The following is a 72,089-nucleotide window of genomic DNA, read 5'->3' on the forward strand; positions in this document are numbered from 1 at the left end:
TTAACTCAGGTTCAGCTTAATATTTCCCTCTATTTCCCCTCATTGTCCTTTTTCTTGGGTATATCTTTTGAACCTATTTCAAATTGAGCCTTCGCATTCATAGCCCCTATTTCTTCCTCTGTGAAACTGCACTCCTTTGACTCTCAATTGTTTCTCTGACTTTGACCTCTCCTGAGTCTGTCCCTTTTCTCTCTTATTACCTCTCTGGTGATTTTTGCTGCTTCCTTTTCAGTTGAAAATAAACATTTTTAACCCCTGCTGGGATTCTTTGGACCTAGTACCTTAAATGCATGACATACCTCAGCTTCTTAAAAGAGAGACAGAGAGAGAGGACTTTGAAGCTGTCTGCTTCCATTGTAGGAATGTAGGGTTACCTAGCAATTTTGGCCTTTTTGTTCTGTAAGTTGAAAGAAAGCTTTAGCTATTATTTTGCCTATTTAAGACATGCATTTTTCTCCTCTTGTTTTTATAATTGGCCCTAGCTGTGTATCCTGGTCAGGACAGCTTTTTTGACAGATTACCAGTTTTTGTTAGTTTAGTCATGAATCACACTTTTTTTTTACTGCAGCTTCTGGATTCTGGGGGAAAACACCAGAACATTGTATTTATTTCTACAGCTTACCACGTTGTAAAACCTGAGTGGTGTGCAGAAGTAGGGTCCAAAGACAATTGCCATTGCATATATAGGGCCCTGATATCATTACACAAACTGAGTTATCAGCTGCTCGGTCTGTGACTATAGAACCAAAGGGACTATAGAATCAAGGATAGAGATTCTGCCTGGAGGTAGAAGTAGATGAAGAAGAAGAAAGCGAGGAGACCCCCAAAGGCCTTGTGTAGAGAATCAGCCAACGAACAGTCAAGGAGTAAATGAGGTAGGAAAGACACAACGTTCCTGTGGTTGTAAATTTAACTTTGATAGTTTAAATTGAAACTGGGTGGGGGAGAGAGGTTCGTTCTAAAATGGCTAAGAAAATGTGGCATACTATTGGAAAGGAGAGCATTTTCTGGCTCTTCGCTCTCTACCCCCTCTGTAGCAGAGAACCCCAACCTTCAGGCTGCACTTAGTGACCTTTTCCCTCTTGAGCAGGGACATGTAAAATTACCATATAATGATCCTCCTTCACCTAAGAGCTCAGTTGTAGATGGGACTTTTTCTCTAGGTAAATTCTCTTAGTCAATAATCCCTCCTATGGTGCTCTTAAGGCTCCAGCTGGTGTTTTGTAATTTCCCCAGGCCAAGTGGTGAATTAATACAGCCGGAAAGAAATTTCTTCTCCTTCTCCTTCTTTAACAGATCCTTAGTGACATTGGGGTAGGTTTCTTATGCATCTTAAATATAAAGGAAGCCAAGTGCTTGTTTTTTGAATACTCTGATTCAAAAGTAACCTTTACTACAACCTCCACAATAACTTGTATGTTTAGACTGCAGAATGGATATATAATGTTATGAGGGGAAGCATTCATTCAGCAGTGTAAGGGGATAAACAGTCCAGTACCTTTCAGCCAAACTCCTATAAATAGACTGGCAAGCACAATGAAGCATTTGTATCACAAAAAGATACAATTTTTTCACAAATGGTCTTTATAAATCACTGGACAGACTTCATCAAGCTGGGATGGTGTAGATTTCCTCCCTTGTCAAGAACATGTTGGGAGAGCAGACGGGCTTTGGATCCAATGGATTCAAGATCTCCCCTGACATCTCCACAACTTGTCCCTTTTCTACCCCTACTGCTCTTGGAAAAGCCGTAGCAGGAAAATGAAAGGAGTAGAGTTTGCAGCTGCAGCTCTGAGCTATCTTGATAGCAGGTCTTCTGATGCTTGCAGACTAGGGCTGTGCAATATATCAGCATACCATCTAAAACCAGTTTGAGGTCCATATTGTGATGCCAGTTTCATAATTTTTCACCTGGCAATATATCGCAAACCATGATGTACATACGTGTGCTATGCAAAAAATCACAATGCGGGGGGAACCATGAAGCCAGGCAATGTGCCACTTGGTTCCAACAGCCCTTGTTAATTCTGCCAGCTCAGTTCTCCCCAGCCTTGTGCAGGGGGCAATGAATCACAAGAGCAGGCGCTGGCAAAAATCACAATGCGGGGAAAACCGTGAAGCCAGCCAAGGCCTCTACATCTCTACATTGCTCCATTGTTATTTCAAACATCGTGATATATCAGTATATTGCAATGCTTAACTGGAGAGATATCAAGGTGCTGAAAACCAGATTTTGCCCAGTCCTACAGCAGACCTTTCTCTTCACAAATGGAGAGAGCGGTTTGGGATACTCAGCTCCCCCACTCCTTAAATTTGCTCCCTCAGAGGAAAATAGTGCTCTTTTCTTCAATTTTTAGTAAGATCCAGTGCATGGTGCTGCTGCTGTATTGATTTGTTGGCTCTTTTATTTCTTTAAACGTGTTGTGTTTATGTTGACGATTTCACGTTTCTACGTGGTTAGCTGCCTTAGGAGTCATTGTGCCCGAAGGATGGTTTATAAGCATTTTAATTAATATATATATATTCAATATGCCTACATCTCTGCCCTTTTGGAAAATATGCATCTTTTTGGAATTTAGACTTTCAGTGCATGCATTTATTTCATCATACATTAATCTGTAAATAATTCCCATCTCAAATACAATTGCTTGGCTTGTTCTTGTTGTTCGTGGCAATTTTGATAATGGAAAATCATTATTCACAGTAAAAAATGTTTGTTCTTCACTCTCTCTCTTCAATTACAGCCCAAAATTCAATCAAACAGTCGTTTGGGGAAAGCAAACAAAAACAAATAATTAAAGAGAGGGGAGAGAGGGGGAGAGAGAGAGAGAGAGAGAGAGATTGCAGTTTACACAAGTGTGTTGAAATTCAAGGGCTATTTTGCACATTTTGAGCTTCATTGGCCAACACAGACTAATAATAAGGGAAATAGACCAGCAGTGACATAAACTCTGAATATGACACATCCTCCATTCCACAGAGGTGCTAGTTAGAAAGGACCAGGGGAATCCCAATTATAGAATCATAGAGTCAAAGAGTTATAGAATTTGGGCCCTATACTTCAAACCATAGAATCGTAGACTTGTAGAATTGGAAGATACCGCGAGGGCTATGTAATCCAACTCCCTGCAACTCAGGAATCTTTTGCCCAATGTGGGGCTTGAAGCGGTAACCCTGAGATTAAGAGTCTCATGCTCTATTGACTGAGCTATCCCATATATACTTAATTTTATTCAGAGAACCCACATCCCTCTATGTCTATGCAGTAGTATAATATACTGTTTGGGGGCAAGTTAGCCTCAAATCCAAGAACAGAGATTGGATGGGCAACAGAAAGAGGGACAAGTGGTTGGGGTCTGAAGACATGTATGGTGTGATGGAATGAAAGTTGAGGAAAAGAAGCAGAGGTATCAGAAGCTGCCAGGGGTGCCAACTTGAATAAAATATTGTGGGCCCCAGGTAAGCCCCACCCTGCGTAATTGATCACATGATGTGGTGCAATCACCCCATTTGAATGGCAATGCCCATCAACTAGGGGGCGGCCCTCTCAAATATTTTATGGAGGAGCCAACCCCCTTCAGCCCCTAGGAGTTGGCTCCTATGGAAGCAGCAACAGGTGTATGTTTGTCTGTTACTCTACCTCCTATCAGCCAATTGTACCTATGCCATCTGCAGCCTAGAATCCCCCATAACCAATGAAGCACTCCTTAGCTATTTATCTACCGTATTTTTCGCTTTATAAGACATACCCGACCATAAGACGCACCTAGTTTTAGAGGAGGAGAACAAGAAAAAAAAAATCTTTCCCTCTCTGCACAGCGCCTCTCCAGCAAAGTGGGAGAAGAAATGGAAGGGGCTCCGTTTCTCCTCCCGCTTTGCTGAAGGGGTGCTGCACAGCTTTCCCTCTCACTGCGCAGAGTGGGAAAGCTGCGCAGCACCTCTCCAGCGAAGCGAAGTCAGAACAGCAAGAGGGATCGCTGCGCAGTGAAAGCAGCGATCCCTCTTGCTGTTCTGGCTTCTGGGATAGCCGTGCCAAGCCTCTTCAGGGCAGGGGGAGCATTCCTCCCATTGCCCTGAAGAGGCTTCATACGGCTATCCCTGAAGCCAGGAGAGCAAGAGGGATCGGTGCGCACCAATCCCTCTTGCTCTCCTGGCTTCAGCGATAGATGCACAGCCTGCATTAGCTCCATAAGACACACACACATTTCCCCTTACTGTTTAGGAGCAGAAAAGTGCGTCTTACAAAGCGAAAAATACGGTAGTTCTTTCCCAAAGCGAAAAATACGGTAGTTCTTTCCCAAGTTCTGAAGATGAATGACAGCTCAGACAGAGGTACAAAAATCCACCAAATGGTAATTTTGGTAAAAGTTCATGGGAACTGTCTGAATGCCCAAAACAGCTCTCAAACCCTGGTCTACCTGGGTTTGATCAAGCATGAAATATACCACTGCCAGAAATTATTTAAGGCCCCTCCAGACAAGTGCTTTATTATGGGAGTATTCTGCAACATAATATTGACCCAACAATGGTGCCTTAGTGGTGGATGTTCTCTGCTTCATTAGATGCTCTGTGATGCTTCCCAAATGCTGCTATGTTATTGCTGTCCATAGTGCAACAAAAGCAGGACAAAAATAAACCAGAACATTTGTGGTATAAAAAGCTATGGGATTTCAGCAGGCAGTTATGGGATATTCACTAATTAGAAAGGAAGGAACATGACTACCCTGAAACTTTTGCAGGTGCAAATACTATTCCTATAGAAAAAGTGAAGAAATTGGCATAAAATGCATTATTTTTAAAGTGCAATTGCTGATACTTTTGTCCGAAAGAAAGGTATGACTTCCATAGGGAAGTTTATTTTGAACTCATCATCATCATCATCATTATCGTGAATCTAAAAAGAAGATAAACACATAGAAGTAGCTTCTACTAAATGCAACTTCTGCACTGTGATACTTATGTATTCAGATACAGTGGTACCTTGGTCCTCAAACTTAATCTGTTCTGGAGGTTTGTTCCAAAATCAAAGCGTTCCAAAAGCAAGGCTTGCTTTCCCATAGAAAGTAATGCAAAATGGATTTATCCATTCCAGAGTTTTAAAAACAACCCCTAAAACAGCAATTGAACGTAAATTTTACTAACGAGACCATTCATCCATAAAATGAAAGCAATAATCAATGTACTGCACTACAAAATAAATAAGACACTATTGTAGATAATAAAAAATAATTTCCTTTTCTTTTCTTACCTGCACTGATGATAGTCATTTTTGGGATGGTGGTGGGGGGGGTTATCCATTTCCGCAGTCACACAATCAATCAATCAGTAGCTCAACTGGATTCCACACAATCACAAAAACAAATTAACCGAAAAATCATCAAAAACAAAAATGCAAAATAAATAGCAAAAACAAAAGTGCCTAACTTAATCCATTCCAGAAGTCTGTTTGATTTCCAAAATGTTAGAAAACCAAGGCGCAGCTTCTGTGCCCTGGAAACAATAGCCGACAGCCGCATTGGACTTTTGGCTTCTGAAAAAACTTCAAAAACTGGAACATTTACTCAGTGGTGGAGCACAGGCAGGGGCAGGTTTGGCGTGCATCCCGGGGGCATGGCACGCTGCCTGGGGAGGCATGGTGCCCAGTGTAGGGGGGGCAGCCGTGATGGCACCCCACCAGGATTGTGCTGCCAGGATCGCGCATCCTCTTGCTCCGCCAGTGTACTTACTTCCAGGTTTTTGGCGTTTGAGAACCAAGGCATTTGAGAACCAAAGTCCCACTGTATAAGACAACTGATGTGTTTCTCATATGTACTACACAATGTGGATGAAGTGTACATATCTTATGTCTTTTACAATATCAACGAGTGCTTTCTGGATGCACTCACGTTGCTGTACTCGTCTGGATTTGTACTGAGATTCAGATGTCTAACCATCATACTACAGAGAATTCTGCAGGATCGTGCTCTGTAAAACTAGCAAGCAGGTAGACAGATGAGGACACCAGTATCTCAGTGGCGTAGCGTGGGGGGTGCCAGGGGTGCCGGCCGCACCGGGCGCAACATCTGGGGGGGGCGCGCTCGCTGCCTCTGGAGTCGCCGAAGAGCCTCGGGCGCAGGCTGTAGCGGAGCCGCATGTCTCGCGGAACCGCCGAGCTGTGCGCACGTCTGGGCTGAAGGCGCCCAGCAGGCAGCGGCTCTCAGCGCTCGCCGCGGAGGACGCGCCAGGCAGCCCCTCTTCACAGCCCCGCCTCCGCCGGTGCTGCTGCAACTTCTGGGCAGTTGCATTTTCCTCGCCTCTCTGCCCCCCCTCCTCCTCCGGGCAAGCGGCGTCGTTTGGGCGGCAGCGCCAGCGGCAACTCGCGGGTTAGGGGGGGCGCAAATTACTTGCCTTGCCCCGGGTTAGGGGGCGCAAATTACTTGCGTTGCCCCGGGTGCTGAGAACTCACGCTACGCCGCTGCAGTATCTGTAGCATTGGCTGGCACTAATGCTGATCAGCCTATTGAAGTCAAGAATAATCTTGGTTCACCTCACCAAAAAGGAAAAAAATAAATCAGTACATCATGATACAATTCAGGAAGCTGTCTGTTCAAGGCAAACATCATTTTTAGAAAAGAGATAGCTGTGTTTTCAGCTGGGCACAGAAGCAGCATACAAAATTCGGCTTGTAGAATTTGTGATAGCAAGGTCAGGAAGGTCAGAGGCCTTGACAGACAAATTTGTTACAAGTGGAGTTGCACCACAAAAATTATTCCTTTCCTTTCCTTCCAGCCTGCTCTTATTTTAATACTGAGCACGGAAAAACCCAGCTGCTGAATCCATGCAGCCACCCCTGAAGTTGTAGGTAAAAAGTTTAGAACCTTCTAAAGCAGGGATAGGAACTGCCAATTTCCGTATTCCAGGGGAACATAAGATTCCCCAGGCACAATATGGGAGCCTGAAACGTATTCTGCTGCACAAGTTCACCACCAGACCTATTGTTATGCTTCAGTATAAATGCAGTGCCATCTAACAGTTAGGGCTAGAGCACTATGGGGCAGATGTGCTCAGGCAGATCCTGAGTATGACATATAAAATCCCAAGAAAAAAATGTGATATTAAATGGCACACTATCGTCATTCCTTGCAATCTGTATGCCGTGTTTCTCTTTTTCCTTTGAAGTGAAATTGTGGACAGACGTATTATTACATGTTGTCTAAAAGCTGGTAAAGAGATTATGGGCCAGATAAAATGATTTTGACAGCCAGATTTGGCCATGGACCATCAGTTGCTATCTTGCTATTTTCCTAAATGCTATGAATGATGACATCGCATTTTGTGCAGCATAAACATCATCTTGCTTGACATCTGGTGGAAAGTTTTTGCAGGCACCGGCAGAGCAATCTGAAGCCCAGCCGGGCAGCAGTAGAATGGGATCAAACAGCAGAGCCTCTTGCCGCATCTATAGACACATTGATCATGCTTGCCGGGGCAGAAGGCAGAGATCGGGCCAAAATCTGCTCCAGGGCATGCCAGAACAGAGCTCCCACAGTGACTGGACCCAAATCAGCCCTGATAACATCAAGAGATGCTCTGAACAACAACAAGCAACGCGTCGGCTAATAATATACTGGCAATATTTTTATAGCACTACACTGTTTGAAAATTCATGAACAGAAGACATATAATATGTGCATGGAGACACAAACTAATAAGAATCAAATAAATGTTCCATGAACAGGAATGGTAGGAGTGGTAAGTCACTGTCAAGGATCACTGAAATGGAGGCAGAAAGCCTTCCACAGTCAATATCCTCTCCAAAATATAGTCAGAAGTGAGTTGCACGGCGGTGGTGCTATAGGCACACCATTCCAAATTTGAGATGATGGGCACTCCAAACGTCGCAATAGGGTGCTCTGAGCACAGCGGCAGACAGTACAGTTATTCCAGGATAATGAACTGTTTCATGATAAATCTTCATCAGCAAATTAATAGTCCCCAAAGGTACATCAAATAGCCATGGGTCAGCTATGACTGAAAAGTGTCGTGTTCTGTTTTGCAACATCAAGAGATGGTCTGGTGATAATGGAATAAATGATACAGAGAGGGAGATGCAGCCCAAGATAGGAAAAGAGGTGGTAAGGGAACAGCTAGCTACATTAAATGAATTCAAATCTCCTGAAGAAAGGAGATTCTGACTAAACATTAGGAAGAACTTTATGAAATACCTCAAGGACTGCCTCTTTCCATCTGAAACTACTAGGACCCTGAGATCATCTTCTGAGACCCTTCTTCGTGTGCCGCCTCCTCGAGAGGTCCGGAGGGTGGCAACATGAGAACAGGGCCTTCTCTGCAGTGGCTCCCCATCTATGGAATGCTCTCCCCAAGGAAGTTTGCCTGGCGCCTTCATTATACGCCTTTTGGTGACAGGCAAAAACGTTCCTTTTTAACTAGGCCTTTAGTTAATCTGATTGACATCCTATGCCCTTTTAAAATGTGACTCTTTTGGGGGAGGGAGGGTGTTATTGGGTTGTTGTTTTTATTATTTATATATACAAGAGAGAGAGAGAGAGAGAGAGAGAGAGAGAGAGAGAGAGAGAGAGAGAGAGGTTTTCATGTTGAACCACCCTGAGACCTCCGGGTATAGGGCGGTATATAAATTCAAATAAATAATAATAATAATAATAATAATAATAATAATAATGGTGTTTGAAAGGGCAATTGACTACCTATGAGGGGTTTGGACTCTCCTTCACTGGAGGATTTTAAGTAGGCTGGATGGCCATCTGTTAGGTATTCTTTAGCTGTGATTCTTGCATTGCAAGATCACCCTTGGGGTACCTCCCAGCTCTACAGTTCTATGATCCTTAGACTTCAGTGTCCTTCAGGCATCATTTAGAGAGCCTCACTCTTTCCCTAGACCATGGACCTAGAATAGAGAGCTCAAAAATAATATAGAGATCTACTGACAAGTAGAGCATACAGAAAAATAGAGTGGCAGTGTGTCACAAAAGTTTTCTGGGTGCTGATCTAAATTGAGATGCCTCAGTTTGACACAGGAAGGGCTAAAATCACCCCAACAGTTATTTGGTCCCAAAATAGAATGAATACGCACCCCTAATATTAAGCCTCTTCCATTTCTGGTACAGTCATACCTCGGGTTACAGATGCTTCAGGTTGCGTTTTTTTGGATTATGGAACCCAAAACCCAGAAGTACTGGAATGGCTTACTTCTGGGTTTCGGCACTCGCACATGCACAGAAGCACCGAATCACAACCCACGTGTGTGCAGACACGCAGCTGTGGGTTGCGAACACTGCGGGTTGCGAACGTTCATCCCGCACGGATCACGTTCGCAACCCGAGCGTCCACTGTATATCCATCACAGAAAAAGCTGCTGACAGAAATTCTGCTAGCAATTGTATAACTTAAAGTGGTCCATTTATTGGACTGCAATGTGTTTTTTTTTAAAAAGCAGCACATCTCAACAATACAGCCAGCCCCTCGAACAAGCATTGTTTTGTCAAGTAGCACTGCATGTGTATTTCATTTCATTCAAGGGTAGATTGCACTTTCTTGACAGAGAAGAAACCCACTCAAACATATGCTTCATGACACACAGTGTACTGTAGTGTGATGGAATCGAGGAATCGTAGCAGCTCAGGAGGAAATTTCTGTGCTATTAAATATCTTATTGTAATGCAAAATGCCCTCCTTGCGCGCTGCTGCTTTCCTTGTCTGTTTGTTCCATCCCTTCCCCTTTTCAATTGGGACAAGCAAGGACAATGGGTTGACCACCTGAGAGATAGACATCTGGATATTTTTCACAGGAGAAAATGCCTTCAGGAGATGAACAATAAAGCTCACCACTGAGCTGTAACATCTAATTATCACAGGTGGCACAAAACGTATGGAATTGGTCAGCCTTAGTATAATGCATCGTCTCCGTTAAGGTGTCCACTTGTCATTTATTTAGAAGCTGATTGATGCCTCCATTCAGCTGTCACCTGAAAGGAATATTTCTCTGGATGAAAGGGATTAGTCTTGAGTTTTTTGAAAATGCAACATTCAGAGAGGCAAGAACAGGATTGTGCTTCTGTCACAGGATACAGAACCCACATGGAGTCTGGTTTACACAGATAAAAGCTCCCATATTTTGGTTGAAATAAGTCCTACTTTTCCTACTGAAACATTTTAAGAAGCCCAATCTCATCCATATATCAATTTGCAGGTTCTCTCAGCTGTCTAGAAACTTTCTACTTCCACTTATCTTCCCACTGCAACTTCACCATCTGTAACAGGCATATAAAAAACTGGAAGTCACATGGTGATGAGTCAATGTCCTCTAGTTGTTGACTTAGCTGCCATGTACTCCTGGAATGTCCACAAACATTCCAACAACAGAGGGTGAAAAGTTAATCACACCGTGGTGTCAAATGGTACAGCTGCTACAAAGGAAACAAACGACCATGTTGGTAGTGTTGCAGAGGACTGAGCTATCTATGGGGCTCAGACAAATAAAGAGCTGTGCAGTTTGGGGACAAAAGGGGGCAGAGGCAGTGGAACATCAATGGCATCTCAGTGACAGAAGGAACGAGAAGGAGAAGTACCAACACAATGTATTTAATGTTTATTTTAGCATTTGATTTTCATATTTCATTTCATATTTTGAAATATTTAAACCAAGAACCAAATCACAACATTCAGAGAAGTATATAGGTGATAGCTGTTCCAATCCATACATTACTCTAAGACTAATATATGTATGGGCTCACTACTAGAGTCATTATATACAGAAATTTGCAAATACCACATTCCTTAAGCACTGAATAGAAATAGCTTCTATTGTCTTTTGATTCACGTATTCATATAATCCATGGGTGGGCCAATGTGTTGCTTCACTGTTTTTCTTGGACAGCAATTCCCATCAGGTCCAGCCAACATGATCTCTGGTCAGGCAGGATGGCAATGGTAGTCCAACCACATTTGAAGGATGAAATCTTGCCTACCATGATACAATCAGTTAGATGAAAGATACTCTACACCCTTCTTAAATTTATGAGTCATATTCTGTTTTACATATAATTATGTTATCATAATTATGGAAAATAACATATTTTTCCTTTCAAAATATTCCGTGAAATAAAGTCTCCTGTAACAGATTGCTTTTTGGGAGAGGGGGCTGTCACCATCCCTTTTGTATCAACTGGGCTATGATAATGCCCTTGTATTCCTGAGGCAAAGGCTTTGGGACATAGAATCATAGAGTTGGAATAGACCACAAGGGCCATCGAGTCCAATCCCCTGCCAAGCAGGAAACACCATCAGAGCACTCCTGACATATGGTTGTCAAGCCTCTGCTTAAAGACCTCCAAAGTAGGAGACTCCACCACACTCCTTGGCAGCAAATTCCACTGTCGAACAGCTCTTACTGTCAGGAAGTTCTTCCTAATGTTTAGGTGGAATCTTCTTTCTTGTAGTTTGGATCCATTGCTCCGTGTCCGCTTCTCTGGAGCAGCAGAAAACAACCTTTCTCCCTCCTCTATATGACATCCTTTTATATATTTGAACATGGCTATCATATCACCCCTTAACCTCCTCTTCTCCAGGCTAAACATGCCCAGCTCCCTTAGCCATTCCTCATAAGGCATCGTTTCCAGGCCTTTGACCATTTTGGTTGCCCTCCTCTGGACACGTTCCAGTTTGTCAGTGTCCTTCTTGAACTGTGGTGTCCAGAATTGGACACAGTACTCCAGGTGAGGTCTGACCAGAGCAGAATACAGTGGCACTATTACTTCCCTTGATCTAGATGCTATACTCCTATTGATGCAGCCCAGAATTGCATTGGCTTTTTTAGCTGCCGCGTCACACTGTTGGCTCATGTCAAGTTTGTGGTCAACCAAGACTCCTAGATCCTTTTCACATGTACTGCTCTCAAGCCAGGTGTCACATCTCACATAGCGACCTGTGATCGAGATCCAATGTAATCTGTGGCTGGAATCCAATATGGGCACAACTTTGAGTTAGCCTCATATCTTAGGAATTTCTCCATACCTACCTACTGGCGTTTATTTACCAAAGCTAGATTAAATGTATTTCCATCGGAAGTTCTAAACGGTAGACTGAGAGGCGTCCCCTATCAGAATAGGCTTTGTTTATGTTCTCAGGACGTCGATTGCGTGAACCATATCCTACTGCATTGTGGGCAGTACGAGCAAGCAAGGGGTCAACTGATCAAACCCATACTAGCAAATTTGCTGGGAAAATCTGAAGCCTCCCATATTAAATACCTGCTGGAGTATAGGTCAAATGATATTACACTGTCCGTGGCAAAGTTTCTTTCGGAGGTCGCAAGGAAAAAAAAAAGACCATCATGCTCTACACATAACAAAATGACTACCTCGGTCTCTTTCGCCTGTTGTTTGGTTGTCTTAAGTGTATCTTGTTTTGTAAGTGTTTTGTGGGTGTGGGGGTATATATATATGTGTGTGTGTGTGTGTGTGTGTGTGTGTGTGTGTGTGTTTGTGTGTGTGTGTGTGAAAATAATCCTAAAACCAAAGAACCACACAGTAATACAGAGAGAATCCTGCAGACAACATGCAGAATTAAAATGGTATTTAAGCAGCATTCGTCTACAACAGGCATTCCTCTTTAAAGACGGCAGAAGACTTTTCAAGCTTGTCCTTTTGCTCTTTTGCAATTTTTGTTTTAAATAATTCAAGGACGCTATCGCTTCACTACACTTCTAGACATCAGATCTAAATGGTGAAAGAATGGTTTGCTACATTGGAAGGATTAAATGTCTGAGACCCCAAGTCATTATCAAGAAGACCTTTTAAACATACGAGTTCTGGGGCAGAGATAGTTTTATTTTTTTTATTTTAACAAGACTTTTACTCTATTGGAAAATGTAAGTGGGCATATATATATTTAATGAATACAGCAAAAACTGTCTTGCCTACTAACAAAACAATTGTTTTTTTCTCCTATCTCGAATGTGAACAGAGCATAACAGAGAAGGGGGGAAAGAGGGAGCTTTGAGGAATATTCCACGATACGGTAGCATATACTGAGATACAGACTTGTATCACGATACTTGCCCTCGGGAGAAGTATGTCTGAATGCAAGTGATACAGTCAATTGGTTACAGGAATAATCTATTTACCATGCAATTTGCAGTTAGATTACTCAGAAGTTAAGTCCCATTGAGCTCCTAGATATAGGAGAACAGCTATAGGCACCAATCAGTATCCTGGGTGCCAGCATACACTTTGCTTTCCCCAGTGTTCAGGGTAAAAGTTGGAACAGGTAGAATTAATCAGAGCCTTGGGAAGGGCATAGAGCTGAAAAGGGAAGTGGGAAAGAGCATCAGTTTTCCAACTTCCGCCTTCAGCTCTATGGACTTCTCAATGGGGGGGAAAGGCAATCACCCTCCCCACCTCATGTCAATGAGGTCAGTGGGGTTTTGTGGACACTGGGGGAAGATCTCAAGAGTGCCATTGTACATATGGGCAGCATATTGGAGAACCCTGCTATACCCATTTACCTAGGAGTAAGCCCTATCAAACTCAATAGAACTTACCAGTGGTGGAACTTGGGGTGGAACTCAAATTTCAGCAGTGTGTGTGCAATGCCAAAATTCGGCACCCCTCCACCTCTCATGCTTCATTATAGTTTTAAATCATAGTTGCAGAGCCCCCAGTGGAACCTTGAGGCTCCACTCCCACTGTGACCAAACTGGTTGTGCTCCCCTAAATCCAGCTCCAAACTTACTTCTGACTAGGGTTCTTCAGTAAGCCTTATAATCTGTATTTTGTATTAGCCCAGATGACTGTAGACTCTGCACTCCAAAGCTAAGGAGTTTAAAAATTCTAGCTCAGAGCTCTAAAAAAGGTATAAGGTACAGGACCCCTGGATGGATAAGTCCTGTCAAAGGCGATTATGGGGTGTGGTGCGCTTCAAGCCGAGGGAGCCAGCATTTGTCCAAAGACAGCTTTCCGGGTCATGTCGCCAGCAGGACTAAACCACTTTTGATGCAACAGAACACAGTGACTGAAGTCAGAGCACACGGAAACACCATTTACTTTCCCGTCACAGTGGTACCTATTTATCTACTTGCACTGGTATGCTTTCAAACTGCTTGGTTGGCAGAAGCTAGGACAGAGCAACGGGAGCTCACCCCGTTGTGGGGATTTGAACCGCCGACCTTCCGATCGGCAAGCCCAAGTGGCTCAGTGGTTTAGACCACAGCACCACCCGTGTTATAGAGCTCTATAACACAGCCATATAGCATTTCTTTGATAGTCCCTCCCAGTAGTCTGAGCATGACAGTAACAAAGACTTGCCCTGTGTTTCCTATTGGTTTTTAAAGAGAGAGACACTGGGAATGGGGAAACTCAGGTCTCAAGCCAAAATGCAGCCATCCAGACCTCTCTATCTGGTCCTCAGAATTCTCCTCAGACCATAGCCTTCACTGGCCTTACCTTGTACCCTTCCTTGAGTGTGTGGTTTTCCTGGAGACAATGTGTTCTTGAATTCTGGTAATGATTCCTGCTTGCCTGGACAGAGGATATAGAAGGTTATGTGAATAAAATAACATTTGTTGCTTCACCTACATTTGCTTCTGTCCGCATCCACCACTGGCATGCAACCCTTGATAGGTCTCTATAAGGAAATACAACCCTCAGACCACCACAGTTCCTCCTACCACACACCACCACCTCTCTTTTAGTTCTGAAATTCTAATTTGTGGTCCTACCCAGCATGTGGGAGTTAGCAAAGGACTTGGGTAGCTTGCAAACTTTCCCCACACCATTGCAAATTAGCTCTCCGAATACTTCGTTATATCTTTCGGAGAAGGAAAAAGAAAACCGGGCAGTTTGCCTACCTGCCAGACCCATTGAAGTGAATCAAAATATCAGCTAAGTAGGTTTGGACTTGTATATAAATTAAAGCCAAAAGACCTGTATTGAACAAAAAATGTATTACTATATCACTACAAGTCCACATGGTTTATGGCGACATACTTTGGGGGGGGGGGAGAGAGAGCAATTTTTCTTGTGCATTTCATTTTCAGGAGAGTGAAGAATTTCAAGGTCAAAAGCTCACATTGAGATCGGCTTCTCAGCCATCTGGTGGACTGTAGGATCAGGATGACATATCACAGTGTGCTTAGATGAGCAAGCAAGTCAGAGAGCGTCCTGGTCTCAAACAACAGGCACTGAACAACAATAGATAATGGATCAGCAACAGGGAACAGAACACATATTGTGTCAGTTTACCTTGAAGAGTAATATTGGATATGGTTTGTGCAATGCAGACAATTCCAGAAGCAAAGATATTGAAGGTGGAGTTGTTGTATGAAATTCAAAAACAAGTTAGGCTTACTTCAGTGAATTAAAACCTTCTAGATCACCCTTTCTCAACCTGTGGGTCCCCAGATGTTGATGAACTACAACTCCCATCACCCCTAGCTAGCAAGGCCAGAGCTCAGGGATGATGGGAGTTGTAGTCCAACAACATCTGGGGACTCACAGGTTGAGAACCACTGTTCTAGATGATGATGATGATGATGATGATGATGATGATTACTAAGATGAGATTCCTGCATTGCAGAGGGTTGGACTAGATGACCCTTGGGTCCCTTCCGGCTCTAAGATTATATTATTCTATGATCATGCTACCCATCTGACTGGGTTGTCCCAGCCACTCTCGGCAGCTTCCAACAAATTAAAGCATCAAATGCAATAAAACATCAAACATTAAAAACTTCCCTGTACATGGATGCCTTCAGATAATAACCTCAAACATTTTAAGAGAAGCCAAATAAAAGCTGCATGTTATTGAAAACAATGTGATACCATGCGGATCATCTGAGCAGCTCTGCATTGCGTATTGAATATGCAAAACTGGCTGCGCTTCTGTTCTTTCTTTGGTTTAGTTCTAACCACCCCACTTCTCATTCCGAAACTCTTTTTAGGGAGTAACTGAGAGCAGGCTATGTCTAGTGAAAGAAGCAGTACCAGACAGGATACCTGCGAAGAAGCAGGCCACCAGTAGAGTAAGTTTGGGGGCGTGCGGCAGCAGGGCCCCAGATTATATCCTCAGCAAACAGTTAATGTTCAGGTCTCATTTGTTGCAGTGTGTAATGCCAGAGAACAGCAAAAGAACAAACAGAGCTTGCATGTCACACACTGTTGAGAGGTGTGAAAGTTGCAATGGAAAAGCAAAGCGCAGGGAGAAAGAAAAAAGTTACTTCAGCATCTTTTTAATCTATGCATTCCATTTTTATTTTAGATTCAATTTGCCTTCACAGAGAGGGAGCAGGGAAGAGGAGAGGTGATATTTCTTGTTTGTTTTTAAGAGATGTGCTAAATGGCAAGGAAATATAGAACACACGGGAGAGTTAGGAGGGTTCTTAATTCATGGCCCTGGCGTGCAGTAAATCTATTCCTTGAACAGGTTTATTTCTTTTATCAAGTAGGGTTTCATCTAATGGATGGCACCCCTATAAAATGGTGACTGGGTAGTGAGTAATGGCGTGAGGGGCGTAACTCATCACAGTGATGAAAAATAAAGCAAACAGAGCAGAACTTTAGGAACAGCTTTGCACAAAATAATAATAATAAAAACACCTAACAGGGTTCAAAACTAGGCACTTCTCTTCAAAATAATGTTTGGCTTTCTCTTTTCCCTGATCACTGAAAACTTCACAGTACTGTTTTATAAGATCAGTTTATGATATACATATATATATATATAAAACCCAGGGAGAATGCAGGAGGCCTTTGATGCCTTTCTAATAATTTATTGGAAAATCTCTTTAGCTTTTGCATATATTAAGGTCAAACATGAGTTTAAACAATGAAGATTAACACCGCAGAAATTAACAGAACACTTCTTAAGTGCTTTGGATTGCCATGATTAGTCTCTGTGGTGCAATCCACACCTCACAATGAAACTTTTCAAGAGAGGGGAGGAATCACTTTGCAGAACATTTTCAGCATAGCTGAAAAGGGCAAAAGTAGTGGAGGGAAGCTATTTGCACAGGGCAAAGGGTTTTGCAAAATGTGGGCTCCCAATTTGGCTCAACTGTCAATCAATTTCTTTGTGCTACAGTCTTCCATTGCAGTTCTCAAGGAATCCAAAGACTTGATGCACAAGGTTTAAAAATAAACGGTTGCAGCTGTTTTTGGCCTAGGCTATGGGGACTAGGCAACAGAAATCTTCTTTGCTGGGTGGCAAGAGTCTGTCAAAAAAAAAGCCTGTGAGAAAACAGCTTCCCAGAAGGCCTCACTTCGTAGCATCATGCTCTCCTTTCTCTTCCCCAGGCTACTGGAACAGCACCTGCAGTGACCTCCCTTTTATTTTCCTATATTCCTCATTGACCTCAAAACATGTCTTTCCCTTCATAGTCATCTCAAGGGAACTACACCATGTGATCTTGCTAATTCAGAAAGTAAGAAGCAATGTAAGGTGCTGAGGTTACATGAAAGTTGGCACTATAAATCACATATATTTCATTTGTCTTTGATCACAGAAGTCCTCCACCCCATTTGAGAATAGCAGTGGCGTAGCGTGGGTTGTCAGCACCCGGGGCAAGGCAAGTAATTTGCGCCCCCTAACCAGTGGATTTGCGCCCCCTAACCCGTGGATTTGCGCCCCCTAACCCTAACCCCCAGATGTTGCGGCCGGGCCCCCTGCACCCCCCACGCTACGCCACTGGAGAATAGCCCCACAGGATCGGGCTTAGCTTTGCTCCAAGCATATCAAACATTTACTCAGCTGTTATCTAGGTGAAACAAAAAGCTTCCAAGATCAAAGTCGGGGCCACCAGCAGGTTCATCAGTGTGGCACTTTCAGGGAGTGATTAACAAAGCACAAAAGTAAATGGACAAGCAGCCCCTTCACCCCTTTCAGGCAACCTGAAATGGAAGGAATGAGGGAAAGCATGGAAGAAAGACCCCCCCCCCAATGACATATTCCAGTCTGCCTCAAGCTAGTATTTTCCAGCATGGCCAATGGTCAGGATGATGGCGTTGTAATTGGAAACATCTGGACCTGTCTTTTGGTGCATGTGAGCTTCTCTCTCTCCTCCCCTGTCTTCCTTCCACCCTTCAATGTTTTTCACTTTCTAGGAGTGAAGGGCAGCAGTATATGGGGTATAGACTGGGATTGAAGATGGGAGTGATCATTCCATGATATTATGGCAGTGGACAAAGCTGTATTGTAGCTTTTGAATAAATGTTTTGATTTTATTTATTTTTAAGTTGGAAATAAATTTCCTGAGGTGAGGAAAGATACAACCTGCTTCATAAAGCCCTGTTTTATTACAGTAAAACTTTGCTCTTACTCCATAATATGGTGTTGGTCACTGGTTGGATATATAATTTGATTGTTGGATTCTATAAATCTGGTTGAGCGTAAGCCTCACAGGAGGGACCAGCAGGATAGGAGTCTTTTACTAGGAGTAAAGGTAGTAAAGGTACCCCTGCCCGTATGGGCCAGTTGTGTCCGACTCTAGGGTTGTGCGCTCATCTCACTTAAGAGGCCGGGAGCCAGCGCTGTCCGCAGACACTTCTGGGTCACGTGGCCAGCGTGATGAAGCTGCTCTGGTGAGCCAGCACCAGCGCAGCACACGGAAACGCCGTTTACCTTCCCGCTATAAAGCGGTACCTATTTATCTACTTGCACTTAGGGGTGCTTTCGAACTGCTAGGTGGGCAGGAGCTGGGACCGAAAGACGGGAGCTTACCCCGCCGTGGGGATTCGAACTGCTGACCATACGATCGGCAAGTCCTAGGCACTGAGGTTTTACCCACAGTGCCACCCGCGTCCCTTTTACTAGGAGTAGGGTTGGCTAATATGTATATATCATTCAGATTATCATAAAAACTGTAAGGAACTGAATGAGAAAAGGTTGTGGTGGCTGCAATGACTGGAGCCTGACTGTGTTAACAATATGACTGGAATGGGATCAGGGGAAATGGACATATCCAGGAAGTATCCACATTTACATGTTGGCATTTTCCACTACCTGAGACCACACAGAATTTTTTGACCTTCACATATATTATGGCAAAGCTCTCGTGATGTTGTAATGGTAAACCTTTCCCAAATCATTCATGAGCCTTACTACCCAGATCTTTGGCCCCATTTCCTCCATAGACCTGTTCTCTATTCAAGCAGCATGGAACACATTTCAGGTAAAGGTAAAAGTAAAGGAGCCCTGGATGGTTAAGTCCAGTCAAAGGCGACTATGGGGTTGTGGCGCTCATCTCACTTTTAGGCTGAGGGAGCTGGTGGTTTTTTTATATATAAAATTTTTATTGGTTTTTCACAGTTTTTATAAACACAAACAATACACAATACTAACAAACAAACACACAAACAAACATGCATAATTTCATATCCTTTTTTCTTAAACCTTCCTTCACTGACTTCCCCATACCTCCCCTTTCTATATCCCAATTTCCAAACTTATTTCAGCAAATCCTAGCCCTTGGTTTTTATCAAATTTTTCCCTTATTCTTGTCTTTTACTTAATCTTTTATAGCTGTAATCCCCTTGGGAGCTGGTGTTTGTCCACAGACAGCCTTCCAGGTCATGTGGCCAGCACGACTAAACCGCTTCTGGCGCAACGGAACACCGTGACGGAAACCAGAGCGCACAGAAACGCCATTTACCTTCCCACCGCAGCAGTACCTATTTATCTACTTGCACTGGCAAGCTTTCGAACTGCTAGGTTGGCAGGAGCTGGGACAGAGCATCGGGAGCTCACCCCATCGCAGGGATTCAAACCATTGACCTTCTGATCAGCAAGCTCAAGAGGCTCAGTAGTTTAGACCACAGCACTACCCGCGCACCCTCTCACATATAGCAAGTGATCACATGACAAGGCTGACTGAGAAGGGCACTTGGTCTGTATCAGTGTGGCCCCAACATGTGGGTGTAACCTCATTGGTCAACCCACCACATAATTGCTTCTTATGCAAGGTGCTGGAGTGGCATAAGCAAATAGCCAAGGCAAAACATGGATCTAACTGGGGATAGAACTGGCCTGTGTGGCATGATGGTGAAGGCCTTAGTGAAGCTTTGTCTGTAGACTGCAGCTTTAAAACAAATCTCACAAATTAGGACCTGCATTTCAGAAGTGCTGAGAGTTGCATTTTTATAGTCTTATAATGTCTTATAATACTGATCATAAAATTAAATATACACACCTCCGTAAAACCTTTTATAAACACTGGCAGACAGCCATATAGCACATCTTGACTACAAGTTCCCAGAATATAGCAGGAGGCATGGAAGTTGGGAGTGTGGGTGGAAAACGTACCCTTTGCTTTATTGTAATGTAGCTACAAGATCACTGGGTTATTTGTCCTTTCTTGCCTTTAGTACTCAGGCAAATGTAAATCAAGAGACTTTTTTGAGTTATGGCTCCTGATGATTCACAAGGTAATCTTGCAAACACAGCAGGGAAATATACGGTTTGCAAATTGCTTAAATGACATCTAGGCTATTACTTTAAATTATTGTTGCGGTACATCTCATTTTACAGTATTTCAGCTTGATTATGGTTTAAAACTTTACCTTTCTCAAAATAAATATCCTGCTCCTATTTGCATAATTTTATTTTGTTAAGAATCTACGGCGCATGAAAGGACAGGATGTTTTAATCGCAGGATGACCTAATCTTCTCTTCATTACACTGCAGCTGTATGTGTATTAAAGTATTTCTAAATCCTATGGTAATGCAATTTTAATACAGAATTATAGGGCGGTATCCTTGAAAATCAACTTTTCTGGCTTTATAACAATTCAAAATGCTTTTTGATTAAGCACATCACTTACTTCCACAGTCATATCTCTATAAATGATGTTTTTTTCCAGTATATTATAAAAAAGTAGAAAATTTAACCAATGTACATTCTTGGGGGTTGGACTCGATGGCCCTTGTGGTCTCTTCCAACTCTATGATTCTATGATTCTATGATTCAGATGATGGCCACACAAACCCTTTTTTGTAAAAATAAAAAAAATTCCTTCCAGTAGCACCTTAAAGACCAACTAAGTTAGTTCTTGGTATGAGCTTTCGTGTGCATGCACACTTCTTCAGATACACTGAAACAGAAGTTGCCAGATCCTTCTATATAGTGAGAAGGTGGGGAGGGGTATTACTCAGAAGGGTGGTGGGAATGGGAGAAAGCTCATACCAAGAACTAACTTAGTTGGTCTTTAAGGTGCTACTGGAAGGAATTTTTTTATTTTGACTATGGCAGACCAACACGGCTACCTATCTGTAACTGGAACCTTTTTTGTAAGAAATGGGTGGCAAAAGTAGTCGCCCATCATGAACCAAATGGGCATGATGAAATTTCTTGATTTTTTTCCCCTCTCTGGTTATGATTGTAAGCCATGGTTCACTTGTGTGAGCTATATTAAGAAAATCCCAAAGTTAAAGATGACAAAATGGATGTTGTCAAATCTACGTAATGCTGAAGAACATTAGAAAGGTATACCTGAGGTTATAATATAACTCTTCATTAACATATATAAAGATAACCCTTGGTCATTATCGCCCACAATCTGATATCCATAGTGATCATATAATAATTCTGTTGTACGCACTAGGGATCCATAATCTAAAAGCCTGCAAACTGCAACTGATTGGTTTTGGTTTCCAGCAGGGAAATCTTCATCTCCTAATTGAATAGAAATTGATTTTCCAGCAATGAGATATCAAAGCTCATATAAAAAACTCAAGGAGACACTCAAACTGATCAAAAGGAAAGCAAGCACCGCATGCCTGCACTCACAAGCAGACACACAACCCTTTTAACGGCATTAAAATTGCAAGTAATCCTTTTCCATTTGGTGATTTCAGATTAATTTAGTATTGATTGGATGTTTCAGTCAATCCAGGTGTAAAAGATGATCTCAAATAGCAATACACAGTGCATGTTGATTCCTGCAACTCGGAAGAAGGGGAGACAAAACTGGCATGTGTTTGGGGACTTTCTACATTTCCCTCAAGGTGACCATAATGTTAACATGGTCTCATAGCTGTCAACGTTTCCCTTTTTTAAAGGGAAATTCCCTTATTCCAAATAGGATTCCTCGCAAGAAAAGGGAAAAGGTGACAGCTATGCATGGTCTTCACTATTAGATTAGAATAATAGTCTAATGGGTTGTCCCCAAAATTCTATAGCTTACATGTTCCAATCAAATGGAAGCTGATTTGCGGGGGAACGCATCAAACAACAATATTTATCAAGAAACTACAGCATAGTGTCTTATGGTCTATGGCTAGCTTCAAATACCAGGAGTGGGAGCACACTGGAGCCAGAACAAATGTTAATGTGTACACAGCTTAAATGTGGGAATAGATTTGTAAAAACATCTTTGTTGGTGGAACCTCATCTGATTTAAAAGTGCAGGGGGCGGGATATGAAAAATATAGTGGGTTGGATACAGAGATGTATGGATGGAAGTTTTCTGACTCCCTGCACCCCTTTACAGCCATCTCCAGCCCCCGAAAAGCCATTCTTGAGTGATAAGAGGCCATTTGGGGAGGCAGGTGATGGAGCAAATAGGAAGGAGTGGCAGAGGTTTCTTTGTCCAAGACACTTCTGGTCTGAAGCCAGTTTAGTGGTACTAAGCTATAGAATTTATAGCCTACCACAAGGTCTGCGCTGGTGATGTGCAACCATCTATGTGGATTTCTATCATTTTTTTGGACATGTTCAATCGTTCAAGGATTTCAGAAAACTATTACCTCTAATGAAACAGAAGGTTATTTATTACCTAAAGATGCCAGGGTAATTTTGTTGTGTTGCTTTAAGGGAATTGCACTTAAAAACAGGCCTAGGAATTATAATTTATCTTCTGACAACTACAAACTTATCTATCTCAAACAACTAAGGAAACTTCAAAGTTCTTTTCAGTTTGGAATGGTACATTAGAAAATGGACAATGAATAATTGTCTTAATTATCGAGGAAGCATAATGATCTATAGGTAGAGATTGTATTTTTAAAAAAATAATAATTCAAAATTTAGAATAAGCAATTTCAAGATGTTGTATGATCCCTGGCCTTTTGACTATGTTGGAACTGATATCTGGATTTGTTACTCTTTAGAGTCCCCCTGCCCCCAATGTGATCATATATATTGCTGCATTAAGAGTCAGTTTGGTAATGCTAGGAAGGGTTGCAACATTGCTGGTTTCTTAAAAGCCATAGGTCATCTCATTCCTTTGATTGCTAAATGGGCCAGCATTCACATCTCATTCTGACCACACAAAATGTAATCTGAAAGTCTCAGAAGTTTATAGGAAGCTGCAATGGCCACTTTACAGTCCATAGTTGGATCCAGGTCTTAAGGAAAACAGGAGATGCTCTGTAATCTCACCCTTAGCTTCACTTCTGCAACCTGGCTGACCTACATTATTTGTGTTTGTGATGTTTCCTGGACAATCAAAAAGCATGTATATTTTGTTTCTTCAGACATAGCAAAGGGGCCAGCAGTCATTGGTGACTTCTGAAAAGCACATATATTGATGTTTGGGGAAGCACTTGACAGGCACAATACTTCCAGTTAGAAAAAGAGGAGAAATGAGATTCAGTTCACATTTAAATGTGAACTTACCCAATCCACACTTTCCAAAACGATATGTAAACTGAAACACTGACATCCTTTGAAATTTGCACTTCTCTGAATTTTGCAGTTCAGTTCTCTATCCAAGCAATGTGTACAAACATGCATATTCTTGGCTCAAGTTTGCATAACAATCCAAATATTGTTGAATAGACAAAAGCATTTTATTAGGGGGAATTACATAGGCGAAATATGTATCCTAGGAGAAATTTGCACTAAAAGGCTGGCGAATTTTCACGGGGACATAACAAAAACCACAAAGGAGTACAGAAACATGGAGGACTGAACTTTAAGACTGAAAAAGAGAAAAGACAAAGCAGACAAATTTGCCTGCTTCTTTGCAAAATCTGTGTTTTCAGGTCCTCGCTGTTCCACATGTAGGGAGCCAATAGCAAAGCAACGAAGAGCTACGGCATGGTGATTCAGGGAGAAAAGGAATGCTTGTACCCTCAAGCCTCAGGAGGCGGCAGTGGACAGAGGGTGCTGCAGCCAGTACCATGAAAGTCTGTGGGTACAGACTGCATAGTTGCAATAGCATGCGGTATCAGTTGCATGCTTCCACATCAAGGCCCTTCAGCAGCTTCAAGCTTACTTTTCTACAGCAGCACCATGACAGTCCTGTCTTGAAGGTTGATGGCTCTCTTGCCATTTCTTCTCATATGATCTGTGACAAATCACTGTCCAGCTTCTGCAGAGGGGGTGAAATCCTACATTGTGAGATTCTCTCTCCCTCTGTGCCTCCTGTGTCACTTCTTCCTTTAAAGAAGGATCATAGGTATATTCGCCATTGAGGTTCTATTGCAAAAGCAGTTCCCGTTTTTCAAAGAGAGACACAGCCAGCCAGCTAGAAACCTTTCCACGTACAAAAATCAAGCACCCAACAAAATATGGTGATAACTCACGGTTACAGTAAAATACAGCTAGTCCTCTTAGATGACCTGAGGATTGTGCAGCTGCTGACTTGATGATCACAGCAGACTCTTGAGTTAATAGCCTCTTTAACTTGACTTACCAATGCTTTAGGGACACGGGTGGCGCTGTGGCCTAAACCACAGAGCCTAGGGCTTGCTGATCAGAAAGTTGGTGGTTCGAATCCCCATGACGGAGTGAGCGCCCGTTGTTCGGTCCCAGCTCTTGCCCACCTAGCAGTTCGAAAGCACATCAAAGTGCAAGTAGATAAATAGGTAACCCTCCGACGGGAAGGTAAACAGTTTTCCGTGCGCTACTCTGGTTCGCCAGAAGCAGCCTAGTCATATTGGCCACATGACCTGGAAGCTGTACGCCGGCTCCCTCGGCCAATAAAGCAAGATGAGCGCTGCAACCCCAGAGTCGGCCACGACTGGACCTAATGGTCAGGAGTACCTTTACCTTACCAATGCTTTAGATAAGCTAGTTAAGACATTCTGCCATTGCCTAATCATGCCCATTAGGGAGACAGGAACAGGAGTGCCAGCTTAGCCCTGCGACTGTGGGGGGCCCGGCACCATGGGGCTATGGAGCCTGCATGGCCCTGGTACCAAAACTATTGAGTGCCTAGGCCTTTCATGGGGAATTTTGTGGGTGCTTGAGTACCCAGGGACCGAGGGAGTTGGCACCTACTGTCAGGAAGGTGCCTTATACCTGTCACTTTCTGCATGCAAAGGATTTGCCTTACCTGTTATCAGCACACTGATGAATCTGTAAGATGCATTTCCTGTGCCACATATTTTACTACCCTCAGATTGCATTATTTCCTCTCTTTTTTCTCCTGGATGCCAAACAACAGCTCTCATCGCTGTCTGTTGTTGTTGCTGCTGTTGTTTTTGGTAGTTATCCACCCGCTGTCCTTAAAATCTAAGCATTTGCCTGAGCTGCCATTTATGTCAATAATCTGTACCCTATGGCTGCCTCCTATTAGAATTTCATTATTTCCCATCTCTCTGTGCTTAAGTGTAATGAAGTGTGTAATTTCTCTGGAACCATTCACTGAGCCTCCAGGTGTAGATCTATTTCATATGGTCCACCTCTGTCACTGTGCTGTCGAACAGCACAGTTATTGTAGCCAAGCTATGCGGAGCGAGGAAACGAAACAGGATGGCAATGTTAGAAACCCCCTTGAGCATTTTTTGTCCCACACAATCTGTTCAGATCCACGCTGACACTGTTTCCTAGGCAGCACCTGCTCACGTATCATCTTAATGTTCCATCTTCTCGTAGCAATCCCCAGAAGTTATCATCTGAAATCATTTAACATAAACGAATGGCTTGCACTGTCTCCTTAAGTTACATCTGCTGGGGTGTCAGCTAATTAGTTTCAAACTTGGAGTTTACTGTTTCTAATAACCACCACAACCAGTTGACAGAAAGCAAAAGAATGGGTGTAACCTTAGGGAAGGGGGAGAGATGCAGCTTTCAAACTTCTGTTTACATAATAATGATGTTTTATTTTACCTGTGGAACAGATGTGTTTGTCTTAGATTTCTACATGAGCTGAAAGGAGAAAAAACATTAATGATCTTCAAAATCCACATTCAAATTGATTAATGATGCATAATTCTTAATTCTGAGTGTCTCTCTTCCATATCAGGGTTATTGGAAACTCCCCAAACATAATTTGTGAATATATAATTATCAGCAAGAAAGCGCCACTTAAGATGCAGAAGGATGGTAGGAGATTCAGTTCTATCAAATATTCACCTGTTGAGTGGAATATTTTTTGAATCAAATTCCCTGATGAGATCAATTAATTATTGAGCACTTGGATTAAAGGTTGTTGGGTGTTTTTGTTTTTGTTTTAAATTCAATGCTTTGGTGTCTCAATATATTCTAGTCGTTATCTTTCTAACGAAAGCATCAGTAAAAAAAAATAGTTTTGAAAAATGACAGGGAAAGGAAGGATTAAGAAGCAGTTTTCTATTCTCAATTTCAGTCTCCCACAGCTGCATTTCATTTTAAGCAAAACCAAAGACCAGAAAATTGGTAGGAAGAATTGAGTAACTGCTCATCATGTGTAGTGTGGCCCATATGCAAATGGTTCACACGATGCAGTATGCCAAACTGTGTCTTGATGAGCAAAAATGTGGGTTTCCAGAAAGAGCTTGGAGCAGCTTTGCTCCTCTTGAGTTGTTGTTGTTGTTGTTTGCTCCACTAAGTGTGTAGGTCCCCAGGCCACCCCTCAAATAACTTCACACATAACACGTAATTTTAGTTTTGGTTTTTGGGCACTATTTTGGCCACAACTTTATTAAAATACAAAATCAGTGAGTAGTTGTTTAGACATTGGTTATGACTATCTGTCCCCCTGCCTGGGACAGAACTGACATCCCGAGGTCCGATCGGTAGCCAGTAGAAGGGAAAGTCAAACTTGGGGGTCATTTGAGCTAAGCGTCGGACCCATGCCGCTCACCCCAGCAGCTCCCCGAAAGCTTGCCGGCCCTGGTCCCATGACAGGGATTGGACGGCCCTCATCCCTTGACAGGGATTGGATGAAATCGTGGCAAGCCCCAGGATTCCTTTAACAGAATTCCCTTCAGCACAATAGGAGGGGCAGGCACAGCCTATCCTGACCCCTCCACCACCAGCATATTATAACCAATGCCTAACCGCAACCTTACAAGTTGTGACAAATTGCTGAGTAGTAGGCAAAAACCAAATGGCACAGCCAATCACCAAATGGCAAAATTCCTACTAGGCCCCTGCGCCAAGGCAGATGACCCCATGACAGGCAAAGCAAGGTCAACCGGAAAAGAGGGCGAGCGGGCGGGTGATCCGATGCACTCTGCAAAGAGAAAGAGAAACCAGAGTGCACCAATATTTAAAGACTATGGTCCCACCCACCCAATTTGCAACATACAATTTGCCCCAGCAACCCGGTTATCCAATCACAATGCCAGGCAACAACTCTTAACCTGCCTGGCAACAAGAGGCCTGGCCCGGCAGCCCACACCGCAACACGTGCTCTCATTTATTGGAGAACACGCTTTGTCCAAATCCAGACTAATGTTTAAGCTTCTTGACTACAGCTCATTGTTAAAGAGAATAGAGATTAACCATGAACCTTTCTAGTGTTATAGCAGTAAAACAAAACAACAACAACAACAACAACCCAGGTGCAATAGTGTGAAAGGGATGTCAGAAACAGAAGCACTTCCATTATAATCAGTAAAACTAGCACAATAAACCCCACCTGAAAATACATCTGAAAGTTGGTGATTGATGGAAAAAACAAAAGTCCACAATGTGTATAGCTCAGTTGTTTAGAGCATGGTGCTGATAATGCCAAGGTTGCAGGTTTGATCCTTCTAGAGGACAGCTGCATATTCCTGCACTGCAGGGGGTTGGACTAGATGACCCTCAGAGTCCCTTCCAACTCCATGATTCTAAGTTCTATGTAACAGTTTTAAGACAGAGTGCAGAAGGTGTTAAGCCGATGTAATAGCATTAGACTATGCTTATTGCAAAATATATTTCAATTAGGACTAAGGGCTACCAAAACAGCAGCAACCATGACAATCAAACCCCCTGACAGGCAAAGAGCAGAAGTAAAGAAAGAAAAAAATATGATAGAAAATCTGGAGCATAATTTTGGGATACAAAGGATACGGGATATATACCGGCTATTACAGTGTATTACCTAGATGAAGTTCACCTTACCCAGCAATTCACTCGAGTTTGTAGGGCATTATGTTTTTAATACCTTGTGAATGCTGCACGAGCTAAGCACATAAAAGAGTTTACAAAAGGGAAAGATCACTTCTGAGAAATGACAATAAATTCTTTGAATGGACTCAATTCTATGGAACTTAGGGATCTTGCTTCCTCATAGTACCTGACCAAAGTCAAAGCTGTTGCTAAGCAACGCTAGTCCGCCTTTGCCCATGTTTGGTTTCCTGTACAAAGACCTCCCGCTGAAGATGTGTCCTTGCCAAATAGCACTAAATATAATGAACCAATGGCTCAGAGAATGAGACACTCACCCGCATGTGAACCCCATTTCACTTGGAGCAAGTGTGTGTGTGTGTGTGTGTGTGTAGGCTGATATCCAAGAAGGCCTTGCCTTATTTTCCTGTAGCAATCGTGTTAATTTCAAAGGGTGGTATGCACTAAAATACGAGGCAGTGGTTAAGGAAAGTGTGGCATAGTAAGAGACTGCAAGAAGATCAAACCTATCCATTCTGAAGGAAATCAGCCCTGAGTGCTCACTGGAAGGACAGATCATGAAACTGAGGCTCCAATACTTTGGCCTCCTCATGAGAAGAGAAGACTCCCTGGAAAAGACCCTGATGTTGGGAAAGATTGAGGGCACAAGGAGAAGGAGACGACAGAGGACGAGATGGTTGGACAGTGTTCTTGAAGCTACAAACATGAGTCTGACCAAACTGTGGGAGGCCGTGGAAGACAGGAGTGCCTGGCATGCTCTGGTCCATGGGGTCACGAAGAGTCGGACACGACTAAACGACTAAACAACAACAACAACCCTATTTTCCAGGGACAGGCTTAGAATTATGAAAGACACCCCACCCCACCCCCCAGCTTCTGATTTGATCCTGGAATATCCCTATTTCCACCACTAATGCTACCGGTTCTGAGCTCAGGGAGGATAAGCCAGCGCTTGTCCCGAGCGATGGCAGGTGCAGCTATGGTAGCTTCAAATGAGCATCCCGTTGTCACTGCTGCTGGCCTCCTCCCTCAGGCAGCTTGTAGCAGCTTCTGGAGAGTGGGTGAGGAAGAGGAGACTGTGGTGCTGAGGCCCAGCCCCATGTGATGTGCTGGTTCTGAGGGGCAGACCCCTGTGTCACAATATAGACAAGCTGAACAAAATAACACAACATAATGGCCGATAACAATGGCACCAAACACTCTTTATAAACTAATACAAATGGTCAGAAATTGCAGCCAAGGTCTCTAAATCTTCATCGCCAGTCGCGGTAACCGATCTGATCAGTGACTACAGTATCTGCAATGATCCAGAGCATATCTTCTACAGCATTTATATTTACTTACATGTAAGATTGGCTTGTTAAGAAATTGAACTGCAGCCTTCTCATATTAATTCTTACAAGTCTGGCTGATGAAGAGTTGATAAAGATTGGCTGATGAAGCATTGAACGAAACAGATTGGTTATCCAGAAACTCTGTTCTGGCGATATTTGGTGACAGATTATGTATATATCAAACTTTTGCATTATTCTACTGCGACTGGTGAAGAAGATTTAGAGACTTTGGTTGCAATTTCTGATCATTTGTATTAGTCTATAAATAGTGTTTAGTGCCATTGTTATTGGCCATTGTGTTGTGTTATTTTGTTCAGGCTCTGAGGTGCAGGCAGAGGGCAGAGGAAGAAAGGAGGAGAGTAGCAGGGTACAAGGAGTCTTGATTTTTAAACAAACGCTTTGTGCATCCACATATAATCTTGCCTCTTTCTAAAATTTATATATTGGTGTGTGTTTTTCTTGTTGTAAACCCAACAAAGAATAAAACAAAATAAAACTGGGATTAAGGGGTTTTCTCAGCTGGCATGCACTCTTTTTCTGATAGGAAATGCTCTGTGGTCAGGAGGACAAAAAAGCAGGGATCAAGGAGGGTCAGTTTGGGGTGTGTGAGAGAGAAATGTCTCTATTTCCATCAGAAGAATGTTGGAGGGTATGCAGCTACGGAGCTGTAATATATAAGGAGAAGCCACTCATGATTGGTGCCCTTCAACTCTCATGTGCACAATCATCTCCTGTAGTCACCATCATCTGGGTGGCACGTGATTGCTCCAAATGAGAAGAGAAGAAGCTGTTTCAAACAGTTATTGTGAAGGCATTGCAAAGTGTCCAGATGATCTTAATTCCAAAATGTAGATAAATTTCCACTCTCTCACAAACTACCATGACATTTAGTGTTTGGTTGTTGTTATTATTATTATTATTATTATTATTATTATTATTATTATTATTTCTACCCTGCCCATCTGGCTGGGTTTCCCCAGTCACTCTGGGCAGCTTCCAACAAAAGATTAAAAATACATTAAAATATCAGTCATTAAAAACTTCCCTAAACAGGGCTGCCTTCAGATGTCTTCTTAATGTCAGATAGTTGTTTATTTCTTTGGCATCTGATGGGAGGGCGTTCCACAAGGCAGGCGCCACTACCAAGAAGGCCCTCTCACTGGTTCCCTGTAACTTCACTTCTTGCAGTGAGGAAATCACCAGAAGGCCCTCGGTGCTGGACCTCAGTATCTGGGTTGAACGATGTGGGTGGAGAGGCTCCTTCAGGTATACTGGACTGAGTCTGTTTAGGAATTTAAAGGTCAGCACCAACACTTTTAATTGTACTCGGAAACGTACTGGGAGCCAATGTAGGTCTTTCAAGACCGGTGTTATGTGGTCTCGGCCGCTGCTCCTCATGTGGATGATGTGCACAAAATGCTTGAATCATATATTTGGACATGAAATAATTCCACATAAAGGAAATCTCTGCTATTCACATGGATTGTGGCTTCACCAAAGTCACCTGTTCCTATACTTCTCATTCTCAGTCAAAAAGTCACAAAAATTACTTTGCCTTATCCACGCTTACAAGCTGCTAGAAAAATAGGTACATGTCAAGATCTCACACCTAAATGGAAAATCCATGTGTCCTCCAACGCATGGCAAAATATGCTAGCTGGGTAAAAATCCTACATTGCATTGTATAACAATACAATCTAGGGTGCTGCTGAGCAACTTGTATGGAGAGGCAAAAACTGCTATCAACCAAGATTTTATTACTGTAAGATGTTGCATCTTTTCTGTTCAGATGCAACAGAACACAACTGAAAAATTTTCAGCAGTGCGTCGAGTCAGAATTGAACCTCTCTGTGTTTGATATAACCTACTTTCAAAAAACTGAGCATACAATTGTCACCTTAAAATCCAAAACACCAGCATCTCCCAAGTACATATACACCATATCATTCTCCACTAAGGGGCAAAATGCAACGTACACCTCTAACTTCAACCCTGCACCTACTGAAGTCCTAAAGAAATTCCAAATTGTCTTGCAAATGAAGCAGATGAACAGAAGCCTCTTTTGCGGAGGAAGAAATCTTTTGAGAAATCGGAGGACTGACTTTGACAAAGCACTAGAAATTTCTGCATGTCCTCAATACATTTCTGGAACACTCTCTCTACCTCTGGTGTGTGCAAATATGAGAGCTTGGTTTCTTAACGTCCTGCATCTCATCATGCAAAACTGCATTTTACTATTTTATTTATTAATTTAAAATATTTATATCCCCTCTCTAACCATGTTTTCAAAGGATATGATCTGCTTCTCTGCTTCATGTGTAATAAAACAATATAAGGTGTGCCTAGGGCTATCGCATATGTGACCGGATACTGATGCATTTTTAGGTCTTCTAATATACCTGGAATAGTACCAGCCTTTCATTTTAAGGATCTATTTCTGCAAGCCAGTCATTTCCCCCTCTAAGCCCCTCTGTGCCTCCATCCATTACTGATATATTGTCTCATTTTCCACAATGGAAAAATGAAAAATGACACACATAGGTTAGAACTGACATTATCAATCCAGTCTGGCAAGTCATGGAACTTCTAATTATCATGGTGCAACCAAACTGGTCACGCTCCCCTAAATCTTCCTCTGAGAGCAGAAGAAGGCTATTGCGCCCCATATCCTGCTTCCCGAGCTTCCCATAGGCATCTGGTTGGTCATTATGCGTAGCAGAATGTTTGACTGGATGGGTCTTTGGTCCAATGCAACAGGGCTCCTTTTATGTAACTGTTTGTGAAGGCAACTGTTTGATCTGACAACTACAATTAATCCTTACAAGTGGAAGCAATGTAAAACTTGAAGTGCAAAAGAAGGCATGGGCAAGAAAGGAAAGCAAGTGTTTGAAGGCTTGATCCAATTGGTGCCCCCCCAAAAAAAAACAGAAAACGGGCCTCAATATTACGTTTTATCACTTAGAATCTGAAAGTCATCTTACATTCTTAGTGGTTCCCCCTGCAGTGTCCCTGGGGATTAGATGCATCAGCTTAAGGGTATACCATATAGCACACTGAAATGAGAGATAGAAAAGACATATTAGGGTGACTGGTTCATTTCTCTCCCATTGCAGGATTGATGGTTCTCTACAGTATATCCACGAGTACTTTCTCAAGTCTAGCTTTAATGGTTCCAGTTTCTACCATATCCTTTGGGAAACAGTTCTACAGTCTAATATACTTCTCTGTAAAAGAAAAAATAATAATAATAAAGTCCCGAAGGATACATCGGCAGGTACTGCTAATAGGGAAAGCAGAGAGGAAAGACTGAATTGAGTATGCCGGTCTCCTATTACAAAAGAGTCTTAAATAAACTAGTCACTAAGGGCCTATGTATTCTGGAGATACCAGTCCCAGTAGCCACACAGCTGTAGTCTTGCATTGCTCCAATGTAGCATTATCTATATTGAAGGTGTCCATTGTATAAATAGGTCCCAGTACTGATGAACCAACAGGTTTAAAAGAATTGAATTTCTCAATGTTATTGTGATATTAGCTGTGAATCTTAGCTTTCCTATCCAGGAGAAATATCTGCACAGGGGTGGGAGAATGCGACAATGGGAATACATATGGGAACATCTGCTCTTGAGTCAATTGATGAATTGCTCTACAAAACTCAGGGAAGAGCTCACAGCAAATCACTAGCTGAAAAATAGAAGAGATGGGAGATGATTGAGATAACACAATGAGGATGACGGGCAGGTCAGAAAATAATGATCTCACAGCGTATGTCCATTCTTCCTTTCCTTCTTGGGAAGCTGAAGCTAGTTAAGCAGGATATGTACATGGACTGCGTAGAACAGGGTTTTCAGCTTTTTCAGCTTTTTCAAGCGCATAAATGGATATGCTGCCACTTTTTTCTCCACCAAGAGTTCACTGTGCCCTGACACATTCTGATGTGCACAAGCTCCCATGCATTTGACCGAGGGAGTCAATCTGTGGATGAAGAATCATGCACACACAGCTCAACTCCTCCAACTGAAATGAATAGGAAAATATGTGCAGAAGTTTAGAAAAACATGTGCAGAAGCCACATGTACTCTTGCTCCCTAAACATGCAATTGAACCTAGAGGATGTTCAATGCATTCACTAATGAATATGAACAGTGATTGTTTAATGTAAGAGTGTCAGAGGCAATATGTCTCTGAATAGCAGTTGCTGGAAATCACAAGTAGGGATGTCAGAGAAATCTGAAATAACTGAACATAGATATGAAATTCTCCATTTTTGCATGTTCATCTGCTGGTGAAGACCGGAATCTGTCCATGCAGTTGCTGCTAGTATTTTTACCTTTTAAGAAAACCCTGGAGATTTTATGTAATTAAGTGCATATTTCTAAATTACAGTTCTGTTGAGCATACCGTGTTTTCCATTATGTAGTGTACTGTCTTTTGCCTCCACATAGTACCTTCTGTCAGGGATGTGGGTGGTGCTGTGGGTTAAACCACAGAGTCTAGGACTTGCCAATCAGAAGGTTGGCAGTTCAAATCCCTGCGGCGGGGTGAGCTCCCGTTGCTCGGTCCCTGCTCCTGCCAACCTAGCAGTTCGTAAGCACGTCAAGTGCAAGTAGATAAATAGGTACCGCTCCAGTGGGAAGGTAAACAGTGTTTCTGTGTGCTGCTCTGGTTCGCCAGAAGCGGCTTAGTCATGCTGGCCACATGTCCCGGAAGCTGTACAACGGCTCCCTCGGCCAATAAAGCGAGATGAGCGCAACAACCCCAGAGTCGGACACGACTGGACCTAATGGTCAGGGGTCCCTTTACCTTTACTAGCACCTTCTGTCAAGGAGCTGTCCAACACTAATGAAGACTCAGCTGTGGCAGGTGGTCTGAGCATGGTTGTGACCGCAGTTGCAACAAATTGAACCCCTCATGAAGGAACCCTGCTCATCTTTGTATTTGAGGAAGACGAAGATGGAGAGCAAGTATAGAGGGGTGATGACTAGGAGGAGGAATAAGACTCCATGCTGGTCCAGAGCAAGCCTGTGCAAAATCCAACCAGAGCTCAATCCTTTTTTTTTTCCTTTTCCTTGCAACGTTCAGATGCGTCAGCTAGCTCTCCATGGGGAACTGGCTGGCACACCCAAACCGAGCCGGACTGAACTCTCTCAGGCAATAGCTCATAGTAGTAGATCCTGTCACGTTTATATCGGTCCAGAAAGATTGTCAGCAACAGCCAGTCATCTGACAGACATACACATGCAAAACCTGCTAAGCAGCAATGCTGTTGGTTAAAACTGCAAGATTAAAATGAACTGTTTATAAATTCTTGAGGTATGTCCTGCAAAAATCGGATAAATTTGTGCATGTGTTGTGCGACCACTACAAGCCTGCTGTGCTAGAAAATTAGTTATTTGTTTACAAGTAGTTAGCAACCATATTTCCACCACTCAGAATGGGGAATGCTTTTCCTTTTACCAATCGTTAGTAACATGCTCTAATGCCACAGTTCCCTGCTGCTGTGCAAGATTTCATTCTCCGCCACTCTTGTAATGTTTTCCTTTATGATTATTTTCAGGAGGAGAAAAATGGAATGCCATTTAAGGTCAGATTGTTTGAAATCAAAGAGAACCTAATTGCACTTACTGGGGGATTGAATTCATCCTTGTTATGAGCAACACAAATAGGAACAGTCAAGGGTAATGATATGCTCCTATACATTCCCACAACAGCGAACCAGCCATTCCATTTTTAAATGGTTACTATATAGATTAAAATCTAACTCCCTGGCATTTTCATTCTGAATCCAATGTACAGGAAGTTGAACAGGGGTCACAGAATCCAGCTGTCTGAAAGCTCCCATAGAGCTGATGAAAGTTTATTCAATTTTGTGGCCGAATTGGTGTGATTTCTCTGAGCTGGTGATAAACATCTAGCCTCCATCTTGATAAGCTATATTACCACGTATTATTAAGTAAGGCCATCAAAGAGGAAAACAACAATTCCTAGTTTTGTACGTTCCTTTGGAAATGTCTTAGCAGGCATTAGCAGGGCAAGGTTAATCTTTGCTCCCTCTGGGATAGCTCTATGAGAACGACAGCTGGGATATAGTTAGTTAATTCATTTATCTTTAGTTATTAGACTTCTGCAGAAAAGTCTCCTTAGTTCACACGTCAAAGAAAGGGAAATGGAATGTCTACAGATCTGTGGGCTTGACCTTGGGAGACAAACAGTGAGTCGTGTTTGCTGGAGAGGGTATAAAAATATTCATGAGCATGCATTCCTTAGCTATAAACCCATAAAAATACCATTCATGACCCCATTGATTTGCTTTGCATGGACATTAATATTAAAAGGCTTTTATGGCCTTCAGGTGCGAAGAAAGAAGCTATACAGTTGCATGCCCTATTTTACTCCCAACTTAACCATGGTCAGCTGATTATATAATGGGAACTTATTCAAAGTCCTTCTTGGTAGTTATTCAGCTAACCCTGATGGTATATATTAATGAACAAGAGGTAGCTATAGGCTTGACAGAAGACAGTTCTCTATTTATAAGGGCTGCAGAAGACAGCCCTTCATTTGAAAGTATCCACTATTGTTTGTTTGTTTGTTTTGCAGTGCACAACTGGCCACCCCAGATATCTGAACAGAAGCAAGCTTTCATATGCCTAAGGGGGCCCATTGCTCGTCCAGGCCCCACAGAAATAGCAGGATGTGTATTTTGTGAAGTAGACATCTGAGTATCCACATCTGTTGAACTTCAGTTCTTATGTGCAGCTGGTTGCCTTTAACTAGTGTTAGGTGGGGACCTAGATGTTCAATATCCAGGGCAAAATAAATTTCAAATTACTTAGACTTTGTAAGGAAGAAACATTGATTTTTGTACATATTAAAAATAAACTTTGACAAGCAAGCATTTAATTTGATGTAAGGCACCAAAGAATTTCACATGAGCTTGTTCTTAGATTGTTGATTTCTGCACCTACAGCTTTTCATGTACAGTCATACCTCGGGTTGAAGTAGCTTTGGGATGAGTATTTTTGGGTTGCGCGGTGCAGAGACCCAGAAGTAATGGAGCGCGTGACTTCTGGGTTTCGCCGCTTGCGCATGAGCAGATAGTCAAAATGACATCACACGCATGCGTGGAAGCGGCGAATCGTGACCCGCGCATGCGCAGATTCGGGGACACTGATTGCGTTCACTTCAGGATGCGAACAGGGCTCCGAAACGGATCCTGTTCGCATCCAGAGGTACCACTGTATATTGTTTCATAAATGCATATGTGAGAACACTCCAGGTTAAACAAAGGCAAGGGTATAATGATACTGCTATTTTGTTTAAATGAATATTCAGCTTCATATGTAAAGTTCCCCACTTAGCATCATGTGAGACCCTTTATTTTATTTTCCATTAATATCAATCATGAAATATCTTTCTTACTATTCCTACAGGTCCCAGTTCTTGTTTGCCTGCCAGATGTGCTGCGAAACATTGTTTTGAAAAATTGCACTCACCCTGCTTCATGTAGAAAAATCTGCCATCTGCCTTACTCTTTTCTATCTATCCTACTGATTCCACTTTGATGGGATTGGGTCTTCCTTGAACTAAATTCACATCTGGAGGCTTTGAGTAGGTTATACTCACTGTCCTATTATGCTGAACGCACATCAAATGATCTTATTTATTTCATTTTTGGTGAAGAATTGAAATCCCCTCCCTCCCCCAGATTATGATATCCCCAACCTCATTTAGTTTTCAGCTTTTCCATAAAATGAAGGGAATGTGATCAGGTAAATATTTCCTATGATTTCCTCTTAGACAAAACACACACACACACATATCACACAACTTTTAAGGGTAAAGGCTCACACATTCACAGCAACTAAAGCATCATTTCTACTGATTGTTATTAATACAAGAGTGGGGAAGAAGTTGTGCAAGTGGCAAATGCAATGACACTTCCCTAGTCAGCGGCAACCCAAGCCAGTCTCCACTCCCTTTCAGAGCCAAGCAATGCAGAAGCTAAACCACAAGAAATGACAATGTTTTATGAACTATTCAACACTCCCCTTTCAAATCTTAACAGTGTGTGTGTGTGTGTGTGTGTTGAGGTCCATAGACCTACAAAAGAAAATACAGTTAAGACAACCAAACAACAGGCGAAAGAGACCGAGGTAGTCATTTTGTTATGTATATCTAGAGCATGATGGTCTTTATTTCTTGCGACCTCTGAAAGAAACTTTGCCACGGTCAGTGTAATATCATTTGACCTATCCTCCAACAGGTATTTAATATGGGCGGCTTCAGATTTTCCCGGCAAATTTGCTAGTAAGTGTTTGATCAGTTGACCCCTTGCTTGCTCGTACTTCCCACAATGCAGTAGGATGTGGTTCATGCAATCGATGTCCTGAGAACATAAACAAAACCTATTCTGATAGGGGATGCCTCTCAGTCTACCATTTAGAACTTCTGATGGAAATACATTTAATCTAGCTTTGGTAAATACTGTAAACACCGATAGGTGGGTACAGACAAGTTCCTAAGATATGAGGCTAACTGAAAGTCATGCCTGTATTGGATTCCAGCTGCAATCGGGCCACAGAAATCCTAACAGAAATTTGTCAGAACACAATGAATGAAATAAAGCGGAATGACTGAAGTCCCATTCACAAACTCTTTATTAGTTCAAGTTCACAATTGCTGTGTATTTCTAATAATAATAATAATAATAATAATAATAATAATAATAATAATAAATTACTATAATAAAGCCTCCTATCTTACAGCATCTGCAGAGAGGAAAAATTTTCCACTTTATCTCTATTGTGATCTGTATCCAAATTTTATCTCTATGATGGATATGATTCAGGAAGCTGCATCTAGAGAGATGTCTCAGAGTCAACTTGCATGTTACGTTAAGCATGTAGTTTGCGCCAAGTGCAAAAATAAATAAATTAAATCCCCTCTCCCTTGCAATATCCAGCAGGAGGATTTAAGTGGGACCAGGAGAACCCTGTTGTCCAGGGATGGCCCAGCCATTAGGCAGGTTAAAGTCATTGCTTCAGGCAGCAGAAGAAGCTGCAAGTACCCCATCACCTGTTTTAACCTGCATCCAGCCTAAAGCTATACAGCTCCTGGAGAAGCATATTATCACTTCCTTCTCCAAATGTGCCTAGAAACAAAAGACCAAAGGCAACTCCCTTTCAGAATGCAGATTTGGTACTGAATACCTTGATCATGCGATCAAGGTTAAACACTCACATGAAGGCTAGCAGAAAACATCAGCAGTTAACATCAACTCAGCTAGAAGCTCAGAAAGCTCTTTCTAGCTTAGTATACTCCAATGGAATTTTCCAATGTTAGACACTTAGCAACATTCAAATAGGCATTCTCCATTTCAGTGTGCAATTAAACAATAATAATTAACAGGATCCAGAGCTATTGTGAGTGGAAATCTGCTGATGGGATGCTCCAGCTAAAGAGAGGTGGGGAGTGATTCTTGCCTGTTCCTGTGTCCCCAGCAACCCTGAAAGCCTTTTCTGGATGGTTGGAGAGACCTCTCAAACAGCACAGGAGTTAGTCCAGGGAGCTGTAAGGCAATGGGGGAATTGCTGAAAACTGTCCCATCCTTCTTCTGCTTGGAGCTTCCTGGACTTCAAAGTTCCTTCCACAAATAGAAGGAGCACTTGGAAGAGATCAGCCCCATTCTGGATCCAACCCACTGTGATAAATACTAGTAATTTAAAGATCAGTAAGCCGTGTTGATGATCCAGCCTAGGCTATCATATTATACTGAATTAAAGTGTCTATTCTTTTGCCTGCACATGTTTACTTACTTATTTTCATGAGTATAGTGAGACATTCTGGTCACTTTTGCAACAGTAATCTCAATAATTCACCCTTCCCTGCGTGTTACATCTGGATCTATAGCCTATGCAAGGAATCCTGCCAAGCTTGCTTGCATTCTACAGAGCTGCCAACCCCAAGAGATGAAGCAACAGATGGTGGCTCTTCAAAACCATGAATGCCACTGTGGAAGCTATTTACTCCCATCTATGGATGTGTACAGGGAACAGGGAATGTGACTCTGAAGAGAATGAAATGAGATTCTGCGAGTAATTGAAAAGAAGGCCATAAATAGCCACATATCAGTGCATTCTCTTATCCCATTTGACAACACATTTAGGATGAGCGAACACGGTGGCTCTGGAAATTAGTTGATTGCACACAGAACAAAAGATTCAATGCTTGCAAATGCATTTTTTAGCCACCCACAATATCTCCAGTCACTGCAATGATAAACAGAAACAGAAACAGAAAGAGAGATCACCTAAATTTTTTTTTTTAAAAAAAAATGAAATCCATCCCCCGGCTTGCTCTGCCTCTCATGTGGGTTGCTGCATCAATTTAGCTCATTTCTGTTACTGAAAACATTTCATTGGGAGAAAGCTATTCTATTAATTAAAAACACCATAATGTCAATAAACATCACTGGAGTCATAACGAGAACGTGGAAAGAGAAAACAACATGGAAAGTGTTGAATAAGAGTCTAATTGCTAGCCATAGTGTGGTTCTGAAAAGCTTCTTACTGAGTGTTTTGTGGGAGTTTTTTGTCATAAAAATCAGCATATTGCATAGGGAAGAGCCATCAAAGTCCCCTACGGTGCTGTGTTCTTTTCATAATGGCTTCCTTGTTTAATAGCATTAGTTTTGCCTCCATCTAACTGTTGGGTTTTGGTGGGTTTAAGTAATGTAATTCTCACTTCATATCTCGAAATAGGTGAGCCATATCTATGGTATGGGTCAAATTGACTTGACTGGGAATCCCCAGTTGCCAAAGGCTTCTAACCCAGCTGTGATCTCATAAAAAAAAATGATTAAAACAAAATCAAGGAGATTCCCAGCCCCCAGACAATCAGATCACAAATGATGGCCCATAAGGGTAATCTCCATGGCTGAGGGCTCTTGGGCAGTTTCTCTATAAGTATTGGGTGCTGGTAGCACAACATCTGAGAAGGCACCATCTCCCATTCACCAGTTTTATTTATTTATTTATTTATTTATTTTGGGGAGGTCCTTTCCCTCTTTGCTCACTTTTTAAAACTTTTATCTCTGTATATTACCGGCAGGGACGCGGGTGGCGCTGTGGGTAAAACCTCAGCGCCTAGGACTTGCCGATCGCATGGTCGGTGGTTCGAATCCCCGCGGCGGGGTGCACGCCCGTCGTTCGGTCCCAGCGCCTGCCAACCTAGCAGTTCGAAAGCACCCCCGGGTGTAAGTAGATAAATAGGGACCGCTTACCAGCGGGAAGGTAAATGGCGTTCCATGTGCTGCGCTGGCTCGCCAGTTGCAGCTTCATCACGCTGGCCACGTGAGCCGGAAGTGTCTGCGGACAGCGCTGGCTCCCGGCCTCTAGAGTGAGATGAACGCACAACCCTAGAGTCTGTCAAGACTGGCCCGTACGGGCAGGGGTACCTTTACCTTTACCTTTATATTACCGGCAGGTACCGCTGTGTTCAAACCGTGCTTTTTCACGTTACCAGGCAATTTCCTTTACCAGGCAATTTCCTTGTTGATGGATCTTCCAAGCAGGTTGTGTGACTAAGGGCAGAAACATCAACCGTAAAACTCCAACCTCAGCAACCAGCGACTCTGTCAAAAAGAAATGCTGAGTCATAGCTGGCTGACTTGTCACTACCTATACTGATTAGTCTCTCGTGTGATAAAGCTGCACTCCCTTCTACAGCTTGCCGGTTCAAACAGCTCTTTCTCAGCAAGGCTTTGGGACATTATTTCTGGACTTACGCCTTCTCTTGACGACCTCGTGACAGCCACTTTCTCATCCAGAGTCTGCTCCCTTGATACCCCCTTGAGCCAGCACACAAGAAACCCTAGCGATTCATATATACAGTATATATATTTTGCAAATTGTTTCCCAGTTGAAATAAAATTCAACTCTTTTTAGTCCCCCAGCCTGCCATATTCTTCACTAGGGGAAGGACACATTTAGAGGTCAGCTTGGCTTTTTTCCCTTTCCTCTTCTTATCCCTGGGGTCTAAAATCCTGACAAAGAATAATAGCATTTACACAGCAGTGACATCACATCTATAACAGGGAGCTTCTCCAGTATTCATGCATTAGCATTAAAAAGGGTAACACACACACACACACACACACACACATCCTAGAAAGGATAAGCAGGAAGACACAAAAGAAAAGAGAGAACTGGAGTTGAAAAACAGTTTCCCTATCCTTATGTGTTTCATGTTGCTCTGGGTTGCCAGGATTTACAGATAAAAAGTGTCTTGCTTTCTTAATTTAGAAATATTGGGAGAGTTTAAACTAGAAAAGTAAGAGTGAAAACAAACTATAAATTGCTGAAGCCCACTAATAATTTGCCATAATAGACTGAATTTATTGGTGATGTATTATTAACCAGTGGTCGAATGCTTTGCTCCATTCATTCTTGCTCTTCTTCACTGTAGCTTGAACAGTAGTTGTTTGCAGAAAGAAATGCTAATAAGTCCCCAAACCAGCAACCACGCATGTATGGTCTTACCACCAGGGCCGTCTTAAGCATATCTGGCACCATGGTGCAAAGATCCCTCCGGCACCCCTTCCCCTCCCCCGAGTTTCCCAGAGTTGTTGACCTTTTCCCAAGCCTCTGCGGTGATCGCTCTCGCTCCCCCAGAGAGAAGTGTGCAAGGAAAAGGGAGGCCACCGGCAAAGACGTGCAGCTCCCCCACTCGCTGTGGTGCCCCTGAGAGGCCAGCGCCCTGGCGCAACGTGCCAGTAAGCCCAATAGGAAAGACGGCTCTGCTTACCACATCCAAATGCTGCTCTAACGCAACATGGCCCTTTGATATTATGAGGCCAATAGACGTAACATGCAAACCACTTATCATTCCTACTGTTTGCGATGAAAAGACACTGGAAAATTACCAAAATGATTTTCTTTGTGAGTTAAATGCTCTCCCTTGAGGCTTGCAGAAAACCAAAACCAACCCTAAGCATGTGTGTTTTAATTGTTGTACCTTAGGACAGTGTTCCCCAACCTTGGGCCTCCAGCTGTTTTTGGACTACAACTCCCATTATCCCTCGCTAGCAAGACCAGTCGTCAAGGATGATGGGAATTGTAGTCCAAAAACAGCTGGAGGCCCAAGGTTGGGGAACACTGCCTTAGGGTGATGGGCAGGATAACAACAACAATACTGGCTTAGTCATCGGGGCAGAGTGTGTACAGTGATGGTCCTAGGTTCAAATCCCCCATCAGCCACAAAGCTCACTCGGTGAATAACCTAGCTGACTTTACAAGGTCATCGTGATAATAAAATGAAGGGCAGAGAACCATACATGCTACCTCAATCTTCTTAGAGAAAAGGTGGTGTATCAGTCAAAACATTTGTCAGGCCTGGGAGCCCAGGGTTTGTTAGGACTTTAGTGTTTTGAACAAGAGACCAAATCTCTGTTCTTTGTCTCCTTTTTCTGGCCACAGTCCTGGAATTAATATTTCTACAACTGCAGTGTTTCTCATTTCCTTACCTGACCTTCTGTTCCAGCCAATGCTAAGTAACTATAAGAAGATTCATATTGGTGTTCATAATTCACTTTAAATATGGCTTCAAATCTGAACTGGAGAATTAGGGAGCAGTATCAATTTCCCACAAGGAACACCAGTACTACTCAGTAATCCTGTGCACCTCTGGCAACCCCCACAGGAAAAACGACAACAAACCCCACACAAATACAGCCAGGCAGCACACACACCAGCACACATACAAACTAAACACCCGAACAAAGCAGGCGACTCCAGAACCCCTCATTTTACTGCAGTCACTAAAACGCTTCCATCTCGGATAGCCCCCCTACATGTCTGGCCTTCGGATAGTTACCAAGAAGTTTCCTCTTCCTCCTGATGCTGGGAAGTGGAGCACAACTGCCTTGCTCTCTTCTTTCCTTTCCTAAGGATTCCTCTGGGCCCAAGTGGGGTACATTCTGAGAATAAAAATAAATACATGGCTGGAAGCTGTAGCTTGTCTGCCAAGGATAAAATAATAACCACCCCACATACATACACACAAAGGGAGGCAGAGTGACTTTTGCAGCTGTTGTTAAAACAATGAAGCACAGGAGAGAGTGAGGAAGAAATTTCTGCAACAACAATGGGATATCAGCTCCACCCAAGGCATGAGGGATAACAGCAAGAACCAGGAAAAGATAGGCATAGCATTTTCCAAGGACAGGAAGAAACACCACGGACAGAATAATTGCCACACACAGGAAGAACATGGATATAGTTTGACTGCCTCACTTGTAGCTTTGCGTGTTGAGTCACAGTAGCCCCCCCAATAATTCACACTTCACGCATCAATTTTTGTTTAAGGTTTTTGGCATAAATTTTTGGCCACAACTTTATTCAAATACAAAAATATGAGTGGTTGCTTAGGCATGGTTATGACTAACTGTCCTTGCCCTCAGGGACAGAGCTGGCCTTCCGGACACCAGCGGAAGCCAGCGTGGGAAACAAGTATTGGGTGAGAAATAAAGCCGGGAACCAGACCATTACTTCTCACCCTCATGTTCCTGTGGGGCTTGCACGGCCCAAGTCCGACTCCGGGGACAAGGACGAAAGAATGGCAAGCCCCTGGATTTCCTTTAACGGAATTCCCATTCGCATCATTTGGAGGGGTAGGCACTTACCCCTCCAAGCACCAATTAACCAATGCCTAACCGCCAACCTTACAAGTTGTGACGATTTGCTACGTAGTAGGCAAAAACCAAATGGCACCAGCCAATCAGCCAGATGGCAAAATTCCTACTAGGCCCCCGCACCAAGGCGGACGACCCCATGACAGGCAATAGCAAGGTCAAGCGGACAAAACAAAAAACCACCCTATAAAAGGGCGGGAGGGCGGGTGATCCGATGGAAAACGGCCAAGAGGCCGTGCCAAAGTCTGGCCCCTGTATATATAGAATCTGACCCCTCCTCTGAAATGGTAACACTCAAAACACCCCAGCAACCCAATTTAACCATTTAAGTGGCCATGATTCAACTAAATTTGCCTAGTCACAGGAGGGTGGCCTGTTCCCAACCGCAACACGTGCTCTCTGCTAGGGAGAACACGCTTTATAAATTGTTTAATGTGTCAACACGAATAGAAAGTTGTTAATATTGCAGTTGTTGTATAAGGGATGATTATTATGACAGGAATTAATAAGATTTTGGAATGCAGAAATAAAGAAAAGCATCAAACCATCAATTATAGCACATGGGGGGCACCTTATCTAAATTATATAATTTGGTATTTGAACAATTGGTATTAGTAATTGTATTATAAATTGGTATTGTTATAATGAAGCTGTTATTGGATTGTAATTGAAAACAAATTAGGGGGCAAAGAGGGGCAAATAACATCTTAGAAGGCACCAAGGGAGATGTCTGAAGACACCATGAATCTCATAAGCATCATGTTAGAGACCCCTGATGTAGAAAATACTGGGTTACCTGAAACAATAGTCTGATTTATATTCCTGCATTGAGGAATCTTGAGGAAGGGAAAGAGCTTGTTATTTCCTATTATTTCCTTATTACCATCATATTGACAGGTTTTTGCTTGCTTAACTGCTGGCAAGGCTGCACAAGACATATAACCTGCATATTTCTGCCTGAAGCGAGAAAGTTTTGGGGTAGGAAGACCCATAGACAATTCAGCAGGGAAATAAATCCCATCATATTCATACCCTTGCAGAAAGAAAGAAAAAGAATTTCCCAGACAGTGTGCTCCTTTTGCGAAAGGCTTTTGGCAGCTCTTGCCACCAGTTCCTGACTTTTCATTCAACAGCAAGCAAACATTTACAACATTTATACGAGGTTTACAGGTTAAAGTTTCCATAGTAGCCTTATCCAGCGCCTACCCATAGCTCCGCATGATCTCATCTCCAGATTAATTATGTGCTGTGAAACTGGCATTTTACCTGTGTGACCCACCACTTTCGTAAAGAGGAAGGAAAAAGCTGTGTACTAGATTGCTGACCTGCTTCCTGCAACATTTCGAGGAAAAACTGTCCACCCAGTAATGGACAAATGAGTTGGCACTAAATCCTACATCAGATATCTATCATGAGATGAAGAACAACAGCTAATTTGGTGTATTGATGCACCACCGATATTTAGGCAACTCCACATTTATGTGGGGGTTATGTTCTGGTGCCCCACATGCACAAGTGAAATGTGTGTAAGTAGGGACCCCACTTTAGTATTGTACTATGTGAGACAGGAGGCAAATGAAATGAGGCAAAGGACCCGTGTTCCTTACTTTGCTGGGTTGATCGGTTTATTCTGAGGTTTTCTTTCCCTGTCCAATATCTCTTTGCATTTGTTACTTCAGATCCAGCTCCCATTTCTTTACAGCAAGATGCAAAATCCTGTGGATTTGTGCAAGAGAGTAAGAGAGATGCAGGATTTTGCTCTCTTCCAAGGTAAACTGCAGTCCCACAGGAAGATTGCCCTGTTGCTTTTGTACAAATCACTTGAAAGGGCAAGATCTGGAATGATCAAGTCTCTTTGATAACTTCACATAGAATGCAGACCTCAGTCTTCGTGACTCTAAATCCACTAAATAAATAGTCACTCTGATTTGAAATACAGTAGATACAGCTTCACACCCAACAGCTGTCGAGTGGGGTAGCGCGGCAGCAGTGAGCGCTCCAGTGCGCCATTTTTTAGAGTCTTTCTTTCTGGACTTTTGGCTCACTGATGTCCTCTTTGGGCTCTGTGGAGAGTCTCCTCATGATCTGCAAGGACTGTCCCGCTCTCTCCCACCATTTCAGGTTAGAATTGCATTATTGATTTATTTCCCAGCACCGCACATATACATAGTCATGAGCAAGTGGATTGCACATAAGTGGGGGTGCCTGTAATCTGTTTTACCTTTCAGTGTAATTTACTTGGGCATGTACAAAACACTAATTGTAGATCACAGGAATAGTATATCTGCCCCAATATGTTCATCTGGGGTTTTCTTTCACTCTCAAATGCAGGATATTTGAGTATTTCAGAAATCTACGTCAATAACCACCAACCCCGTTAACCAGAAAACTGGTTCTTTCAACTTGTTCTTTGAGGGAATATCATTTCTTTCTCTTCTCTCTCCCCCCCATCTTTCTCTCTCTCACACACACACACAATTTTATTTGTATGTTGTCTTTCCACAGTTCAAACCATGCTCAAGGCTGCTTACAACATGAAAAGAATACATAACTACGTCATAAGAAAAGTATTCATAAAAATTAAACCAAACATTAAAAATACACCACCAAACTGAACAATGTCCACATCTAAAATTAAGATACAAAAAAATACAATAGTAACAAACTCCTCCTCAACAAAACACCACAAACACCTCAGACCAAGGGTCTGTTCAGCAGCCTCAGCTTTTGTAGCTAGAGTCAGTCAAGGCCCCATGCTTCCAAGCCAGTTGGAAAAGGCCTGCAGGGCAGAGGACAGGTCTTCCAGGACTCATAGTCACACACTTCATGGCTTTGAAACTGAGGGGGCATGGCAAGGGATCAAGGAAAAACGTGGAAGCTTTTCACTAGACTAGCACAATGTTTTCAGTTCTGATCATAAGGCCCAACAAAATGTGTTGTTAGATGCATTATTTCATTTAATAGGTTGTATCCAGCATTAGAGTCATAGAACTGTAGAGTGGGAAGGGACCATCTCTTCATCTAGTCCAGTGTTTCCCAACCTTGTGTCTCCAGCTAGTTTTCGACTACAACTCCCTTCATCCCTAGCTAGCAAGACCAGTGGTCAAGGATGATGGGAATTGTAGTCTGAAAACAGATGGAGATCCAAGGTTGGGAAACACTGATCTTGCAAAGCAAGAATCTCTCCCCCCCTGTGGGGCTTGAACCCATGACCTTGAGATTAAGAGTCTCATGCTCTACCAAGTGAGCTATACCAGCTTTTTAAAATCATGTCCATTGAAAGCAGCTTGGGAGGAAAGGAAAGTTACCATTTGGATTATGAGAGAGAGAGAGAGAGAGAGAGAGAGAGAGAGAGAGAGAGAGAGACTTTAAATGAATAATCCCTTTGCCATCACATCTCACTTGGCCCACAGAGATGAGATTTAATCAAATGTGGGGGAACTTCTTTATACTGATAAGGACCTCCTGTATTCCTCTTAGTGGCTTATAGTGTAATCTGATACACATCTATTCAGAAGTAAGGCTGTGTACACACTTTATTTTCAAAGAACATCCAAACCACATGATTTGCTTATCACAGAGTTATAATACCCAGTAACCCATAACAAACTACAGTGCCCAGAATTCTTTGAAGGAAAGTGTGTATTTTGAAATATGGTTTAAATATATGATGTATACACAGTCTAAGTTTCATTGAGATAAATGGAGCCTACTCCCAGGTATGGAGGTAAAGGACCGGAGCCCTACGCTTCTATATATAGACCTTACGGAAACTGCTGGTGTAGCATGTTTTTGACAATTTTTACACAGCTACGGATATAAATTTAGAACAGTTTCACCAAATAAGTGGAGAATGAAAACAATGGCATCAGTCTTTCAGAAGAGAATTTATTCATCATCGTTGAAGAACAAGGAGGATTTTGTGCATCTTTCATGAATTTGTCTGCAATTTTGCTTCATGTTTAGTAGTTGAGAACATGCTAAAGTGCAACTTCTTTTACATTTTCTGTTCTTTGTCCAGAGCTGGATTTTTGTAAGAAAGATTTTTGGGGCGGCGGCGGAGAGCTGGGGTTATGTTTTAAACATTTAAAAATCTAGCAGTAAATTTCTATGCATATTTGCTCAGAAGTAAGTCCCCCTGATGTTCAGTGGGTCTTACAGTTCAGCAACTCTTCATAGCGTTGCAGCCTTACTTATTTTATTTCTGCCCTGTGTTTCTTCCAGGGATTTGAGATCCTCTTTTATGCAAGCACATACCACATGCCAACCTGCTTGGTTGCAAGAAGGTTGCAGCATCATGTCCCCCCCCCCCCCAAACACGCTCTGGACTTTGAAGCAAAAAGAAGTGTAAACTCTTAACATGCTTATCCAGAGCTATGAGATTGCTTTGAGTTTGTTAGTTTCAAAACTGTGCTCTATGGATGACCAATGGCATGTCTGTGGATTTGTGGTTGAAGACTAGATATGGTGCATCCTGACACATCAAATATTTATATACTGATTTTAAATTCTATTTTTATTGCTTCCTTCATTTTTTAAATTGTATTCAAAATGTATGACAATTGGTAGAAAACAAAACACTTAATCTCAGGGTTGTGGGTTTGAGCCCCATGTTATGCAAAAGAGTCCTGCTTTGCAAGGGATTGGACTAGATTAGTGATGGCAAACTTGGCCCTCCAGCTGTTTTGGGACTATGAGACCCATCATCCTTAGTTAACAGGACCAGGGGGCAGGGATGATGGGAATTGTAGTCCCAAAATAGCTGGAGGGCCGAGTTTGGCCATCACTGGACTAGATGGCCCCTTCCAACTCTACAATTCTGTGATTCTATAAGGAATAAAAGAAGCCACAAGAACAGAATGAAAAACCATCCAGCATCTAGCACAGCACCTTGCAGATGCTTACAAGATGCAGAGAATTCATTAAATGATCTGCCAAGACCCTTTGCAATATTCAAGTGGTCCATGGGGCAAAAGATTTGGGAACCCCCACTGCAGTTCACAGGAGATACTTTCCAACCAGTGTTCGTTTGTTTCACAGCAAGGCAGCTTTCAAAACTTTAAGTTTACAACAAAGCACCACAGTCTAAAAGGGCAACAGAAGCGCAGCAGAATAAGAAACACCACCAAGTAGCACAAAAGCAAATTGCAGAAGATCACAACACCTGGGAAAAAGACACATATTGGTGCCAACAGGGCGTCAGAGTAGGTCCCAGGTGAGTCTCCCTAGGATGAGCATTGCACAGAGGACTACCACCTCCAGCCTCTCCCCACAGCTCAGATGACAGAGGCTCCCATGAGATAATCACATCACTTACAGGTAACAGCATTGCAGCTGTGCTTTCTAGAAATGGCAGCTCTGTATATAATGAATTAAGGCAAAAGGTAAAAAAAGGTAAAGGACCCCTGGACGGTTAAGTACAGTCAAAGGCGACTATGGGGTTGCAGCGCTCATGTGGATCATGTGGCCAGCATGACTAAACCACTTCTGGTGCAATGGAACACCATGACAGAAACCAGAGCACCAGGAAACACCGTTTACCTTCCTGCCACAGGAGTACCTATTTATCTACCTGCACTGGCGTGCTTTTGAACTGCTAGGTTGGCAGGAGCTGGGACAGAGCAATGGGAGCTCACTCCATTGCGGGGATTCAAACTGCCGACCTTCCGATTGGAAAGCCCAAGAGGCTCAGTGGTTTAGACCACAGTGCCACCCGCATCCCTTTTATATAATGCATTACAATATCAGTGAAGCCAGGCTTCTACGGTCCAAGCAGAGATATAACTGAGGCACCAGCCAACGCTGTTAGAAGACACTTAAGGGGACAGAGCCATGAAATGGCCCAAAATAAAATGTCTGAGAAGTAGTTAAGGATAGGCATTTGGTCAGTTCAATCTGCGTGCAATGCACACGCAGAGACCAAAGCACTATATATCTTGTGCAAAAGTGGCAAGAGGTTTAGTACTGTTTAGTACTGTTTGTGACAGTCTGAAGCACAGGAACTCATTGGGCATGTAAGAAAAGGTCTTTGTAGCACCCAGTGAAAAGTGCTGAGAGTCTCCACATCCACTTCAGCTTATATCCTAAGTATCTGGGAAGCCAGAGGTCATGGGAAGAGTCGAAAAAAGCACAACTCAGCAAGCATCACAGGAAAGGACGTAGAGCAGGTGGACTGCCTCAATTATCCAAGCTCTATGATGAATGAGGACTGTGCCTGCTCTTGAAAGGTCTGCGGGATGCCGAACATGTTTCAGTTGCTAGCAGCACATCAGTGCTGAAGAGAGGAGCATTCCCAGCGCAAGGCTTGGGTTTACATAAGCAAATGCAGTTATCCATAGAAATGAATAGGAAGGAGGTTCATCTAAAGCAGAAATGGGTGTGCTTCACCAGCTGAAGGAGCAAACCTCTCCCTCCCAAAATGGTACTGATCAAGTGGAGCCTAATGGCAGATGTACTGCATAAAAAGAGAGAGAGGTTGCAAAATGCAGGGGAAGGGAAGGAGCAGACTGAAATGCTTTGAGATGCAGTCTGGCTGGTAGGTAGCTTGATGCTATGAGTCATCCAGCTCTCAGATTAGCAGATGTGGGAATCAGAATGTTGATTCCCTTACTTTATATTCATTGTAAGAAACACTTGTTTTAACAAGAACAAGGAAAAAATTCTCACTGCTAGCATCTAACCTTAAGCCACCTTCACATGGAGATTGTCAACTTGTATCTGAGAAGCACCACTTTCAACTGCAGGGGGGAATTGTATTACGATTGAATAAACTTCACTGGGCAACAATTTTTTACTTTTTGAATGTTGTCTAGATTTCTACAACTGATTTAGGGTATTTTTGCACTGCTGAATCAGGAAATGGCATCCGTTTCTCTCCATCAGGTCAGGTTTTCTGTAAACTGAATGGTGGGCATTGATAAAGGTAAGTACACGTAAAATGCATGTTGCTTCACCATTTTTCAAACTTCAGGGCTTGAACTTCTGTTTCTTGGAACTCCTGGAATGCTCAGCAGCACAGAGGTCTCTCTTCAGAGTCCAACAGTAGTCAGCCATCATGACTGCGTCCCAGCAACCCTGATACCTGGTCTCCATCTCTTTCATGTCCTGATGGAATCTCTCCCCCTGCTCGTCACTCATTGAACCCAGGTTCTCAGGAAACCGGTCCATATGTGAAAATAGGTAGTGCATCTTGACGCTCATGTTGCAGCCCAGGTTTCTGACAGCAGTCAGCATGTTGTTGACAAGTTCTGTGTAGTTTCTGGCCTTATTGTTGCCAAGAAAGTTCTTCACTACCAGAACAAATGCCTTCCACGCTTCCAGTTCCACTTCGTTCATTGAGTTTCCGAACTCTGGATCTCTGATGAGCTGACGGATCTGAGGACCGTCAAAGATGCCAGCTTTCAACTTCTCCATGGTCAATCCTGGAAAAGCCTGGCACAAGTAAGTGAAGCAGTCACCATCCTTGTCCAGAGCCTTGGTGAACTGCTTGATTAAGCAGAGCTTGATGTGCAGCGGTGGGAAGAGTATTCTGTCTCTGTCCACCAGAGGGTCATTGAAGATGTTCCTTTCTTTGCAAGGCGCAATTTCTCCTGCACAGGCCAGTTCTTCTTCGTGTAATGCTGAGCACGGTCCCTACTATCCCACATGCACAGAAAGCATGGGTACTTGGTGAAGCCAGACTGTTGTCCCAACAAAAAGTTCACTATCTTCAGGTCAACACAAATAAACCACTTATGCTGATCATAACCAATTTTCTCCAGCACATACTTCAACGCTTCATAGTTCTCCTTTAGTGTACTCGAGTGAGCCAGGGGTATAGAGGCAAACTGGTTGCTGTTGTGTAGCAGAACACATTTCAGTGATCGCTTGCTGCTGTCAATGAACAGTCTCCAATCTTTGGGTTCGTACTGTGGCACTCCAAGCTTGAGCAGAAGCTGCGCAATATCTGCACAGTACACCAAGTCCTTCTCTTCCGAGAAAAAACGGAGGTACTCTTGATGCCTGTTGCGCAAGAAGCTGATGTGAGCACTGTCAGAGAGGAGGTTTTTTTCCCTTCAATCTGGATGCCAACAGTTCGGCAGAGTACTTTGACAAGCTGAGGTCGCGAACTAGATCATTCAACTCCTTTTGGGAAAATGGATGTGGAGCATCATCTTCAAGAACCACTTATTCTTCTTCATGTCCTTCAACACTGGAGGCATCTTCGTCACTAATGCCAGGAAGTTCTCTGAAAATAGGCCCTGGAATTTCATCACAATGAGCTATAGGACGATGTGCTGATTGAAGATCAGAATACTTCGTGGGGCGGCTGCCACATTAACTTAGTTTTGATCCCCCAACTTTATGCTTTGCTGGACCACTTTATGGAAGATTTCGAGGTTTTATGACTTCAAACTGATCCTTTTTCGACATAATCACCCAGAACTATCGGACCTGAATACTTCTTGTCATTAAAATAATCATTTCCAATCAAAACAATTATTTGACAAAGCATTTTACCCCCACCAACTTCTTCTAAAATGCTCTGCACAAGCGTACATGTGAAGAAAAACGTAAAAAAGACATGTGGCCATAGCTCAAAAACTTGACCTGATTGAGCAAAACCAATGTGGTTTTTGGATTCAGCGCATCAGATTCATCCTAAATCAGCTGAAAAAACGGAGACAACAAATTTGTTGTTGACCAGTGCTTTCAATTCAGATAATGATGATGGTGAGAATGAACCTTCCACATAGAAAGTAAGCCGGCCAAAGAGAAAGCTAAGTATAATTCTTATCCCTCACATCTAGTTTTCTACACATGGAGATATGTATTTTTTTTCAATTGGAGAAACATTCAGTTATGTGAGCCTGTAGTCTCAGTGAGACAACTTGCCCTTATTTATTTAGAGTGTGCATGTCCTTGTTTACTTATTTGAAATATTTATATCCTTGCCCTTAACCCAAAAATCTCAGGGTGAGGTACAATCACCCATAAAAAACCTGTGAGAATATTAAATATGCAACCTATCACATCTGAGCAGCAACATCAGTTTCCAAATGCCTGTGCAAAGAGCCACATTTTAACCAGATATACCTGAACTTTCCCAATAGTATGAGACTAAGAAACCTCTCCCAGCAGATCTTAACTCGCAGGCAGGATTATACAAGGATAGATGTTCATGAAAGTCAAGGCAGCTTCAAGCAGCAACTAGCTTCACCCAGACCTCTTTTGTATGCCTTCAGGCCATATCCTGGGCTGTAGAATTGTGGTACGTTATCATGAGTAAGAGGTGAAGCTCCCAACTGATCATCATTCAGCAAGAGAAATTACTTTTGTGTAATACATTTGTATCAGTTGGTGTGAAGAGAATATTGTGCCGTTCTGCTGAGTTAAAGGTAAAGGTAAAGGTACCCCTGCCCAAACGGGCCAGTCTTGACAGACTCTGGGGTTTGTGCGCCCATCTCACATTTATTGGCCGGGGGCCAGCGCTGTCCGGAGACACTTCCGGGTCACGTGGCCAGCGTGACAAAGCTGCATCTGGCGAGCCAGAGCCGCACACGGAACGCCGTTTACCTTCCCGCTGGTAAGCGGTACCTATTTATCTACTTGCCCCCGGGGGTGCTTTCGAACTGCTAGGTTGGCAGGCGCTGGGACCGAGCAGCGGGAGCGCACCCCGCCGCGGGGATTCGAACTGCCGACCTTTCGATCGGCAAGCCCTAGGCGCTGAGGCTTTAACCCACAGCGCCACCCGCGTCCCCCTGCTGAGTTAGGAACACTTATAAAAGTGAGAAACTCATACGACGTATTCACTGTTCTGGATGCATTCCAATAATAGCATAGCACTTGTATGTTGCATTGGAGTTATTGGATTAATAAATCAGTGGAGCTCCTGGTCTGAAAAAAAACTTTTGACATGGAAAAGGTGCTCTTGCACTGACATATCTTGGTGAAGCCGCCTTGCTGAAATTTGTGGCTTCACGCTTATTCTGGTTCCAGCAACCACTGCCTGGCTGAGAAGGCTCGAATAAGTCATTATAGCAAAATACAAAACTTATTGCATGCACAACAAAACTCCTTCAGGAGAAATATTAGAAGAATTAACGATACAGGATGACGGTACAAAGTATTTTCTGTGGTGTAACACAAAAATGCAAAGCATAATAACTCATATAGCGTTATGGCTTAATTGGAAGCACAAATGTTTATAAACTGCTTGCTCAGCATCCAATCCCCCACTGAGAACCGACAAAGGAAGATGCCAAGCCTAACAGAACTGTGCCAATAGTCTCAATAGATTGAGTTCATCTCACCTCTCACAGCTGGTAAGAGAATGAAGTTCGGAGAATCTGGAAAACAGCTGTTAGTATCAGCAAACATCTTGCTTTCCTTTTTGCCTATATAAATGATAGCCTAGGGACAATTTGGTGTCCAAAATCATGAATATTTATTTAAAAGACAATGACTGGATAATAATGGGAGAATCTGTGTCCATTATTTAAACATTGTCATTTAAACCCATGCCAAGCAGGTAGAAGAAAGCAGTTATCACTCCTGGTCTGTTCTTGGAGCACAACATGGCAAAAGCTCCTCTTTTACAGGTTGAAGCAGAACTTACTGAACTGTCTCTTCAGAAAACATTTTCCAAGTTGATTTGTATACTGAGGAATCTCCTGCATGTTGGTAGGAATTTAAGGCCAGGGACTCGTAGAGTTGCCATATTTTGATGAGCAAAAAAGAGGACACACCTGCCAACTTCTACTTTTAACTATGGATCGCTATGACAACTCTCATTTTAAATACCCCTACTATATGTAGGCTATAGAAGCTGTGATATATTGCTAGTAGCAATGTTCTTAACGTTCAACAGCAAAATAATTTCACCCATTCTGGGTGAATTGACAGAGATTTTACCCCTGAAAAAGAGGATGTGTTCGGGGAAAAGAGGACAGATGGCAACCCTAGGATGGAGAATCTGTGGCCCTTCTGGCTGGAGATCTGTAGTTCTGAAGGGAGCCTTCTCTTCTACAAAATGCTTAACTTGGCAGAACTCTTAGGCAGTAATCCTCATCCCTTGGACCATTATCTACACTAGGATCCAGTAAAAACATGCATAAATCAGGCATGCAGATCATTTGAGGAATCATTCTTTATCCCAGTAAATAAAACCTAGAAGGAAATAGAAAAGAATGTGGCAATAGGATGTAAGCAGCTGTGCATTCCTTACCAGTGATCAACATGCATTGGTTTCTTGACCATAGTGCAAACTAGTTGAGGGCTACTTCACATAGTAAGAAGACAATAGAATGACCAGTTTTCTGTGCTACGGAAGATCACACAAAAAAGAAACTTAAACATTTCTCCTCCATATATTATATGCACACACACTGTGTCCACAAGAATACATTTATTTTCCTACAGGAAAGATAAGCAGATCCTCTGTTTGTATGATACCCAGAAGCAGAAGAGTGTGGAGGGGCGGTCACTTGTATATGTTCTCTCATGGCTTCTTCCAGTGTTCAAAATGGCTCCAACTCTTAAAGGAGTGTTGAATATACAGAAGAAATGGTGTCCTCTTCTGTTCCACTTTGCCTAGGGCCAAACCTATGTTCTTTAAACATTTATTTAACTCACTCTCTCTGTGATAACATTTATGATTATGCAAATCACCAAGTGAGTTTATTTCCTTAGGCTGAACTTCCAAGACCGTTCTAGCACTGCAAATGTATCAATATCAAAAGAGTCTGCACTGCCACAGACCTCTGAGAATCAGACTTTATGTGCATTTCCTTTACATAGGGATGCACAGAATGCTGATTAACTATTAATTGTTGTTAAATTGCTTCATTTCATTTGCATATAGGAGGCATACTTCAGTTTAATACTGTTCTTAATCACTGATCATGTTCTTTATGGCAAGTATTTAAATTCTGGTTCTAAGAGCCCAAGTTCAGGATGCCACAATTATAGAATTGTGGAAATCCTATTACGTGCTTTTTGTTATCAGTTGTGATTTTCGCATTTCATAGAATCATAGAATCATAGAGTTGGAAGAGACCACAAGGGCCATCGAGTCCAACCCCCTGCCAAGCAGGAAACACCATCAGAGCACTCCTGACATATGGTTGTCAAGCCTCTGCTTAAAGACCTCCAAAAAAGGAGACTCCACCACACTCCTTGGCAGCAAATTCCACTGTCGAACAGCTCTTACTGTCAGGAAGTTCTTCATCCTTGCAGTGCACTCTCTCTCTCTCTCTCTCTCTCTCTCTCTCTCTCTCTCTCTCCCCCTCCTTTTCCCCTCTACTTTTTGCTCCTAAGAATCAAGCATTGTCTTCTGATGCTTGGCTTCTGATTTAACCTCACATCCAACCAAGCTGAGCAAACATTTAGAGTTCCTTGTCCTATAACTGTGAGATCATTTCACTTACTACAGATGGTCTATAGCAGTGATGGCCAGACTTGGCCCTCCAGCTGTTTTGGGACTACAACTCCCATCGTCCCTAGCTAACAGGACAAGTGGTCAGGGATAATGGGAATTGTAGTCCCCAAACAGCTGGAGGGCCAAGTTTGGCCATCACTAGTCTATAGGCAGCCCAACACATTTTGGTGCTTGAGATGAAAAAAATCAAATGGCACCAGTACCACAAATATGATAATTAACGAAACAGTTTACCATTTACTGCCTTTTTATGGTACCTCCCCCCCCAAAAAAAAACAACCCCCCACACTTCTGTTTTCTACTGCTTCCTCACCCTGTCTCATGACAGAACTGGCCCTCCTTTCCTTCCCTCCTTCCATTTCAATTGCAAGTACCCAATATATCTGTTTGCTCTTTTTAGTTCTGCTTCCTCTGTTTGCCATTATCCTGATATCCTGAACCTTTAGTATGGTATACCTGAATGGCAGATCAAAGCTCTAAAAGTTATTGTTTTCCATTCAGGCTTTTTAAGATTCATTTTTTGTGTTTTTCATGCTGATAACGCTGCCAGAAGTCTACTTTGTAGATAATGACTTAAGGGAACAAATATCTAATCTAAATTTATCGGCTCATTAACAGATCCAGGGCAGGACACTAGAAAATATGAGTATATAAACAGGGAAACAAGTGAAAATTATCACAATTTTTGGGCAAATAATCACTTATACGCCCTCAACTGTGATTACTAACCTAAAATTACTTTCTCTGCAGTGTTGCTGTCCAAGGTCTGCCCAAATCAGGCAGGTCAGGCACTGGAGATGTGTTTTAGTTTTTATTTTATTTTTTTTTAATATTTTATTAATGATTTTCTTGTTTTACAGAAGTAAGTGTAATGCCTTGTGGTTTTTTTTCCATGTAACATTTTTACAAATCCATTTCATTTGTTGAGGCATTAGGGGGAGAAGAAGAAAAAAAGAAAGAAAGGAAAAAGAAAGGGGGGTGGAGGGAGGAAAGATGAATGGGGTTGGGGTTGGGTGGCAATGTTTCTATTATGCTTAATGTATGTAGAGTTTGGTAGTTTATTAGTTAATTTTTCTAGTAGGGCTGTTTCTCATACTATTTGGTACCATTGGTCCATGCTTACTCCTGACAGAATGTGTTTTAATGTATAGAATATCCTGTTTAGATTGATGAGATCCATGTTCTCCACTCAGCCATGATGTTCTCAGGGTGACCTTGGGCCGCTCATTTTCTCAGGTGTGGTAGAATGAACTCAAGCAGACAATGATTTGGATTAAAAGATTGGCACAACTGATTACAGGTGTAGGTGGAACTTCGGCTCAGGCATTAGATGTATATCAATTTCAGTCTCCTGCTGGAGGGCTGAAACAACATAGGGTTGTGCCAAGGAATTTGGGCCTCCCCCAAGACACCGACCTGCCGAGTGGCCACCCTAAGGCTGCCACTGGAAGCTATATGGCAGGCATAGGCAAACTCAGCCCTCCAGATGTTTTGAGACTACAATTCCCATCATCCCTGACCACTGGTCCTGTTAGCTAGGGATGATGGGAGTCGTAGTCCCAAAACACCTGGAGGGCCAAGTTTTCCTATGCCTGCTATATGGCCTGTGTGCCCCACACTTGGCTTCTGGACAGAGATTTCCACCGAGACCCCTATAACAGGGTACCTGATTACATTGCTCATTCAGGACAGGATGATGCACCAGTTCACCCCAAAGCTTGAAGACTAGGATCCTTGACGGCTTCCTTTCCACGGAGGCGCAGGTTACAGCAACAGCCAAGGCAACATTTTCCACCTTCACCACATCAAGCAGTTGGTCCCTTACCTTTCCCGCCCTGACCTGGCTATAGTGATCCATGCGACGGTCACCTCCAGGCTTGACTACTGTAATTTGCTCTACGTGGGGCTGCCCTTGAAGCTGTCCCAGAAACTCCAGTGGGTGCAGAATGCTGCAGCGAGGCTCCTCACAGGGTCTCTACCATGGGAGCATATTCACCCAGTGCTTTTCCAGCTGCACTGGCTCCCAGTGGAGTACAGGGTCAGATTTAAGGTGCTGGTTTTGATCTTTAAAGCCCTTCACGGCCTAGGACCCTCGTACCTATGGGGCCGCCTCTCCTGGTATGCCCCACGGAGGCCCTTAAGGTCCATAAATAGAGGTTCCGGGCCCTAAGGAAGTTAGATTAGCCTTAACCAGAGCCAGGGCCTTCTCAACACTGGCTCCGGCCTGGTGGAACACTCTGTCTCATGAGACCAGGGCCCTGCAGGATCTGATTTCTTTCCGGAGGGCCTGTAGGACCGAGTTGTTCCACCTGGCCTTTGGCTTAGAATCCGTTTGATTCCCTCCCCCACTTTCTTTTTCCTTTCTCCTCCTGTGAAGAGGCTGCATCTTAATGTTTTAATGTTGTATTTTAATCTTTTTTTAAATTGCATTTTAATCAACTTGTTTTTATTATTGGTTGTTAGCCGCCCTGAGCCCAGTCTTGGCTGGGGAGGGCAGGGTATAAATAAAATTATTATTATTATTATTATTATTATTATTATTATTATTATTATTAGGATTCCACCTAATGTCTTAACCACCACACAAAGTGGCTTTTAAGATGCCTTGCCACCCAACCACTACTGTGCTGTGTGGAGCAGACACAGCCTACTTTTATGTGTTGCTGGCTGACCGGACATGGCCTGCAATGTCTGGCCAGCCAGCAAGGCTCTGACAAATTGGCATGGCCACTGATGGCCCATTTGGAGCTGGCATTTTGGCAAGGGATTCCTGCCCCTTGATTCTGCTGGCCAGGGAGTTCCCTGAACAACTGGCATAGCACGTGGGCCCTAGCTGCTGAAGATGGTGGATGGAGGCAAGGTCCGCAATTGCCGCCTACCTGAGAAAGGGTGAGCGGTCATCACCTTCCATTGAACACAGCGTTAAGGATGCAACGTGATCCTTATTGGGGATTAAGCCTTTGGATTGAGCACGGCTATTTGCTGAACAGGCATACATTGAACTGAGCTGAAAGTACTGTGCTAGCAGAGGGTTATTCCGTGCTGCAGCTTTGCCTTTAAGGAATCAATATGGTGATAGTTCCATACCAAACTGTGGGTAAGCCGTCATAGTGGTCGTGGTGGTATGTTTCTAGAAATCTGTAGGAATTCTACACTACAGAGGGACCCACAGAGTTGCAGCAATATATCAATGACTCCTCTGGTGATGTGAGTTAAAAGAGACATCATGGGACTACAAACAGTTTCTTGGCTGCCTTTATAAAATCCTTCCTAAACCAGGTGAGAACACAACTATAAAAATAAATAAATAGAAAGGCAATAAACTTTAAAAGATCCACCTCATTCTGGTACAGTGCTACCTCAGGTTACAGACACTTCAGGTTACAGATGCTTCAGGTTACAGACTCCGCTAACCCAGAAATAGTACCCCGGGTTAAGAACTTTGCTTCAGGATGAGAACAGAAATTATGCAGAGGCAGCGGGAGGCCCATTAGCTAAAGTGGTACCTCAGGCTAAGAACTGTTTCAGGTTAAGAACGGACCTCCAGAACGAATTAAGTTCTTAACCAGAGGTCCAGAGGTACCACTGTATTGTAAACCAAGAGTGCTTCTACACATTAAGCAAATGAACTATGTAGAACTCTGAAGATGAAGGACATAGAATTCTGGAGGCAGGATTGTACCAGAAGTGCATTGGGGGGGATTTTATATATACCGGTATATGTGTGTGTGTGTGTGTGTGTGTGTGTGTGTATGATCACCACATGTAGAAAATAGCACATAAGTAAAAAAAAAAAAAGGTTTATCAGAACCCTCTATAATGCATACTGATTTACTCTGTGCAAGGAGAGAATGTCATTTGTTTAACATGGGTCACTTTCGAGCCTGTGCCCTCCTCATTTACACCTCATTCCAACATCTCATTCTGCACAATGTGTCACGTGGGCCTGAGCATTCATAGGCAACAGCCTGCTCCTGTCTTCATACATCTGAAGAAAGCTGCTGTTGCCTATAGATGCTCATGCCATAGTGAAACAGTGGAAGCCACTTTCAATATTTTGGCTGCCGTGGGTTGCCTAGACTATTTTCCCAGCAATATATTAGAATTAGAACTACATGAAGGATGCTCACAGACACAAAGGAGTGAGCTTTGGGAGGGGGGAAATGTCTCTCTTCAAAGTAACATCTTATTATCTCTCTAAATATGGATGTCTTACGATGTATTCAAAGGGTGGAATTGATTTTGTACACACCGTGCTGGTTTTGTCCTAGTAACTTCTAATCCTTTTGTTAGAAAGAGAGAGAGGGAGAGAGAACGTTAACAGCTGCCCTCTGCCTTTAACACTCAAGAACAGCGATTCCCACTTCAGCTGATGGCCATGCACTGCCTTTTAGAGCACAAACGCTTCCCAAGCAAAGTATGATAATTTGTTGAAGTTGGAAGCACCAGCTTATTGATTCTCCTCCCACCCCATTACATTAAAGAACCAGGGAGAAGATAACAAGTGACCAAAGGGGAGGGAGGGAGATCACCAAAGAGAAGCAAGGAGACATCCTCTTGCGTGACATTTCCCTTTGAATATTGTCAGTTTCCATATAATCTTGCAAGCTATTATAGCATCTTCCTTGATGATTTTATGCAACAGGAGTGCCCTCTGCCTTTTAACGTTGCAGTATGCACCTAATTAGTCCCCTAAGACATAACACCTTTTTGTTCTTCAAGAGAAGAGGCACAGTTCTGGATTTGATTTTGGTATTTATTTCTCTTTTTTTAAGTGGACAGTTTCCCACAGGAATGTACTGCCAATTATACTAGGATTGGTTCCCACTGTGTCGTCTTGTAGCACAGTATATAGAACGGTTCGTTATAGATTTAATATCTTGGAAGGACCCTTGCCTTCAGGTGGGCAGTTGTGTAAGTGGAGTCGGATGATCAGACTCCAAAATTAATTTGCATTTACTGGGAACTGAATTCCTGGGTGCCTCCAGTTAAAATCAACAGACGGGTTTAATAATATATCCAAAGAATTAATTCGTGGATAGCTACTACTATGTTCAAAGGTGTTATTGCATTAATTAACGCTTAATAATTAATACCTTGCACCAGCAAGTCTGTAGGGATCTGAGTTACTCTGTTTCGTTCAAGAAAACACCTTTCTTCGAGCCAACATCATATTAAGTATGCTACAGAATTGCAGTCTCCTAGGCATCCTGTCTGCAAAGCAGTTATGCAAGATAAGTGTTTGAGATGTACAGCAAAGAGATAAACAAATTATGGACGCTACTGAACCTATTTCCGAAAGAAAAGTGAGCCTCCTAGCTGTATGTCAGATGGTGCAGGGAAGGAATGCCTCTGAGAAAATTGTCTCCAAAAAAATAAAAAAAGAGGACGAAAGAGAGAACTTTGAAAAAATGTTGATGGTTGTGTGTACCTTCCCCCCACCCACAAAAAAAGAGAGGATATTTTGATTTTTCTTCAAAGAAGCTCACAGTCAACAATTTTTTTGCTTCTGTTTTTGTTTTTTAAGAAATGCTTTTGTGCTAGGATTTTGTATATATAGCTTTGCACACGTGTCACACTGTGCGTTTATCATAAAAAGGTGATGCGCACCACATGGTGCATGGAGTTATTATCCCACTCTTCTATGGAAATGCATTGTAGAATTCCCACCCCCTTCTCTCCCGAATTAAAGCAGCACCCACGAGAGCTCTGAAAGATGTATGGCTAGAACAAAGGGAAGCGAATCTAGGGCACTGCCATGAAAGACTCTGTGGGCTAGGTTTCTCCTGCAGCCGGCAACAGTGCAAAGCATTAAACATTTACACGTCTGCTTGTTATCAAAATTGCTTATCTTGTACTTTTTAAATAATACCTCGTTTGAGATATATATATATATATATATATATATATATATATATATATATATAAAACGAGGTATTATTTATATATATATATATATTGCAGAATGTGATCTTTTCTTAGCAGGCAAGAAAATTCACGAAGAAATGTTTGCAGCCTAAGCTAATCTTGCAGTTTATACAAGAAGCAGTCTATATGGGTGGAATAGGGGAACCAGTCAAAAGCAAGAAGAGGAAGAAAGCAGTTTTCAGGACAGAATTGTTACATTCAGCTGTTTCCTTCCTCTGTCTGGATCAGATTGGCTTGTGTTTTTCTAAACAATTAATTGAATGTGGCTGGGGTGAGGTGTAAATTCTTCTTCTTCTTCTTCTTCTTCTTCTTCTTCTTCTTCTTCTTCTTCTTTTATGTGAAACAAGGGGTTATGCCATTTAATACTTTGCATACAAAAAATTGCAGGCCGAGCCTTACCATAAATCAGTTGAAACAGTCATTTCAGATACCAGATATAGAGGCCTCATCTTTCATTTCCTTGCCTCAAACCAATGGCCCATGGGCCACATTTGGCCAACTAAGAGGATTTTTGTAACCCCCGCTAAAACTCCTTTAATCATTTTTAAATGACTTCTCCCTTGGGTTCCCCACTGTGATGCCAGGATTTCGACAGGTGTTTTTTTCCCTTTGCCTCTCAGGCTCCCCAATTTTAATATTTCAAAAATAAAACTTTTTATTTTTAAGTTACTGGATGCTCCCATAGATAACCCACTGTGATATTATGATGCTGAAAAGCTTCTTGACCCCCTCAAGCCTCTCTCCCAAATTGTCCACTAACAACATCAACAATTTACTTGTGGGATGTGATCCATTGGTACAGTCAAATGCAACATTCCTTATTTCCCTAGAGTGGGCACAAGCAGGGGGACATCCAGTCAGTGTAACTTCCTCTTCCACTGGTCTGGAGCATCCTCCCCCTGCATGTGACCTGGGAGATGGGCGTGGCTGTGGCTGACTCCATAAAAGAGCCAAGTCATGCAGCCATTTTCTCAGTCGTCTTATTCTCTCTCTCTCTCTCTCGTTGCTGTTCTTTTGCTGCCATGCTGCTCCCTTGCAGCCATTTTGTTATCTAAATGTAATTTTGCTGTCTGCTGGTTCTAAGCCAGCAGCACATGTGTTCAGTCTCCTAGGAGATGAACTCACAGTTCCTTTGTGTCACTATCAAGTAAAGCCTGACCTTCAGGGATCATATCGTGAACTGAAATGCAAGTAAACTTTTTGTTACTTTAGTCAGAAAGACTCTTGTGTATTCTTTTAAGAGGGATCAAAGGGTACACCAGGAAATAATCTTAACTAAGAGAGTCAAATGAATTTGCAAACTGGCTTCCAGCGATATTGAGGGGAATCTGCTCTGCTATATCACTTATTAGCATGAGTGAAGGAACGATAATACTTATTCAATATATCCTTTAGTACTATCCTTAACTTTTCCACATTACTGACCCATTACTGCTGTGATTGTATGACACCAAAAGGCATTGTGACTCCACCAACCTCAACTATCCCCAAAATCTCTCTCTTTCAAAAAAATAAAATTAGGTACACCCACTATGACATGAAGAAGTCGGAGGGTTGAATCTGGGTTGATATGGCTCTCAGTCTGAAAAATGTTGTCCATGACTGCACTCACCTCTCTGCCTGTATGCCATTAGTGTTTTACTCTTTTCAAAGTCCCGAAATGGCTGTCACAGTTCATTGTTAGGTGATATATTCTAAGGCCAAAATACACAAGGAATTAAGGTGTTGAAAGTTGTCTTTGGTGTGTGAATTGCTAACACATTTTTTGGCTGCAAACAGATTCAGATTCTCTCCACACCATGTTCTTCTGGATGCTTGGTAATGCTATTTTTAATCATGCTTTCCACTAGCTTTCCTGGAACAGATGTGAAGCTAGCCAACCTGTGATTTCCTGGATCTTCTCCAGATCACTTTTTTTAAAATGTTATTACATTGATGAACTTTCTAATCCTCAGGTATGGCAACTGATTTTAGGGACAAATTCCATATTCTTGTTAGAAGGTCAGCAATTTCTCCTTTGATTTCTTTTTCTTTTCTTTATTTTTAAAGGTAATTTGTAAAACTGAGATCATGCCTCTTGCATTCTTCAAATTCCCTTCCTGGATAGTTGGTTTAGGCACTGGGTCTAGACCAGTGGTTCTCAACTTTATTTATTTTTTTTGGCCTTGCTTTCTAAAATCCTGATGCCTCTCCCTGTGACATATAATTCATATTATTCAAAAAGGTGAATTCCTATTCATGTGGAGGAAGCCAAAAAGGCCATTAACTTGGTCTAACTCATTCTCAAATTCCCCCCCCCAAAAAAAAATCAAATTGCCACCCTGTGGGTTATGTGCCGCATGTTGGGAACCACGAGTCTAGATAAATGCAAAAGACTCTTCATTATTCATGCTGAAATCTAATTGTGAACTTTTCCTTAAGGAATTAGAATTCACCCTTCATTTGGAGGAAGTTTGCTTTATTTATTTCACAATATTTATACCCCACTTGATTGTACGCCCTTGTGCAAATTAATTGAAACAAAGCATGTTTTCTATCTTACCTGTAATCCTGTACTCAAAACAAACATGAAAAGTCAGTTGATCATTATGGTGTCCGAAGCCTGCAACTAATAGAAGGAATGATGCACTCACCACAATGTATAGAGGTTCTATGAAAGAGTTATTCCAGAGCTGGAAAAGAGGTATCCTGGCAGTACTGGGAGATTGCAGCAGGACCTAGCCCCCTGTCACACGTCGGAAGTGGTGAAGAAATTCATGACAGAGCAGCAAATACAGGCACTTGATTGGCCAAGGAATTCCCCGTATGTAAATCCCATTGAGGATTTGTGGACTATATGCAAAAGTCACCTCCGTGCTGTAGACTGTACGACTATGGAGAAGCTCATTCAGGCCCTGATTCAAGTGTGGTACAGGAATCCGAAAACCAACAGTGACAATTTGAAACTAGTAGACTCCATGCCAAACCATGTTCAAATGCTGCTTAAAAATAGCGGAGGTCATATCCATTACTAATGTACGTATAGGTGAGTTTTGTACATGTATATGTGAGTTTTGTACAATAAACCACATTGTTTGTTCCAATTAATTTGCACAGGGGTATAACAAAGGGGGTTATGGAAAGAATAAAACAACAAAAATTATCAGTAAAAACACAACTATTTAAAAACATGTGTCCAGCTGGTTTTGTGGCCTACAGCTTCCCAGAATACCAAAGTGCCACGTGGGCTTCACAGCATGAGAGAGGGGCCATAGGAGTGATTGTGTAAACCACCCATTTCATCTTTCTGCTCCATAGCGAGACCTGGGTTGAATCAGGATTGCCAGCTTTCTCTGGTGGAAAATTCCCCAGAGTGTTCACATCAGTTTCCATCAGTCTCTGAGGGAAGACCACCCACCATTACAAGGAATATTGCCACTGCCAGTCCAAACTTAACTACATAATATTTCAACCATGACAAGGGGGCACCCCCCATCATCAGTCCATGCTTTGTTGACATGGATGTCTTTACCAGTGATCCATATTCTTTGGGGTTTCAAATTTTGTTACATGGCTAACACTCCGGTAGCTTCTTTTATACCACAGACAGACAGCACAGATACTCACAACTGCTTCTATGTGACTGGACAATGCATGCAGCCTGAGTGTTTGACTGTTCTGGCTTCCATTTCCAAACTCACCATGAGCAAAGGCATTTCAGCAGCCTGTGTGTATGATCCATAACCTCCAAACTGTTCCCTAGATGCAGATTCAAAGAGAAAATATTTTCTTCTCCTCTGGAAATTCTTCTCTCACCTGCCTCTAGAAAGATGGAAGATTAACAATATGACCTCAGCACTCTAACTCTGCCTCAACTTCCCATGGTATTCCTGGGCTCCACCAGTGACTGCTTCATTTCTTCAGGTGGGTCTGTGAACCAATAATTGATTTCCCTCCATATCCTAACCTTGATCAAAACATTGGGTTTTCTATTTAGTGCTTTCTAGGGGCACCTCAGACTAGCTGTGTGATCTTATCAGCTTCTGTTGTCACTGAAACTCGAGTTTCTACAATAAGGAAAAGAAGTTGTTTGAGGAATCTCTTTCAGGAGGGACAAACTGATCTATTGCCAGTCCATGTCACCTTTGTACGTTCTTAGTCATGGGTCTAGTACATCCTGTGTTCGTACATTTTAAAATCTGCAGTTAAATACTTATTTTAAATCATGATTAATTATTGCAAAAAATAAAAATAAAAATGCCTATTTCAAAGTGTATTTTGGGAGATATATTCTTCACCAGAGGACTGTGTTTGAATATTCAAGAAATGCAAAATTAATTGGATAACTTTTCAGAGCCACACAGTTGCACTGCAGATAAGATCGCTTTATATTGGAATTTGAAATTTCTCAACAATCTCTAGATATTTGACAGCATTTCAAAATCCCATTGGGATTTTCAATGACAGTTGCCTAATAACATTTACACACACCCACACTCACAGAGAGCACAAAGCCATTGACTTGAAAGAGACTCTAGAGTACTTCATGGGCACATTTTGCAGGATGCTTACCTAAAGCAGGCCCTTTGAAATGGACAGGAGCAGGGCAAAAACTCAAGATGGAGAAGCCCAACTATCACAGGATATTCAGCCATGCACAAGAGGCAATGGCTTATCCGATATTACAGATAATGTTCTCTATGAGAGATGCATACAAGCACAATGACTGAAAATCCAAATCTATGTTGTGAATTTCTGCCAGAAATGAGCATCCTTGCCCAAGGCTCTGCAAGGTTCAAAGTTACTTCCTCCACATGGCTGTATTCCAAGGGTCACTGCTTGTCAGGAACTGGCAGGCTGCCCTCTTAGGTAATCAGCAAGCAGTAGTTGTATTTTCGAGAAGATTTATTATACACAGTAATTAACCTTAGAGCCACTTTCACTAGTGACTGTATATCACGAGGAAGTTGAGGCATCTGAGCTCATATTATGTCACAAACAGGAAACACGAAAACGCCCCCACCTCTTCTTCTTTGATTGACACCTTTCCTTATCCTTTGTTCATCTGTGAGCCCTTGGACTCTCGGGATCATCTCCCACCCCTTCCTCTGATGAAGAGTTTCCCCTCCCCCAGTGCGGGATTTATGTATAAGCTAAACGATCTATAGCTTAGGGCCTCTTGGAGGCCCCCCAAAAAATTAAAGGAAAAAACCCTGGATGTACATTTCCAAAATATAAGGTAAGTTCAACAATTACTTTGATAAAATACATATTTTTGTTATTTGCAAATGGCTTTAGATACATATTAGGTCCATAAATTACCATATAGCATATATTCAACACAAAAAAACAGCGACAATTTGTTGTTGACAAAGGACAGCTGGACATTTAAAGGGCCCCATTACCTTCAGTCACTTAGGACCTCCTCAAACCGAAATCTGGCCCTCCCCTCCCCTGTGAGGTGACTAACGGCTGTTCTTCAGAGACTTGGCGTCCGTCCAGCCTGCTCTCAGTGTACTGATATGGTTCAGTCTCTCCTCCTTTGGCTGGCTGAGAAAAAGGCAAGTCTCTTTCTTCCTCTTCTGACTGACTGCCCCCCACTCATCCTGCCTGTCTTGACTGTGGGAAGGCATGCCCACAACACTGATGCTACTCCACCTTGGGCAATCTATCCCTCGTATTTGCATTAATCAAAATGATGAAATAGGAAGTGATAGAAGTGTAAAAATATTATGCCTGGTCTAGAGAAAGAACATACAGAGAAGTTTCTCTCTATCTCTCATAATGCCCTGGCCATTCAATGAAGCTGAATGTTCTGGACAGACAAAAGAATACTTTTTTACACAGTATAGTTGACTTATGGAATTCACTCACACAAGATAAGGTGAAGACAGCCAACTTGGATTGCCATTAGACAAATTCCTGAATCGTTGCTAGTCTTGGTAGCTATAGTTCTGCTGTCACTGTTGGAGACCGTATGTCTCTGAATACCAGTTGTTGGGGGATCACACGTGACAGGTGCAGTGTCGCATTCTGATCCTGCCTTGGGCTTCCTCATTGTAAGAACAGGATGCTGTACTAGATGGGTCTTTGGTCTGATCCAGCAGAGCTCTTCTTATGTTCTAATTCTCTCAGATAATTCCCACTCTTTTGTATTATCGTGAGTTGTTTCACACCATTCTTGAAGATCACACTTTACAATGTGACTTGAGGAGTGATTTCACTGCACTAATATCTTTTATGTTCTCAATTCACTTCTGCATAATCTGATTTTTATACACTGTGCATAAATTATAGGCACTTCATCAACGTCTCATTATTTTCTCTCCTTAACAATTCAATGACAGTGATTAATTTCTGAAGATCCGTAAACAAAAACCTAGCTTGGGAAGGGCATTAAAGCTGAGCCAGAATGTTTAGTACATCCTGCAAGGAACGAAGACGCATATTAAGCATGGAAGAAAGCAAATCATAGGACACACAGGCATACTTACAACTGATTCACACATTGTGAGTGCCAGACACAAGACCTCCCCTGGGAGCGATTCCCATGATTAGATATGCATGGCTATAATGTGCAGGAATGACTCACACAGAGAGTGTGTTCTCTGATGTTCTTCTGAATTACCAATATGATTCTGAAGGGTTGCTGTTCATGGGATTGTTAGCTGAACTGCCTTTATGCCTTGACTGCCATTAGGATGACTGTATATATAGGCAAGTAATAAGGATAAGGGGTCCAGAGGGGGAAGGATATCAACTTTGTGGTATCCGTAACACATAACTAAGCTTCAGTTATCTTCTAAAGGATATGATGAAGCTCAGAATTCAAAGATGATTGCATTTCCCAAATTCACAGTGAACAGAGAGATTTGATTTAACTGCGTATATATAATGCTGAAATGGCAACCCTATAAAAGTTTAAAGGGGGGAAATTCAACCAAATGCACAGGGCTCCTGGAAGGCTTTATGGGCCACTTGATCCTTTTTAAGGCAGGTAATAAGATAGGCTTCTTTAGTGTGGGGGATTTTATCCACATCTACAAAATATGGTAACTGTCAAGGTAAAAAAATACCAGGCCTGCAGTTCAGTGAAGCACATAGCTAAGGGAATGTTTGGAATTGGTCCATAGTACTTCAAGGTGGGGGTTAGCAATAGGAGTGGTGAAAGACAAGGATTTTGCTGTATCAAAAAATGGGGGGAGAATGCAACTGGGCATCCTTTCAATGTCCTACATGTCCATAAAATCAAATAAATGATTATGGTCTTCGAGGAAAATCTCTATCTTTAGGGACTTCCCCAGTGTATCACACATATTTAGCCTATTCAAAGAATTCAAGGCAACTTTGACTTTGTCATATCAATCATATCAATCAGCTGGATAGCTCAGTTGGTTTGAGCATGGCATTGATAATGCCACGGTTGCAGGTTCTATCCCAGTTGCATACTGATTAGCTGATCTTCAGGGTTCCTTCAATCCTATGATTCTGTGACATGTTTAGCCTGGAAAAAGAGGAGACTGAGAAGAGATATGGTAACCATTTTCAAATATCCAAGGGCTGCTTGTTTTCTCCTGCTCTAGACTGTAGGACCCAAAACAATGGCTTCAAGTTACAAGAAAGAGATTCTGACTAAGCATCAGGCATAACTTTCTGATGGTAAGAACTGTATGACAGTCAAATGGACTCCTTTGGAAGGTGATGGACTCTCCTTCCTTGGAGGTTTTTGAGCAGAGGTTGGATGGTCATCTGCCATGGATGCTTTAGCTGAGATTCCTACATTGCATCAGTTTGGAATAGATCACCCTTGGGGTCCCTTGCAAACTGTACAATCCTATGATTCTAAGCTTTTATCACTTCTAGTCTCTCTCTCTCTCTCTCTCTCTCTCTCTTTTAATGTTCAAGATGTTGATGTGCCACAGATAAATAGCCAAAACTGGTATGTAAGTGGGTTATTATGAATATTTATAATGTTAGTGTGGGACGCGGGTGGCGCTGTGGGCTAAAGCCTCAACGCCTAGGGCTTGCCGATCGAAAGGTCGGCGGTTCGAATCCCCGCGGCGGGGTGCGCTCCCGCTGTTCGGTCCCAGCGCCTGCCCACCTAGCAGTTCGAAAGCACCCCCGGGTGCAAGTAGATAAATAGGTACCGCTTACCAGCGGGAAGGTAAACGGCGTTCCGTGTGCGGCTCTGGCTCGCCAGAGCAGCGATGTCACGCTGGCCACGTGACCCGGAAGTGTCCCCGGACAGCGCTGGCCCCCGGCCAATAAATGTGAGATGGGCGCACAAACCCCACAGTCTGTCAAGACTGGCCCGTTCGGGCAGGGGTACCTTTACCTTTACCTTTACATAATGTTAGTGCCTGGATCCACTTGTCCTAAAAAGTTTTATGAAAAAATTGCCAAGGCAGAAAATTCTTGGGATTCAAATTAATTTGTCACTGAGAAGTATCATAAAAATGTAATTCCAATTTGAGGTTAAACTAAAAATTCAGACATCTTGATCTCGAGCTAACCACTTGGGTGTGCAAGTAATTGGGATGTGAGGAATTAAGTCAAGAGAAGAATTATAACTGCCTCTCGGAGTCCCAGAGGAGCGCTGGTTGGAGATCGAGACAGGCTAAAGGTGCTTTAATAGGGAGTCTATGAAGTGTGTAATCACCTTCTCTGTGTCTCAGCTACTTGTAGAGAAACATCCCCCCAAATGTCATGCAGATCCAGTAATAGCTTTGTCCTTTAATTTTAGGCCCAAAGGGAAAAAGTAGAATTCCAATAACCAGCTGTGGAAATGCACAAAATAATTAAGCAGCAATATCATGGATCATGAGCCACAAATAATTAATCACCAGTATTACATAGAGAAAGCAAGAACTGGTTCAAAGAACTTTCTTCATCCCATTGACTCTTCCCTCTAAAGGTAAACTGGGCTTTTTCAGCCTGTTCATGTCAGATATGCATAACCTAGTGTGGTATTTTGAATCGATCCAACAAGCAATATGAGGCAGGTCTTACGCCTGCAACACACAAAGTGATGCTGAATAAATATTGTGAAATGGGAACTTAATTTCTGTGAATTCTAATGTGAACCAACCTGATCCATGTCTTCCAGACTAAGTTATGGATTGGAACAAGATTATCCTTTGGGTTTTGCAGATCTCTGAATTTTTCAATACCATTTTGGGGTCAAAAATGTGCCCAACTAGGGGTGGGCATTTGCTTTGGATGAACCCTGAATCCCACGCTGAATTGAGCTGATTATGAAAGTGCCTGCTGATTCTGAGGTGCCTGTAGATTTCACCAAGTTTCATCAAATTCTGCCCAATGGTAGTGGTGCTATAGCTGTTGTTTTTACTTCTCCATAACAGTGAAAAGGGGATGCGGGTGGAGCTGTGGGTTAAACCACAGAGCCTAGGACTTGCCGATCAGAAGGTCACGGTTCAAATCCCCATGATAGGGGTGAGCTACCGTTGC

The sequence above is a fragment of the Podarcis vaucheri genome (genome assembly GCF_965113315.1).
Source record: "Podarcis vaucheri genome assembly, chromosome: 17".
NCBI classification, from domain to species: domain Eukaryota; kingdom Metazoa; phylum Chordata; class Lepidosauria; order Squamata; family Lacertidae; genus Podarcis; species Podarcis vaucheri.